The 72,089-nt window shown below is 41.1% G+C and overlaps 2 protein-coding genes and 1 pseudogene across 2 annotated transcripts; 1 reads left to right on the forward strand and 2 right to left on the reverse strand.

Annotated features, from left to right (window-relative positions):
• Nucleotides 1-1,006: 1,006 nt before the first annotated feature.
• LOC135405121 (sentrin-specific protease 5-like) lies at nucleotides 1,007-1,992 on the reverse strand (annotated as a pseudogene).
• Nucleotides 1,993-2,066: 74 nt separating this feature from the next.
• LOC135405125 (microphthalmia-associated transcription factor-like) lies at nucleotides 2,067-3,884 on the reverse strand. The gene has a single exon (XM_064639841.1). The coding sequence runs from the start codon at nucleotides 2,790-2,792 to the stop codon at nucleotides 2,091-2,093; it is 702 nt and encodes a 233-aa protein (XP_064495911.1). The 5' UTR covers nucleotides 2,793-3,884; the 3' UTR covers nucleotides 2,067-2,090.
• Nucleotides 3,885-6,247: 2,363 nt separating this feature from the next.
• On the forward strand, nucleotides 6,248-36,665 carry LOC135404737 (guanine nucleotide-binding protein G(q) subunit alpha-like). Its single transcript, XM_064639481.1, has 5 exons — nucleotides 6,248-6,384; nucleotides 12,109-12,237; nucleotides 13,209-13,338; nucleotides 28,503-28,656; nucleotides 34,650-36,665. Exons 1-5 carry the CDS (start codon nucleotides 6,248-6,250, stop codon nucleotides 34,838-34,840), a joined length of 741 nt encoding a protein of 246 aa, XP_064495551.1. The 3' UTR covers nucleotides 34,841-36,665.
• The last annotated feature ends 35,424 nt before the right edge of the window (nucleotides 36,666-72,089 follow it).

Consider the following 72,089-nt stretch of genomic DNA (forward strand, 5'->3'; position numbering starts at 1 on the left):
TGACAGATTTATGTAATACATTCCCTTAAAGTCTTAATACTCTAATATAAAAGTATTTTTAAGTTTGCACACATATATTTTGTGACACATTCCCTTAAAATCTTAACACTCTAATATAAAACATTTTTAAGTTTGGACACATATATATATCTATGCAGTCTCTCTCTCTCTCATATAATCTTTCTTCAGTCATTCATTGGTGGCCACCTCAGCATTCTTCACTCACACACAATCGGAATTGCCATTAGACTTCCACCCTTCAATTACACATTTTACATTTTAGGTAGTTATTGGCTATGTACTTTCCAGTTTGTCATTTTTTTGGCAGTCACATTTATCAACTGTACCTGGTTTGAAGAGGAAGGAATATAAGACCTAACAAACTTAAATGAGATCTATTCTGAGTTAACCTTTGTTTATGCGCATATATAGTCTCTTCCCCCCTTTTTTTGTTTTTAAAAGTGTAAAATGCTTTTCTGATAATAATTTGTTTTATGAGTGAGGTAGAAACTTCTACATATTTGGGTTAAAGGAACATAAAAAAGTAATGCCCATACACTTTTAATTTCTAATTGAAATGCACTTAAGTTGTTTTATAACTTAAATTCTATTGCTATGACTATTATCAGTTATCATTCAAAGTATTATTGCTTCAGAAAACACACCATGCATCTTTATGTTTTCAGATAAATTCACCCATATTTGTCATTTCTAGTTATATCTCAAAGGTGCACTAAATTTACAGTTTTATGGCTTTAATTGTATGCTTTGTCTACAGGCACGTTGAGAACATAAGAGAATTAAACTGACAGTAGGAATATTCTATGGCAGCTCTGCAGTGTTCTGCCAGTTAAAGAACTTATCAAAAAAACTGAGGTAACAACAGTGGTCACACCACTCAGCTGAGAATTGCTCAAAATTCTTGGAAGTTTTCAGAAATTCAAGTACACAAACACTAGCTGCAGCTTATCAGAAATACTAGATAAATTAGGTTGGCTGCATTTTATTAGTCTATTAGCTGGTGTTCACACAACTCCCTGTAAATTCTTTTTCTCACTCAGGGCATATCTTCTTGGGAGAACTGAAAAGGCTGGTCTAAGGTGAGGTACTTGCAATACTGGAGCACAAAAACTCCACAATCACTGTCATTTTTCTGTTGTGGAATACACTTTGTCACAGCAGTCTGCCAACCTTGAAGGAACTCGGGGTGATTCTTCTCCTTTGCTTCAGTCAGCAAATATTGTTGAATGTTTTCCACACAAAACTGAAAATGAATGCCTTGGGAATCATAAAAGGAAATAATTCGACTGGGGATGTTCACAACAATGAGGGACCAGTGGACTTCCAGGTGAATAGGAATTAATAAGAGAGTCTTTTTGAATAAGTCTACCTTTTTAGTCCATCATTTTACGCCATTATATCCTTTGGTTACGAACTGTCTATGAAAAAACTGTTAAAGAAATGAATCTTTTCAGGGACTGCATCCATCATGAGTTCACCATACATGTTAATTATTTGGTCATTCAGCCAGTTTTGACCTTCCAGTGTAGTTAAATCATCTGTATCCAGTATGTGTTTATTATAGGAGATTTGGAAATTGCAAGTGGAGGGTTTTGGATGTTTTTCTTGATATTTCATGATTTCTCTGGTGATAAAAGATTTTCTATGGGAGAAATCTTCATTAAAGATTTCTTCTAATCTCTTCAGGACATCTTTTTCACAGAGTGGTATTAAACTGCCATATTTCTTTATAAATTCATCTAGAAATTCATGAAGCCACGTTGCCAATTGCTCATCAGTTACCTGAGAAGTTTTTTGACTGTCTTTTTTGTCTCTTTTGTGAGTTCTTGATTTCAGTCCTGTGGTTTCTGGTGAAGGTTTTTCGAAAGGATTTTTACAGTAAGGGTGATCTAGTAATATTGAACTAAAAATGTTTAAGGAGTCTTTTATTTCCCTTTGGTTAGGGCTATTTTCATTTTGTGTCAGCTCCATGGATAAGAGTCCATTTGTATGATTGGATAAAATATATTTTTATCTCTTTTATTTTTCTATTATCAAGTCACATACAGCTTGGGATTTGAACAGTATTTCTAATATTGATCGTTCATTAGGGTATCTTCTAGTCTGGATCTCATTTGCACAGGAACACTGTAAGTGCCAGTTGGTTCAGTTATATTCCCAAGGTTGTCACTGAAGGTGACGGTGCTGTCGGTGAGGTTGAGGGTGGTGGTGGTGCAGGACAGGTTTGCGTGATGTGGCATCATGTTTTGGGTGTAGTTGTCCAGCACAGGCTCCTGTTCGATGACTGTGTTGATCATATCAGGGGAGTAAAGGTTTGTAGATGGAGTAAGGAACAGTCTGTATGCTTGAGCTTGCATCTCAAGTTTCTGTATTCTGAGCAGCAGGTGGTCGTTGGCATGTTCTAGTTTCTTCAGGTTGTTTTCTAGCTCTTTTGTGCACTGCAGGTCTCTTTGCAGTTTACGGATGTTATCAACTGAGGCTTTTAGGATCGTTGTTTTATCCCAGTGTATATTTGGGTCATTGGGTATTAAAGTGCGTAGTTCTTTTAAATGATTATTAATATTAAATCTTCTTCTTCGTTCATTAAAGTTGTGATTGTCTTTCTTTTGTCTCTTTTTAACTAACACTCTTGCTTCTGAGTCTGTGAGTTGCCTTTTTACATTAGGAAGATTAGCTGGACACGAGTTGCTGATGTTTAGTTCTGGAGGAGGCACATTTTGGTTGTCATGAAGGTTAATTAAATTGTCAAACACAGGCAACGTATTTGTCATTTTTAGTGTAAGGATTCACAGTAATTTATAGGATAGAATACTGTCTCTCTGGATGCAAAAGAATGAAACTGGAGAACAATCACGTTCCTTCAGATATAAGCAGTGTTATTTAGCATTTAGGTTGCTTTAAATCAGGAACTTATTTATAGGAGCATGTCAGGGGATTAGGGATGCTTCTTGGGAAAGCAGCAGCTTTGGTCTAAGGTTGCTACTCACTTCCATTGCTTAGCACAGAGACTAGAACAGATGCAATTCAGGACGATTTTAGACACTTTTAAAATTATGCATATTTGTAATTTATAGAATCTGAGCAAGGTAGAATTTGTCTTTTGAATTCCCAAATATAATAAACTGAAACAAATTAATGCAAGGCTATAATTAATAATTAGTTGTGTCTTATTTTTGAGCTTGTTATTGGTACTGTTATCTTTTTTAGCAAAACATTTTTGGGTGAAAGAGTATTTAGACTCTTTGTTTCTCTTTCTTAAAAAGCTTCACAGTTCTGAAAGCATCTGAATTGGTTTTTAGCAACAATTTGCATTAAAAAAAATTTGACTAAAAACCAGTTTCTACCTCTCAGTCTTTCTGACATATGCTTTATGGAGAAGAGAATAGAAAAATTAAGATTATCAAAGAAGCTTACATAGTTTCGTTTCTTGCTCATTGCTATAAAAGTTAAAAAAGGTTTTGATTTTCTCTATTCACTTACTAAGCAACAGTTTAGATTTAAAAAGCCATGTTTTTGTTAAGCAGTTCTCTGTGTTGTCTCTTTAGATCTTATCTCTCTCCTCACAAAGGTGGAAACTTCAAGCTAGAAACGTGGGGGATTTTTCTTTTTTTTTTTCTTTTTTCTCTGGCAAAAACTGTTTTTGTCAAATAAGATATTTTGGAATTAGGCATTCTACTAAATAAGTTTACCTTAAAGCTTCTTCAATAATCTCCAAAAACCTGTCTGTAAAATACAGAAGTAATGAAAGAGTGTTTACACAGTTGTCTGCGCAGGGGGAAGGCAGCACAGCTATATTTAGCATTATTTCTGTTTCACTCTGGTGGAAAGTTGTTCTTCTCACACACTGTGGAATTTCTTATCAGTAGTCAAAGAACTTTAAAAACTTTACTTTTCTATTTCATTGATGCATGTATCTTAAAACAGTCTTGGTTGTTTAACTGAACAACTTCAAAAAACAGTAAGACTATGTTATGAATTTGTAAGATAATTTCTTTCTCTAATCAGAAGGTTGCAAAGTTACAGTTTTTATAAAGCAGGAGAGTTTTATTCCTTCTCTAGCTCCCTGAGAAATTGGTATTGTAAACTTTTTCGTGGATTCGGCTGGGGGGAGATTTGGGCTCCTGTTTAGTTGCTAAGTAACAGACTGTCTCTATTGTGTAATACATTTTCTCTCTCTCCCTGGTAAAACTGAATTTTGCAAGGGAGGGCTTCCCACTTTTCTTTTTCCTTTTTCTCTCAGCAAAAACTTTGTTCATTTTTTCACACACACACACATACACAGTGACACTGGTAAACATTGTGAGATCACAAAAACACATTTGACAAACACTAGAGTTAACATGAGAATTAATTAATTTTTTTTTAGTCTGCTATCCCTTTTCTTTGGCAGGGATTGTCTTTTTCAGGCTTTCATTGCATTAAACAATCTGTTACATATCTTATGTGTTTTGCCCTACACACATTGAGAGACTGAAACAGTCAATTAGTACATGAACAAAGAACCGGTAATTCAGGCTGCAAAGAAGCAAGAAAAGAAGGTGGGTGCCGATGGCTCGTGCAAGGACGGGTTTTGCTCTTTTGTTCATCGCCTGGCCCCTGCCCTCTAGTTTTCTGTCCCTCTCCATTCGCCTATACATCTTGATTTGAATTTCTTTCCTTAGTTATTTTTTCGGTGGAGTCATCTGGTGGAAAAACTGTTTCTGCCTTCAGGAGTGAATTATTAGGTTTTTCTACAGTTTTCTGGCTTGTAGGTGTGGTTCAAGGACAGTTTACTATATTTTTAATACACTGGCAACCTGTTTATCTTCTTGGGCAGCTGCATCTCCGAATTTGGTTCTTATGTGAATTATTGCATAAATTGCTGCCCCCTGCATGCTTCCAAATTTTTCAAAGTCTCAAAAGTGTCAGGCAGACACACAAAGTCTTATTTTTCCAGCACCTTAACAGCACACATCGTAATTCAAAATCATTAACCTTGACACTTTTATGATTAAGGAGGGTTTTCCATGTAGATAAAACTACATTTTCGTCTTTAGTTCTACGTTGTCCCATTGTTAAAAATTTTTGTTCCTGGTGGCACCCCCCAGTACCTTACCTAACAAGGAGTCGATAAAGTTCTCAGATTCAGATCTTTTTTGTGGAATCCCACTGCTCTCAAGCTTCACCGGGCTGCCCTCTCCCTCATGCGTCAACCCACGAGTCCCCCTCTCTTTAGGGAAGAAATCACTTGCTCTTTCTCTCTCTAGGAGAGAAGTCACTGCAAAAATTCTTTCTCTCTCAGAGAAAAATCTTCTTTGAACTCTCTCTCGGAGATAAATCTTCGGCCTCAGCAATCACGTCAGTGGTCACCAAATGTCGCTGTTGAGACGGCCCAAGTGACTTCTTTCAAAGTAGGAACAGGATAGCAGAAGGCTGGAAGAGCCTTTATTGCAACAAGTTGCAGACATTTATACTTTTTACACAACACACATGTCAACTTACTATTGGTGTCTTCATATAAACATACATCAGGCCATACGCATGTCAATCTACTATTGGTGTCTTCATGTATAAATACATCAGGATTGGCTGCAAAATAGTAAACTCGTGCTGACACAGCTTTTGTCGAGTCATGATGATTTGCAAAAAGTCCAGGAAGTCTGTTTTTGTACTTCCTGTCTTCCATCTTACTTCCTTCTGACAGACTTGTTGTTAACCCCAACAACATCAGACTGGCGACTGGTCACTAGTGGGGTTCTGTAGGGCTACATCTTAGGCCTAGTTCTTTTCAATATCTTCATAAACTACTTGGACATAGGACTTGAAGGTATATTAAATTGGGAGGAGCTGTTGACTCCCTCGAAGACAGAGAGATCTTGACAAATTAGAGGGCTGGGCAATCACCAACTGTATGAAATTTAAGAAGGGCAAGTGCCAGATTCTGCACCTGGGACAGGACAACCCTTGATGTATAGACAGACTGGGGAACAAGATAGTGGAGACCAGCCCTGCAGAAAGAGATCTTGGGGTCCCAGTCAATGGCAAGTTGAATGTGAGTCAGAAATGTGGCCTGGCAGCCAAAAGGGCCAACCATGTCTTGGGGTGCATCAAGCACAGTGTCACTAGCATCTCAAGGGAGGTGATTGTCCCGCTCTACTCTGCGCTGGTGTGACCTCACTGTGTGTAGTTTTGGGTGCCACAATATAAGAAGGATATAAAGCTATCAGAACATGTAGGAAGGAGGACCATGAAGATGGTGAAGGGTCTGGAGAGGAAGCCATACGAGGAGCAACTGAGGTCACTTGATTTTTTCAGCCTGGAAGAGACTGAGGGGAGACCTCATCATGGTCTACAGCTTCCTCACGAAGGGAAGCGGAAGGGCAGGCACTGATCTCTTCTCTCTGGTGACCAGTGACAGGACCTGAGGGAATGTCCTGAAGTTGTGTCAGGGAAGATTTAGGTTGGATATTAGAAAAAGAGAGGGTGGTTGAGCACTGGAACAGGCTCCCCAGGGAAGTGGTCATGGCACCAAGTGTTTGGACAACACTCTCAAGGCACATGGTGTGATTCTTGGAGTTGTCCTGCGCAGGGACAGGAGTTGGACTTCAGTGATCTATGGTTCTAGGAGAACAAGGTCCAGCATAGCACCTCTCTTTGTTGGCTCCTCTATCCTTTGGAGAAGGAAGTTATCATCAACATATTCCAGGATTGCCTATGCCCTTTTGTGTTGTCCCTTCAACAAATATCAGGGTGGTTGAAATCCCCCATGAGGACCAGGACTTGTGAATGTGAGGCTGCTCCCATCTATCTATAGAGGGCTTCATCCACTTGGTCTTCCTGGTCAGGCAGCCTGTAGCAAACCCCCACTATAATGTCACCTGTCCCCATCCTCCCTTTAATTCTCACCAATAAGCTCTCAGTCAGCTCCTCATCCATCCCCAGGTGGAGCTCCATTCACTCCAGCTGGTCACTGACATAGAGGGTGACACTCCTCATCTTCCCTGCCTGTCCTTCCTAAAGAGCCTGTATCCTTCCATTCCAACAATCCAGTTATGGGAACCATCCCACCATGTCTCCCTGATGCCAATAAGATCATAGTCCTGCAGGTGTGAACATGTCTTTAACTCCTCCTGTTTATTTCCAATGCTACATGCATTTGTCTAGAGGCATTTAAGTTGGTTCCCTGATGAAGCCGAATTACTGGCTAGAATTCCTTTGTGCTACCCTTCAGGTGCTCTCCTGCTGACCTGCAATCTCTCTACAGGATCTGAGCATCTCTTGCTGGCCCTGGCATCAAAGTGGTAAGAGTGGGATGGACTGAGGTTCCCCTCCCCCAGCAACTTTTGTTTAAGGCTGCCTTCATCAGCTTGGCAAACCTATTCTCTTCCCCTTCTCTGACAGATGGACCCCATCAGCCCGCAGTAGACCAGGTTTCTCAAAGCAAGTCCCATGGTTTAAATAGCTGTACCCCCGGCTGTGGCACCAGTACTGTAACCATTTGTTGATTCTCCAGATTCATCTTGCCCTTTTAACCCCCTCCCTTTGACTGGGAGGATTGATGGAAAAACTACCTGCACTACAGAGTCCTTTACTGCTGCTCCCAGGGCTCGGGAATCCTTCTTGATACTGCTCAGACTGCTCCTGGCTGCATCACTGGTGCCCACATGAAACAACATCAACAGGTAATAGTCAGTGGACTTTATGAGACCAGGTAGTCTCTCAGTGACATCCCTGATACAAGCCCCCAGTTAGCAGCACTCCTCTCTAGAGAGCACATCAGGTCAGCAAATGGGTGCCTCCTTACCTCTCAGAAGAGAGTCTCCTACCACAATCAACCATTGCCTTTTCTTAGTTGGGTTGGTTGTTATATGGGGAACAGATCAGGCTGCCTTGCTCAGCTCATGTCTCTCCTGATGTGACAGGTCTTTCCTCTTCAGTCTGCAGAGCAGTGAAGCAGTTCTGCAAGGGCATCTCAGGCTTCAGGCCAAGTCTTTTCCTTCTGCTATGAAGAAAGTTAACTCCATCCCAGTCAGACCCAGTATAGTGGAGAGAGTTCTTTTTATTTTTAAACATTTAATTGAATATTTTCTATATGCCCATGGCAGGGATATAAAAATAATAAAAGATTGAAAAGTAAGGTTGTGTAACAAAGAACTTTTAGTCTATTTTCATGACTACAGTGATATATTTATTAAGTTTTAAATTAGTGAGAAGGAAAAGTGGTAGTGACCAAGTGTTGCTGGTTCCAGGCAAAGTTATGGAAGAGATCATCCTGAGTGTTGTTACATGGCACATGTAGGACAACCAGGGGGTCAAGCCCAACCAACATAGAATCATAGAATCATAGAATTGTCTGGGTTGGAAGGGACCTCTGAGATCATCAAGTCCAACCCTTGGTCCACTACCACCGTGGTTACTAGATCATGGCACTAAGTGCCACATCCAGTCTTATCTTAAAAACCTCCGGGGATGGAGAATCCACCACCTCCCTGGGCAGCCCATTCCAATGTCTGATTACCCTCTCTGTAAAGAATTTCTTCCTAATGTCCAACCTAAACCTCCCCTGGTACAGCTTAAGACCATGCCCTCTTGTCTTGCTGATAGTTGCCTGGGAGAAGAGACCAACCCCCACCTGGCTACAACCTCCTTTCAGGTAGTTGTAGAGAGTGATGAGGTCTCCCCTGAGCCTCCTCTTCTCCAGGCTGAACAATCCCAGCTCCCTCAGCCTCCCCTCATAGGACACTCAGGTCCCTTCACCAGCCTTGTTGCTCTTCTCTGGACCTGCTCCAGCCCCTCAATATCCTTCCTGAACTGAGGGGCCCAGAACTGGACACATGGATTTATGAAAGGCAGGTCCTGCTTGACCAACCTGATCTTCCATGACCAGGTGACCCGCTTAGTAGATGAGGGGAAGGCTGTGGATGTTGTCTATCTAGACTTCAGTAAAGCCTTTAACACCATCTCCCACAGCATCCTCCTATAAAAACTGGCTGCTTGCTGCTTGGACTCTTCAATGGGTAAATAAACTGGTTGGATGGCCAAGCCCAGAGAGTTGTGGTGACTGCAGCTAAATCCAGTTGGTGGCCAGTTGCTAGCAGTGTTCCCCAGGGCTCAGTTTTGGAGCTGGTGCTGTTTAACATCTTTATTGATGATCTGGACGTGAGGATTGAGTGCACCCTCAGTAAATTTGCAGATGGCACTAAGTTGGGTGGGAGTGTTGATCTGCTTGAGGGGTCGGAGGGCTTTACAGAGAGATCTTGACAGACTGGATCGATGGGCTGACGACAACTGCATGAGGTTCAATAAGGCGAAATGCCAGGTCCTGCACTTGGGTCGCAGCAATCTCATGCAGTGCTACAGGCTGGGGGAAGAGTGGCCTGAGAGCTGCTCAGCAGAAAGGGACTTGAGGGTGCTGGTTGACAGCCAACTGGATATGAGCCAACAGTGTGCCCATGTGGCCAAGAAGGCCAATGGCATTTTCACTGTTCGGGTGGTCAGGCATTGGAATAGGTGTCCCAGGGAGGTGATGGAGTCACCATCCCTGGAGGTGTTCAAGAGGCATCTGGATCTGGCACTGACATGGTTTAGTCTGATCTGGATATGGTTTAGTGGTTTAGGGGTTACAGTGGTAGTGCTGGGTGGATGGTTAGACCTGATGATCTTAAAAGGTCTCTTCCAATCTTGATGATTCTATGATTCTAATAAAAAAAAAAATTGAAGGATGTATGCTAAATTGCTTTTGTTGCACTAGTTTCTGGTTGTGATTTGTTAGTAACAAAGATTTATTTTTTTTAATGATTTTATGCATAATATATGAATTTTTCTATGAGGTACTCTTACTGGTTTTGACACTGCTTCCATGATTCTGGGTTTGAATGTATAATTTAAGAGACTGTAATGAACCCTACATTCTTTAAACTGTTAAGTGAATATATCTTGGGAAGAAAATAGGACTCTAAGAGGTTGTGTAAGGATTCTGTATAGCCTCTAGAAGGTGATACTGGTGAAATGAGTAAGAAGTTTTCTGTTTAGTAAATGTGTAAGAGCAGAACTTGAGAAGAACAGAATGAGGATGAGGAAAAGATGTCATTTTAAAGGATAAATTAGTGCTTCTGGAACTTAATGACATCAGTGTTGTTTGCTAGACTTTGTTCCTTAATCAGTTTCCAGTAATACAAATGAGATGTGATTGTTTAATAATGACACTTTAAATTATTGTTTTTCTAAAAAACAGTCAGATGTGCACTACTGCATATCTTAGTAGTATGCCCACTATGATCATGGTGCACATAATGGAGACTACAGCTGAGGCTTTCCAAAGGAATGCAACAAGCAATTGGATGGATGGGTCACCAACAAATTTATTCTCTTAAAGTTCTCCTGCTTTCATGAATACCACTATAGCATGCAATGATCCACAATGCTTCTTTGTACCCTTCTTTTTTTCCAAAATAAAGTCACAGAACAAAACCAATGTTTTTGGTGGGGTGGGAGGGGAAAAGAGGTCAATTAGAGTTTCAACATCTCTTTAGATTTCCTATTGTGGTGGTTATGAATTTCTTACGGATTCCCCCTCCACCAAATTGATGCTCAGCTTATCCATTTTGATTTTTGTGTAAAACAACTAAGGCCAGATGAAATGCTCAGATTTTCAAGCCATTTTTTCTATTGGTAGAAAGTAGTCAGGGTTCTGAGAAAACGTTTTCAGAGCAGTAACTTCTGAATATAAAAATTTTTCTGAGATATATGATTCAATACATCTTTCTGAATATTTACAATATTCCCACATTCAGCATTTACTATCAGCTTAATCTTTCATGAATAAAATCATAATAATTGATAATATTTTGGGTCCCTCCCAGAACTGACAAATTAATTATTCATATTTTTGCTGTAAAGTAGAACTCAAATCTGTTTCTGTCATTATTCATAACAATTTACTTTAACTATTGCATAACAAATCATTCAGAGTATCTAGAAGTAATCTAATTATTCCTTGTGTGAATTTATTTAAAAAAGAACACTTTGAGTAATAACTATGAAGAAAATAATTCAGAGTTTAGTGATATTTAATGATTTGATAAATCGCAAGGAGTGCATTGCTACCCTTCCCCTGAACAAATCAGGGCAACCTTATGTTATCTTAACAGTAGCTAACTGTGACCAACTAGGTCATTCTTGCGCTTGGAAATAATCAAATACACAAAAAATTTCCTGCAGCAGTCGTTTTCCCAGGCATCTACCATGGGGAGAGCCCAAGATGTCTGGTGCACTGAATTCATGGAATGTGCAACTCCTGGACCCAAACAGGCACGTTGGTATATTATCTCTCTTTTTTGACACATCTCTTACAAAAGTTAATTAAAACCTCCAGTGCAGTGCTACTTTATACATGAAAACCACCATTAAGCAATAGCAGAAGAGTTGTGTGTTGTAGTTGACAAGCCCTTACAAGCAATTTTATTACAGTTTCAGATTATTTGGTAATTGACTGGATTTATTTCATGTAGTGAAGGCTTATTAACTTGATCAGAAGTTTCAGTCTGGATGCAGGAATTTCAGGTGGAGAGTTTTTTGATTTGTCAGTGTGGTATTTTTTTCTTTTATCTACAAAGAGTGCCATTTATCCTCCTACTGTTTTGAAACTGATAATTAATAGTCCACTATCACTTGGGAGATTCATGTTTATATATCATTTGTAAACACTGCAGAGTAATTATCAAGAAATATGTTATAGAATCAGATAAAATTAGTCTTATATTTCGTACACATTTTATCATATTATTTGTCTTTAATCAGAATTCAATAACTGAAAATTTTGAATTGTTGGTGATTCAACATGTGAAAGTCAAGCAAATTTATATGAAAATTATAATAATCATGCTGTCCTTTTGTAGAACTTATTTAAAGCTATGCAAGTTACCAGAAAGGGAGAATGGAGCACTCCTTTATATTTCCTTCCCTCTTTTATGTCATTATTGCACTTTTTTCTGTTGCACTTCTTCCTATCCCACACTCCATTTCTTTTCCTAATACTTCCTTTCCCTTTTCCTCAATGGGATTACGGTATCATTGCCTTGCATTCCTGTTGTTTCTCCCCATTTATAGTTACCTTAACGACTTGGACCGCATAGCAGATTCGGCCTATCTACCAACTCAGCAAGATGTGCTTAGAGTTCGAGTCCCAACAACAGGGATCATTGAATATCCATTTGACTTACAAAGTGTCATTTTCAGGTAGAAAAAAATTTTAATGCCCATTTGCTTTGTTTCTTTTGTTTCCTTTTACATTACTAATACTGTGTATAGGATATTGGTTAAAAGTAAAAATTATTCAATGTTTTTAAAATTTGAGCTTGTTCATTTTATTTTCATGTTTTTGTCCATATATGATTAGCAGCTGTTGTTAAAGACATCAAGAGGATGAGAGACAGATTTGTCTTTTTCTGAAGGTAGTTATTATTGGTAGAAAACCTGGAAGTCATTTTTCAATAAAATTAGTATATCCAATTTATTATGAATAATAAATTATGAAACGTAAAAGTACCACTTCTGTACTTGATTTTTAGAGAGAAGTGACATTTTGTAAATTTAATACCATTCCTACAAATAATTTTCCCCACAACTCATTTTGAGGTCAAATACAATTGCTTAAAGAATAACTATGCAGTTACAATTACAATTTAGACACCCAAGTGTCTAGTTACATTGAGATCCATAATAAATTGTGAGTACAGTCTGCCAGCAAATTTGAGGTTTTACTTTGACTATTAACAGCTTCAGTAAATACAGATTGTATTCTATTTATACTCTTGAAATTAAGCAACCATGGCAAGTTTGGAATTTTGATTGGTAATTTCTTGGGAGAAAGGCAGGCCACCAACTTCATTCTGTGGACGTGTTTCTGCTGACTATACAAGGCATACATTCTAGAATCATGGCTCAGAATCATAAGCGTTTTGAATATCAGAAATCTGAGGACTTTGAGATTCAAATTCAGAAAGCACATCAAACTAAAAAGCAAATATGATAACCTGTTTATTTACAACACATTCCATTAGTCTTCAATATGAAGGGTAAAATTTTTTAAGAAAAACAAACCAAATTGTGTTTTCAACTAAATTCTTAGAATCAGTGTTTCATATGTGTTTGTATGTTTATCTGCAAAGGTATTTGTGGAGTTGATGTGATCATTGTTAATTTTGCAGAATGGTGGATGTAGGAGGGCAACGATCAGAAAGAAGAAAATGGATACATTGCTTTGAAAATGTTACATCTATCATGTTCCTAGTAGCTCTTAGTGAATATGATCAAGTGCTTGTGGAGTCAGACAATGAGGTAAGCAAGCATCAGCATAAATCACCAGTTTTTAACAAACAATACTTTCACTAAAATTAATTTTAAATATTATTTACAAATTGATTAAAGCACAAGTTTGTAGAGAGCTTCAGTGTGTGTGTTTTTACATGTTTATTTGAATATTAAATTTTTTGGACCAGCAAAATATAATGATAGATTGAATACTTCATGCTAAACAGCAAAACACAAAGTCATTAGTCCTTTTTTAGACATTTTCAGAGTAGGCTGTCTTGTCCAGTCCTGGTTGTTTTCAAAATGTCTACCAGCAGTTGTATTCAACTGCATGTAATGAAATGAGAATTTCTACAGGGATTAAGAGGCTAATCCTCAAATAATATGACACAAACTGATCTCTTCCATGGAGGGTCAGTGGAACCCATCTATTTTGTGTTAAAAGTGGAATAGGTGACTATAGAGAAATGTTCTTATTGTAGCTATTTGCATGGTTAGTGTTGTGTAGCAAAGCCATAAAAATACAGTGGGAATTAAAACAAAATTCATAGGTTCTTTGCTAGAACAGACCTAAAGTAGTAAACTTCATTTCATTGACTTAAAGTATAGGATTTATATTGGCTTATATTTCCTACTTGTGTTGCTATTTTAAAGAATAACAGAAGTAAAAAACTCATGGGTGGTGATGTATGAACTAATCAGGCAAAGTGCAGTAGTACCCAGTGTTTTGTATACAGTTTTACAAAGTGGGGGGAATTTATTATTTGGACTTTTTTCTTTCATAAAGACTATTCCTGTTATTCATCAAACTTACATGAGCTAGTCCCCAGCACTGTTCTATGAAAGTTTTTAGCATTCATTTACAAAAGTTAGATGAAAAAAAGAAAATATTTTAATGTTCTTCATGACTGTGTATATACATTGATTTCATCGTTTAAGAGAAGGGTTGACATAGCAAGGTAAAACAGATGTCCCTGGGCAGTCATGATTGTATTCTCAACTTTCTTCAATATTAATTTTTTTAAGAAAGACTAGGAGTTCTGAAAGCTTTTAAATTTATACTTTTCTCGTAAAAGAAAGAAATCTCATTACAGTCTTTATATCATCAGACATCTCCTTAAAAATACAGCTGTTACAAAGAAGAAAATGTCAGTTGCTTATATAGTGAATACATCTTGTAATTTATTTTTGCATTCTTTTAACTTGGCAGGTATCAGAATGTTTTTATTTTGTTTTGTAAGGCATATATCTTTGATGTTCTGGTCCAAACAGTAATGGAGTCTGACAACACGTTATAAAACAAAGCTTTATTGAGGAAGTAAGAAAAATTACCAATTCCCCCATATAGGAACTCACCCAATCACCAATAGCAAGCACAGGATCATAAGTGATGCCATGGTTCTGGTGGACTGCTAGGGACATTTGGTGTCTGGGTCATCTGGCAGAAACAGCCAATCATGCAAATGTCTTTTAAATGTGGAGAAGAGTCAGGGTAGAGTATTGACAGTCTGTCTAATATTGGTCAAGGGACAGGGTGTCAGAAGGCAAGGTGTCGTTTCCACCCCGTGATTCTCTCAAATCATCACTTGACACGGAGTTATAGATGAGGTTGTTATTTTGATGGCTTGTTAGTTGTATAATTGACTAGATGAGGTTGGTGTTCCAACACCTGCAGGGTATAAGTTGCACAGTCAGAAGTTGAAAGCTGGTGCATCATGAGATAGGTACTGTAGAATCACCTCCACCAACTATCAGTTGTGCAGGCATCTGGAAGGTCATTATTACTGCATCTTCCCAATTGCTATAAGAGAGGCTGTGAAAGAGATTGCAACCAGCATCTGTTTATATCTAGTAGCCCCAACCCCGGTCAGGGAGTGGCTTGACCATGACTGCAAAAATGCTTTACAACAGTCTACAACCCCATCCACTGATATGCAACAAAGCATAAATAATTACATAAAGTAGATAATTACAAAAAGTGCAGTCAAAATATTTTGACAGATGCCCTGAAATATGGGAACCAAGAGGTAAGGCATGACCACAATTCACCAATTCCCCAATTGATATCTTCAGTTGCCACCTGGTGCAAGGGCTTTAGTTGTTCCTAGGTTTTCTTAAGGTCAGTCTCAATGCATCAATCTTGGTTGACACAAACATAGCAGGTAGTTTATACTAATGTGCAAATGCCACCTTGTGTAGCCATCAAGTACTCTAAGGCTAGTGGTTTTAAACAGAAGTCTATGGTACTTGAGCAACTTCTTGCTGCAGTGCTTGGATGGCATCAATTGTTACATTTTCTATATTTTTCAGAGTAGCAGAGAGATTGATGATCACTTTCTCCAGCTCAGAGACCCCAGCCAAGGAAGGAGGGTCTGGATAAACTGGTGAAATATGCATCCTCATTCTATCAAAGGGTTAAAACTACATCAATGTTGCAGGGCATCAGGATAATTGTGGACATGGGTCATGGAGAGGTTTACTTCAACATGCATTGCAGGCACTATTAGTCTGGGTGTATAGACCTCCTCTCTCTCCATGGGAAGATTTTCATGGCTCAGCTGCTGCACAGCCAATATAGGCCAGGGGCACCTATTGTGATAAGGTCCCAGCAGCAAATGGTGTCTTTCAGGCAATTGTCAGTATTGACACAGTAGGTCTGCATGGTGTAGGATGGGCCCTGCCACATGGTTTGTCGTTGATCATGGGACAGATCATAGCCCATAAAGTTTTGGAGGATGTAGAATTCTGATCCATGCTTTACCAAGGCGGCAGTGGGTAGTCAGTGTTTGAGAGACTAGCCTGAATAGAGTAATATCTGACAAAAATTTTAGGTGCACAGCCCCACAGTTCCACCAATACCAGCATTCCCACCACAGGAAACCCTTGGTTCACAGATGCAGGATGCTATGTACAAATCCAACAGTCAGTTCCCTTTCTGACATTCACCAGTGCCTGAGAGAATTAACAAGTTGGGATACCAACCAGCAAGGTTCTGGTAGACCTCTTGGGGAAGAGTGGCTGGAAAGCTGCTCAGCAGAAAAGGACCTTGCGGTGTTGGTCACCAGTTGGCTGAATATGAGCCAGCAGTGTGGCCAGGTGGCCAAGAAGGCCAATAGCATTTTGGCTTGTATGAGCATTGTGGTTTAACTCCAACCAGCAACCAAGCACCATGCAGCTGCTCACTCATTCCCCCACCAGTAGGATCAGGGAGAGAATTGGAAGGGTAAAAGCTATAAAACTCAAGGGTTGAGATAAAGACAGTTTAATAGGGAAAGCAAAAGCAGCACACGCAAGCAAAGCAAGTAAATCATTCACTGCTTCCCATAGGCAGGCAGGTGTTCAGCCATCTCCAGGAGAGCAGGGCCCTATCACATGTAATGGCTACTTGGGAAGACAAACGCCCTCACTGTAAACGTTCCCCTCTTCCTCCTTCTTCCTCAACTTTATATACTGAGCATGATGCGATATAGTATGGAACACCCCTTTGGTCAGTTTGGTTCACCTGTCTCCTCCCAGCCTTCCATGCACCCCCAACTTCCTTGCCAGTGTGGCAGTACAAAAAGCAGAAAAGGCCTTGACTCTGTTTAAGCGCTGCTCAGAAATAACAAAAACATCCCTACTATCATCACTGTGTTCAGCACAAATCCAAAACGTAGCCCCATACCAGCCACTGTGAAGAAAATTAACTCTACCCCAGCCAAAACCAGCACAATCAGAAATAGTGTGGCCAGCAGGACTAGGGAAGTGATTGTCCCCCTGTACTCGGCACTGGTGAGGCTTCACCTTGAGTACTGTGTTTAGTTTTGGGCCCCTCATGAAAAAACAGGTGCTGGAGCATGTCCAGAGAAGGTCAATGAAGCTTGTGAAGGCTCTAGAGCACAAGTCTTTTGAGGAGTGGCTGAGGGGTTGTTTATCCTGGAGAAAAGGAGGCTCAAGGGGAGACCATATCACTCTCTAAAACTACCTAGAAGGAGGTTGTAGCAAGGTGGGTATCAGTCTCTCGTTCCTTGTAACAAGCACTAGAACAAGAGAAAATGGCCTGAAGTTGCACCAGGGGAGGTTTAGATTGGATATTAGGAAAAAATTATTCACCAAAGGGGTTGTCAAGCATTGGAACAGGCTACCAAGGAAAGTGGTTGAGTCACTATCCCTGGAAGTATTTAAAAGATGTGTAGATGTGGCACTTAGGGACATTGTTTAGTGGTGGACTTGGCAGTGCTGGGTTAATGGTTGGACTCAATGATCTTTGAGGTCTTTTCCAATCTAAATGATTCTATGATTGTCCTTAAGAACAGTATCCACAGTATATTCAAAAGAAGGGCTTACTCAGAATAACCAACAATAGTACAAGTAAAACAACTATGGTAAGCAGCAATATAGCAGGAGGATTTTTCCAGATTGTTATGGTTGAGATAAAGACAGTTTAATAGGTAAAGCAAAAGCTGTGCATGAAAGCAAAGCAAAATAAGGAATTCATTCACTACTTCCCAGTGATAGGCAGATGTTTAGCCATTTCCAGAAAAGCAGGGTTCCATAATGTATTAACAGTTATTTGGGAAGACAAATGTCATAAAACTGAACATCCTTGATCCCCCTCCCCTCGTCCTTCCCCATATTCTTGTCCACCTCAGCCTACTCACTGGTGGGGCAGTGTGAGAAGCAGAATAGGCCTTGGTGCTGTACAAGCACTGTTCAGAAATAACTACAACATCCCTATATTATCAACACTGTTTTGGTCACAAATCCAAAACATAGCACCATATGAGCTGCTATCAAGAAAATTAACTCTATCCCAGCCAAAACCAGTACATATATCAGTCTGATCATCCAGGGTGGTCCAGTAGTGGGGCTGAGTGAATAGCTTCTGGCTCATTATGTATATTATCACTTCCAGAAATGTAAAATCACTTTTAGGGCAGCCCAAAGGGGAAGTCTGTGGATCCAATGACTACCAACCTGTCAACCTCACCTCCATGCCCAGGAAGATCATGGAACAGAACCTCCAAGAAGCTATGCTGAGACACATGGAGAACAGGAAAGTGATTCAAGACAGCCAGCATGGCTTCCCCAAGGGCATGTCCTGCCTGATCAACCAAGTGACCTTCTATGACTACATCAGTGGACAAGGGAATAGCTACAAATGTCATTTATCTGAACTTCTGTAAGGCCTTTGGCACAGTCCCCCACAACAACCTTCTCTCTAAATTGGAGAGCTGTGTATTTGATGGCTCAACTATTCAGTGGATGCGGAATTGGCTAGATGGTTGCATCCAGAGGGTAGTGGTGAACAGCTCAATGTCCAGATAGAGACCAGTGACAAGTGGCATCCCTCAGGGGTCCACATTGGGGCCAGTGTTGTTTCATATCTGCATCAGTGACATAGACAATGGGTTTGAGTGCACCCTCAGCAAGTTTGCAAATGACACCCAGCTGAGTGGTGCAGTTGACACACCTAAAGGACAGGATGCCATCCAGAGGGACCTGAACAAGCTCAAGAGGTGGGCCCATATAAACCTCATAAAGTTCAACAAGGCCAAGTGCAAGGGCCTGCACCTGGTTTGGGGCAACCTCCAGTACAGGCTGGGGGACGAAGGGATTGAGAGCAGCCCTGAGGAGAGGGACTTGAGTACCGGCAGATGAAAAACTGTACATGAGCTGGCAATGTGCACTTGCAGCCCAGAAAGCCAACTGTATCCTGGGTCGCATACAAAGAAGTGTGGCCAGCAAGTCAAGGGAGGTGATTCTCCCTCTCTACTACACTCTCGTGAGACCCCACCTGGAGTATTGTGTCCAACTCTGGAGTCCTCAGTACAAAAAAGACATGGATCTGTAAGGGCAGGTCCACATAAACAAAGTGTATTTTTCTCAGAATGTGGGTGCGGCAGAAATAAAAAAATGTTTAAAAAGTGTTAATTCTCACCTTAAATTAAGAAACTGACAATAAATATTACTCTTATTCCTCACTGTGATGTGTCAGGTTCATTAAGGAAGGCAATAATTGAATTTGACTGCTTTGATAATCAGTCAATGGATATTTTTTTTACATGGCATAATTCAAATAAACTTTGAAATGTGAAAGAATATTAAAATTTCAACACCAAATTGAGAGTGTGTATAGATGCCCTACTTTTTTCTCACAGATAGCATCAGTGTGATACTATGATAGAATCTAATCCTTCTTTGATACTTGTGCCTGTCAGCTGTGTTAGAGATCTGACTTGAAAACTTGCAGTGTTCTACTGCTCCTCTTGCATTGCTTTCATGGTCAAATTAAACAGTATGAATTTTGAAAGATGTCCTACTTTCTTTTTCTAATTAGTCCACTGCATGATATTATCTGAAGGTTTTTTCCTTGTATGCTATGACAAAGAAAACTATACTTTTTGACTTATTTGTGCAATTCTTTTCAGTTAATACATTGTTTCATTAATCTTATTTTCATGTATAAATATAAATCTATAAGGATTATTATTTGCCATTCAGTTCATCTGTGTTTGTTTATATGACCCTTCATCATTCTGAAACTGTTTTAGAGTTCTTAAGGCTCAGGTTTGTATTTTCAAAATGTAGTGCATGATAGACTTTCTACTGTTAATCTGTTTCTTTCCTTGTTTAGGTTATTCAAGAGAAATACATTTGGATTATAAATCAGATGAGGCTATAGTAAGTTGAGAGGTTTCACTAGTGTATCTCAAGGGCTTTTACTTACTGGGTATGTGTGAGATTGAGTTAGACACCATTTCTGAATTCATATCCTTAGAGGAGTTGTCTTCAACTACTCTGTAAGGGGACATCATGCATAGAAATAACACAAGTGTTCAGACTGCTTGTCTTTCAGAACCCTGTATAGGATGATGCTTAAATGATATATCCATGAAATTGCAATCCAGATCTGCAAATAACAATTTGGAGGTTTCAAATGGGAAAAGCATGGATAGCTACCCAAGTTGTATAATAATTATGACTCCTCTAACAACCAATTCTCAGAAACAATGTCATCACATGGCCTTGAACACTTCCAGGGATGCATCCACAACTTCTCCGGGCAACCTGTTCCAGTGCCTCACCACCCTCACAGTAAAGAATTTCTTCCTAATATCTGAAGCTATCCTCTTACAGTTTAAAATCATTACCCCTTGTTCTATAACTACATACCCTTGTAAAATGAAGGGATCGACTCTCTGATAAATTCGTGATGTCCTATAGGTCAAACTTTCCCTGAGTTATATCAGTGGATCTAGAGAAACTTGCAGTTTTATAAAAAAGCAGAGTTTAAAACTTATTTTTAAAAAAGTTCAATTTTAAATAAGTTAAATTTAATTTTAAATTAATTTATTTAAAGCAACTTCTTTCCTTAAATAAAGGGCTTTTCCTACATAAAGTATATTATTATTCTATATGCCAGGAAAAGAATTTCAGGCAAGGAAGGCAAGAGACCAGCATGGCTGAGTCGAGACCTGCTGGTAAAACTAAAGGGCAAGAAGGAAATACATGGGCAGTGGAAGCAGGGAGAGGTATCCTGGGAAGAGCATAGGGACACTGTCTGGTTGTGTAGGGATGGGCTCAGGAAGACCAAGTTGCAGCTAGAGCTGAACTTGGCAAGGGATACAAAGAAACCATGTGGTGCAGTCAACATGCTGAAGGGAAGGGATGCCATCCAGAGGGACCTGGACAGACTTGAGAGGTGGGAATGTGTGAACCCCATGAAGTTCAACAAGGCCAAGTGCAAGGTCCTGCACATGGGTCAGGGCAATCCCAAGTGTAAATGCAGGCTGGGTAGAGAACAGATTGAGTGCAGTTCTGGGGAGAAGGACTTGGGGATGTTTGTAGACAAGGAGCTCAACATGTCTCATCAATGTGCACTTGCAGCCCAGAAAACCAGCCGTATCCTGGGCTGCATCAAAAGAAGTGTGGCCAGCAGGTCAAGGGAGGTGATTCTGTCCCTCCATTCTACTCTTGTGAGACCACACCTGGAGTACTGCATCCAGCTCTGGGGCCCCTGGCACAAGAAAGACATAGACCTATTGGAACGAGTCCAGAGGAGCGCCACGAAGATGATCAGAGGGCTGGAACACCTCTCCTATGAAGACAGGATGAGACAGTTGGGGTTGTTCAACCTGGAGAAGACAAGGCCTTGGGGAGACCTTATAGCAGCCTTCCAATACCTTAATGGGGCTTACAGGAAGGCTGGAGAGTGGCTTTTTGCAATGGCAAGCAGTGACAGGAGAAGGAGGAATGGCTTTAAGCTGAAAGACAATAGGTTTAGATTAGATACTAGGAAGAAATTCTTTACTGTGAGGATGGTGAGGCACTGGAACAGGTTGCCCAGAGAAGTTGTGGATGCCCCATCCCTGGAAGTGGATGGGGCTTTGAGCAACCTGGTCTAGTGTCCCTGCCTATGGCAGGGGTGTTGGAACTAGATGATCTTTAAGGTCCCTTCCAACCCAAAGCATTTTATGATTCTATGAATAAGAAAAAGGGCTTCTACAGGTATGTTAACCAGAAAAGGAAGGTCAAAGAAAGCGTACCCTCCTGATAAACACGGACAGCAAACTGGTAACAATGGATGAAGAGAAGGCAGAGGAACTCAACAACTTTTTTGCCTCAGTCTTCATTGGCAATCTCTCTTGCCACATCTCTTGAGTGGATGGACTGCAAGATGGGGACTGAGGGAGCAAAGTCTCTCCCACTGTAAGTGAAGATTCAGGTTTTTGACCACTTGAGGAACGTGAACACACATAACTGTGGGACCTGATGAGGTGCATCCCAGAGTCCTGAGGGAATTGGCTGATGTAGTTGCCAAGCCACTCTTCATGATATTTGAAAAGTCATGGCAGTCAGGTGAAGTCCCAGGTGACTGGAAAAAGGGAAACATTGCACTCATTTTTAAAAAGGGTAGAAAGGAGGACCCTGGAAACTACCGACCTGTCAGCCTCACCTCTGTGAGGTAGACCACAACAAACTGTTGCTGCTGTCTAAGGGGGTTGCTGTGAAGGTTGGCATGACTTCTGTGAAAGTCTGTCAGTCACTGAGAAGCCTTGACTCAGCTCCAGATGCACATTTCTATACATTAATTATTCACAAGTTTTTGTCTGCAGTGTCGTTGTTTGAGAGCCCCTGCCCCGGAGCTGAAAGATGGGTAGCTCCAGGGATGGATTTCCGGTGCTGAGCCAATGGGAAGCTTGGTACGCCTCTGCGGAATTACATATTTGCTGAAACCAGAAAAGAAGCACTTTTTGTGCAGTTGGAATTAGAGACCACGAGGAGAGAGAGAGTGGGGTCGCATGGCCCACGGGGGCCAGGGACTTTTCCCCTGGCCCTGGCCAGGGGGGGACCCGGCGCGGCTTTGTAGCTGGGCTGGGTGCTGGGCTAAGACCGCACCGCCCCCCCACTGCCAGTGAGAGGCGGCGGCGTGGGGCTCGAGTGGCCAACCAGGGCTGGAGCCAGACCCCTGGTAGGCAGGCATGGCACTGGAGCCAGGTCGACACGGGCCGAGGGGTGGCCCAGTGCGGCGTTGGAGCAGCCAGGGATGAGCTGGGCCCCTAGCCAGAATATGCAGCAGTCAGAAAGCGAGAGAGAGACTACTTCAGGAGTTTCCCGGCCAGCCTCATCACCTTCCCCCCCCCTTGCCCCATGGGGGAGGCGCAGTAAGCAAACTGGTTGGGCCTTGCAAAGAAGCGGCGGCAGCCACAGCAGCTCAGAATGAACAGAGAGACCCTGCTGAGGAGCGAAGCAGGCCTGAAGCAGCAGCAATGCACAGCATGGAGCATGTAGGGAGCGGAGTGGTCCTGGAGTGGTCCAGACGATACCAGCAGCCAGCTGGAGCTGGGCGGAGAGACACGGGGATGCCCTGTGGAGAGAACTTGCAACGGAGCAGAGAGAGAGATAAGTCTGTTGGAATGTTCTTGGGTAGGGACTGAGTCAAAAAAACCCAGAACCCTTTGACCCGGGAAAGGAGGGGTGGCCCCCAGACTTAGGGGGCCCTTGGAACTCCCGTGGAAGGAAACCTCCATGGAGCAGAGAATAAAGACTTTAAGCTTTAACTCCCTGTATTCTGTGGTGACAACATGGTGATTACAAGTGTTTCCCTCGAAGCCCATGGTGAGCCCTCAGTGGGAACTGAGTGGCTAGAGGCGGGGTACTAAGATCCGGCACCCGAGAGAGAGAGAGAGAGAGAGAGAGAGAGAGAGAGAGAGAGAAAGAAGATTTCCCAGCTACGGCGAATCGGGGCTGTAATCCTGAGAGTGAAGGAGAGATGACTTCTCCTCCTGGACTTTATGGGGGAGAAGGGGTGATTTTTGTCAATACATAGTTTGTTATGATAGGAGAGACTATTTAGAATTGGTGTATATATTATTTTATAGTTTTTATTCTGTTAGCAATAAATTTTGATACAATTTCCCAATGCTGAGTCTGTTGCCTGTCTGAAAACTTCTCTCACATTTGAGCAAATTTGTGGGGGTTTGAAGAATTGGTCTTTGGGTCAAACCATGTCAGCAGCCTTTTCCATTGCAGCTGAAATAGGCTTTTCCTGGAAGCAATTTGATGAGGTAGAGCTGACTCATAAAATCAGAGCTTGAATGAGATATTAAATGCTGCCTTGCTCCCCACCGCTCCGGCCCTCTCTTCAAAGAGCCATACTGTCTTGCTCGGTTTGGCAAGGCTTCCTTCACACTGCATCTGATAAGGTCAGATCCCCAATGCAGGCCTTGCCCTATATTCCTTGTTATCCCATCTCTATTTCCAGAACTAGTTCATATTTCTTAAGCTGTACAAACAGCTAGTTTAGTTAATGTGTTTGTAGGAAATAGCTTTCCCTTGGAGGTTAGTTTAGCACTGGAAAAGGGAACCCAGAAAGGTGGTGAAATCTCCATTCTTGGAGAACTTTCCTAGACAAAGCGATGACTGACTTGGTCTTGTGTTGCCAATAACTATACTTCAGTGAAAGGCTGGACTAGATGGGATTCAGAGGTTAATTTCAGCTAACACTTCTGGTATAATATTCTGCTGTCTGCAGTGGTGTTTCAGTGGGAGATATGTGAGTACTTACAGATGTTTACATTTAAATGGATTAAATACGTGACCATTGGTTGTTCTATGGTGCCTAATGGTCTCAGCAATGCATCAGTATCCCTGCTACACAGTCACATTCTCTATGTTCTCTTAGGTTTTAATGTAACTACTCTCATCTAACTGCAGTGTTTTACCATTGACAGACCTAATCCTTACTCTGAAGCCACCCATGTAGTCAAACTCTGCATTTGGTAGGAGCAGTAGTATTGTATGATAAGTCTGATTCTGGAAATAAACTGTAAATTCCTGTTCCTAATTCTATAATGAGTAATTTCTGGTGAAATAAAGGGAAAATTCTCCAAATGTAAGTGTCCCAGTATCTTAGTGCAATCTTGAGATGATCTAGTCCAACCTCTCTGTTCAAGCAAGGTCAGCTAGTGCAGGTTGCCCAGGAATAATAATAAGACATTTATAACAGTAAGAAATTAATTCTCCTAATATTTATTCTGTAGGCTTAATTTGAATATTTATCATCCACCCCAAAATAAATTTACTCCACTTGCTCCTCATTGTAAATGAGTGACAACTTTAACAAAAACAATCTTTAAACTCATAAATTCAAATTGTAATATTTTCCTTAAAAGTCCATTACTTTTTATTAGCATTCTATCAGCATTTAAGCTATAACATTTCATCTCTTTACTTCTTTTGTTATCCCTCTACTTTCTTTTAAACTTTCAGATTCTATCAAACAAACTACAAAAAGCAAAAGGTTTTATTCGTGTGAGCCTTTCAATAGAAACAAGAGGCTAATAGTTTTTCCTAATGATACATTTTAAATTCAGATTTACAGTGGTGGCTTTTGGGACAGTTTTTTAAAGCTGCTGAGAGTTTAATATGTGTTTAACGAAATCCTGTCTACCTTCCTTATAACAACAGGGAAAGGGAAAAAGCCTGATAAACATTTTTATTTACTTCCTAAGGAGGGGCTCAGTTTTGGAAAGACCACCCACCTGAAGGTAGCAATTACAGGGATGGAATGGAAGAGTTAAATCCTACAGGATTTATCATTGCTAAGACATCAGAAGAAGATACAGGTATGCTCTTGTTTTTAGAGCATGTTAGGTATTTTATTTTCTCAAACCTTAATAGTTAGAGATACTATTGTCCACAGTGTGAGTGTAGTTTGTGACAGTAAAAAACCCAAACAAAACCACAGAAAACAAAACTGATAAAAAAAACCCCTCTATGAATTTAGGACATGTACTTCATTTTTTCCCCTCCTCTGACTTCCCTCAAGTTTTAACTATGATATTGTTATTAGGTCTGTATATTAGAAAGTTATAAAAGGAATGGTCATGATTGTGCTTTAACAATTAACCTAAGAGCTTATGTTTTATGCTCAATTTTGTTGATATTTCAGTTTTTCTCCTTTTTGAATGAAATTCTTGCACCATTGAAATCAATGCAACTGATTGCAAAATATCAAAGATTTTACTTCTCTGCCTTAGTTTCTTCATCTATAAATTTGTCTATTTACTTTCACTCACTGCTCCAACATGGTGTAAAGTTTAATAAATTGCTTGAAGATTCTGTGGTGATACAAGATAACTAAACTATCAACTTCTACAGAATTGAATTTTTTAGATGGTGAGTTTTTTACAGTCCCTATATTCCATTCTTATGCAGGTCACTTTAAAATGTAAATTAATACAAGTGAAAATAAACTTATAGTAAAACTGTCAGAGTTTTCTTACAGAATGATACATACATTAGCAACAAAAGGAGGGTTAAGAAGAATCTCTATCCTTTATTGGATGTGGGCAGAAACATAGTGACAAAGGACGAGGTACTTAATGCCTTCTTTGCCTCAGTCTTTATTAATAACAGTTGTACACAGAGTACCCAGACTGCTGAGCTGGAAGACAGAGACAGGGAGCAGAATGAAGACCCCATAATCTAAGGGGAAAGGGTTAGAGACCTGCTACACCATTTAGACACACAAATCTGTGGGGTGGATAGGATCCACCCAAGTGTACTGGTGGCAGGTTCTGCTTGACTAACTTGATCTCCTTCTATGACAAGGTGACCCAGTGGGGATGTTGTTCACCTGGACTTTAGAAAAGCCTTTGATACCATTTCCCACAGCATTGTCCAGGAGAAACTGTCTGGACAGCTATATTCTTCGCTGGGTAAAAATCTGGCTAGATGGCCAGACCCAAAGACTTGTGGCGAATAGCGATAAATCCAGTTGGTGGCCAGTCACTAGTGGAGTTCCCCAGGGCTCAGTACTGGCAACAGTTCTGTTTAATGTCTTTATCAATGGTCTGGATGATGGAATTGGGTGCACCTTCAGTAAGTTAGCAGACAACACCAAGTTGGGGAGGAGTGTTGATCTGCTTGAGGGTAAGAAGGTTCTACAGAGGGATCTGAACAGGCTGGATAGATGGGCCAAGGCCAATTGTATGAGGTTCAACAAGGCCAAGTGCCAGGTCCTGCACTTGGGTCATAACTCCATGCAATGCTATAGGCCTGGGGAAGAGTGGCTGGAAAGCTGCCCAAAGGAAAAGGATGTGGGGGTATTGGTTGACAGCCAGATGAATGTGAGCCAGCAGTGTGCCCAGGTGGGCAAGAAGGCCAATGGCATCTTGGCTTGTATCAGAAATACTGTGGTCAGCAGGACTAGGGAAGTGATCATCCCTTTGTACTCTGCACTGGTAAGGCTGCACCTTGAATACTGTGTTCAGTTTTGGGCCTCTCACTGCAAGAAAAACATTGAGGTGCTGGAGCACATCCAAAGAAGAGTAACAAAGCTGATGAAGGATCTGGAACATAAGTCCTATGAGGAGTAGCATAGGGTAATGAGTATTTTTAGTCTGGAGAATAGAAGGCTCAGGGAAGACCTTATTGCTCTCTACAAGTATTTGAAAGGAGATGTCAGTCTCTTGTCCTATATAACAATCAACAGAATAAGAGGAAACAGCCTCAAATTGAGCCAGGGAAGGTTCATGTTGGTTATTAGGAAAAAATTCTTCACTGAAAGAGTTATCAAGCATTGGAACAGGCTGCCCAGGGAAGTGTTAGTCACCATCCCTGGGGGTATTTAAAAGATGTGCAGATGTGACACTTAGGGACATGCTTTAGTGGTGGACTTAGTAGAGTTAGGTTAACAGTTGGACTTGATAATCTTCGAGGCCTTTTCCAACTTAAACAATTCTATGATTCTATGGCTCAGCAACATCAGAATCCGCAAGATTCACTAATATTTTGTTCTCTAGAAGCCTGTTTGGTGGTGAAACTCTTGTTTTCAGGAGGCAGCTCCTTAAAAAAACTTCCATAGGTATCTAATCAGGACTGCCTTAGAGTTTTCAAATAATAAAGAAGTAGAGTTAATTCCTGGTTCTGAATTCAATTTGTTCTGACTCTGTATTAACCGCATCGTCAGATTAGCAGTTCTTCAGAATTGTATCAAACCACACAGAATTTTACAGTATCAGGAAGCCCTTGCAAACAGAACCGTATGCTTCACTTATTTACATTTCCTCTATCATGCAAAATGCTTTGCAGGAGCAATTAAACAAGGCTTAAGTAAAGGCTAACTCGATGTTAGAAACAACTTTACCATTTGTAAGATTTTATGTCATAAGCTTTTGATTTGGGCAAATATTCTCAGGTTATCAATGAGTAAATTCTAAATTTACCTGGAACTATTTTAACTCTGATCTCTTTCAAAAAATTAAGGTTTACTCACATTTAAAGTTCAGGAAACTCATATAAAATAAATAAGGTTGTTAAAACTTGGTTATTATGTCTTGTTGTACACTTATCTATGCCTTGAACCACATGCATTTCAGTACCCATGAATTTATTGGCTGATCAGAACTGTGCGTAGTCAGTATTTACAACACTACCTGTTACAAGTATGGTGTCCATGACCTGTGTTCTCAAGAATCATGCTTGTGTCATTGAGTTTGCAAAAGGAAATTGCCTGCATATTTAATATACCTCTTACCTATGAATTGTAAAGGAATCAGTTAAATCTCACATTTTGGTAAGAAGGTGGAAAATGTGAAATGGATCTGTTTATCAAATAAAATGGAATTGCATGTATTGATTTAAAAAAAAAATAAAATATTTCACAACTGCATACATTTATCTCTCTTTTTTTTTAATTCCAGAATCGAATGGAAGAAAGCAAAGCACTCTTTAGGACAATTATCACATATCCATGGTTCCAGAATTCTTCGGTTATTCTGTTCTTAAATAAAAAAGATCTCTTAGAGGAGAAAATTATGTACTCCCATTTAGTTGATTATTTTCCAGAGTATGATGGTAAGTATATTGCCACCAGAGTTCATGCCTCATTTAAACTGCAGTAATGACAAAATGTAATAGTCTTGCCCTTATTTTGTTTAGAGGCTCTTAGGACAAAGATAATCACCCATTCTTCATTACACTAATTTTCTTCTTTACAAATTGTACTTAGTACACCAAATGGTTAGTTTGTAGTTGAATGACTTACTGTTCATGTTTTTTTAAAAATTATATAAAAAGTAAAAAATTAATAAAATAGCAATTGTTAATTCTCCAAATTTTTAAAGTCACTGAAGTCTTGTGAAACTTTTTAGATTTTTCAGGATTTCATCTTGTACCTCCATTAATAGTGGATAAGATGGCAGTACCTTTCATGTGAAATTATTGATTCTAAATGAGTAACATAATATTAGCAATGGACCTTATTCTGTCCTTGTTCATAAGTTGGGGTGAGGATTTGAACTGAAGTATAAAACTAAAATTATATAAAAATACATTTCTCATTCTACACATTATTTTTGTTTTCTACACATTAATTTTTGTTTTGTTTTGTGCCTGTTTGTGCTTTGTTGCATTTTTGTTTAAGGTTGGATATCTGAAGAGAAGTGTCATAAATTCTCTGTGACTGTCAAAGAAACCAGTATCATTCCGCCCACCCTTTCATTGTACCATTTTATTGTTTCCATTATTTTAATTTTATGTTACTTATGTGAAGTTTAATGGGCTTGTCCCAGAAAACGTTACATGGAACAAACAGTTGTTTCTAAGGAAGTTGTACTTACAGAAAGTTCTTCTGAGGTGAAAAGTTAAGTATTCTAAGGTAATTGAGTGGAGGCTTTGGTAACAGAGAAAAAAATCAAATTCATATAATAATATCTCTTTTGTCTCACCAGCGAGTGAAAAGCAGATTCAGAAGCTACAAAAAAAAGATTAAACTTCTCATTTTCAAAACTAGATAGTGATAAAAGAAAAAAGTTTCAGGTTTTTCCTGTTTGAGAGGAAAGGATGTGTTCACAGTGAACAGCCTGCAGGATCAGACCATACTTATTTATGAGTCAGTGTAAGTTTAGTTTGATAGTACTAAACAGAAGAGAAGTGACAGTTTGAATAGAATATATTCTTGTCTTTTCAAGTTACAAGTGTGACAGGTGCCTTAGATGACATCCTGCAGGTGAGAAGGCTGTATGGGTCCTTCTATTATGAGCACTCAAGTGGAGATACACCTGTGTTAAATGCTTGTCCAGAAAAAAACAGACAAAATTCATACAAAATTGAGGTTGTAAGGGACCCCTGAAGATCATCTAGTCCAACCCCCCTGCTCAAACAAGGTCACCTAGTGCTGTTTCCCAGGAATATGTCCAGATAGCTTTTGAATATCTACAGCCTCCCTGGGCAACCTGTCTCAGTGCTCAATCACCCTCACAGTAAAAAAGGGGTTTCTGATGTTCAGATGGAACCTCCTGTGTTTCATCTTGTTCCCATTGCTTCTTGTCCTGTAACTGGGCACCATCAATAAGAGCTTGGCTCCATCTTCTTTGCACCCTCCCTTCAGGTATTTGTACACATTGATGAGATCTCCATCTGAGCCTTCTCTAGGTTAAACAGTCCCAGGTTTCTCAGCATTTCCTCCAGTCCCTTAATCATCTTAGTGGCCCTTGGTTGGACTTTCTCCAGTATGTCCGCATCTTCTTGTACTGAGGAGCCCAGAACTGGACATAGAACTCCAGGTGTGGCCTCACCAGTGCTGATTAGAGGGAAAGGATCATCTCCCTTGACCTGCTGGCAACAGTCCTCCTAATGCAGCCCAGGATACCATTAGCCTTCTTTGTGTCAAGGGCACATTGCTGGCTCCTGTTCAACCTAGTATCCACTAGGACCCTCAGGTCCTTTTCTGCCAAACTGCTTTCTAGTTGGGTGGTCCCAGAATATATTGGTGCCTAGGCTTGTTACTCTTGAGGTGCAGGACTTGGCACTTCCCCTTGTTGAACTTCATGAGATTCCTGTCAGCCCATTTGTCCAACCTGTTGAGGTCCCTCAGGATGTAACCACTCCACTCTGTTTTGTGTCACCAACAAACACACTGAAGGTACACTCCTCCCTTATCCAGATCATTAAAGAAGAAGTTAAACAGGACTGGATCCAGTATTGACCACTGGGGTACCCCACTAGTTACTGTCCTCCAACTAGACTTTGTGCCACGGATCACCAGACATTCAGTCAGTTTTCAGTCCCACTCACTGTCTGCCATCCAGTGCATACTTCATCAGTTTCCCTATGAAGATCTTATGTGAGACAATGTCAAAAACCTTACTGAAGTCCAAGTAGACAATATCCACTGCTCTCCCCTCATCAACCAGGCCAGTTATTTCATCATAGAAAGTTGTCAGGTTTTCAATCAGTCAGCTCAGAGAAACCCTCTTTCTCTTCTCCTTTGCCATGGGTAAAGGAAACAAAAAAAGGTTATGGACAAGTAGGGCCATAACCAGTAAGCCAGACCTAAAAGTCTTTCAGTGTCTTACTCTAATTCTGCAGATCTTGCTGGACTTAACCCCTTAGACAAGGTTATGGTTCGATTTGATTTCTTTTGGTGGAAAGATGGGGTGGGTGACTGCTGTGGTTTACCCCCAGCTGGCAACTAAGTATCATGTAGCTGCTTGCTCACTCCTCCCTGCCTGGGGAGAAGAATCAGAAAAAAGCTAAACCCCATGATTTGAGATAAAAACAGTTTAATAATTAAAATAAAGTAAAATATAGTAATAATACTAACAATAATAATAGTAGTAATGAAAAGGACAGAGAATAAAAACAATTGATGCACAATAAAAGAAATTAATGCACAATATAATTGCTCACCACCAATGACCAATGCCCAGCCCATCCCCAAGCAATGATTGGCCCCTTCTGGCTAACTTCCCTCAGTTTATATACTGGACATGGTATTCTATGATATGGACTATTCCTTTGTCCAGTTCGGGTCAGCTGTATTGATTGTGCTCCCTCCCAACTTCTTGTGCAACTCCTCACTGGCAGAACATGAGACACTGAAAAGCCCTTGACTCACTGCTCAGCAACGACCAAAACATCAGTGTGTTATCAGCATTATTCTCATACTAAATTCAAAACGCAGCACTGTATCGGCTACTGTAAGAAAATGAACTCTATCCCAGCCAAAACCAAGACAGTTATACAGTCTTTGGGTTGCACAGGTCACTGTGTGGTCCTGTCTGCTGTTCCAACACCCTGTTTGGAGATGTTGAAGATGGACACATTTGGAGAACTGATCAGAATTAGGTATTTTTTAGATGGATCACTTTTCCCGTGTGGGCAGTACAATGGAGAAAGTTGCATAGGGATGAGAAATGGTAACCAGGATGGCAAACTGGACTGATTAAACTAAGCAGTTGTACTGCACAATGTCATAACATTGGATGAGAGATTGAAATGTGCTCAAGGGTCAGAGTACCACATGAAGGTATGCTTTCACAGATCATACTAAAAGACCGTCTCAAAGACTGGAATAAAGTGCTGGGAGGGGGAAAAAGACAAAAAGGGACCATGTTTGTGAAGGAAAGAAGAAAATATCTATCCACAGGAATACACTCCCCTCCAGAGTCTTCAAAGAAAATAAATGATTACGCTTACCAAGCTAATGTAGGCAAGCTAAATTGTAGTACTTTTTATATAGGACTTGACTATCATATAGAGAGACCCTTTTAAGACTCCTAAATAGGAAGCAATGGACAAGAAACCTACTAATTTGTATTAATTCTTTTCCAAGATTATTTAGATCATAGCCACAGCATTCTAAATCTAGCATTAGTTCATTCCCTTTTTCTAGATACCTGAGGTGGAAAATTTTCTTTTTAATCTTAGTTTTCCATACTTGAATTCCTGTCAGAAAAAAATTAAATTACATTGTAATAAGCAGACATGTTATTAGGCAAGTAAAATTTGGATACAGGCTTTGAATAGTGCAGTAGATTTTGAGAGGGACAATCCTGCCTGTGCCTACCCACTGTAAAACTGTTTAACAAAATTCTAGGAAGTTGATTAAAACAATAAATGGCTTATTTTGAAGAAATCATTGTCTTCGAAAGTCTAGGAGTCTCCTTTACAAATATTTAAACTTATTAAGAGTAAAAAAAAATAGTAGGGAAATTTAGCTTTACTGCTGTTTCTATAGAATATGTGATGAAGCTAAAGGCTAGAATCTGTTGTGTTTAGAAATTTAAAACATTTTGAAGTCCTCTTTGTCCTAGTTCAGAGGATTTATTATCTGTTTACATGTTCTTTACATCTCAGTGTGTGAACCAAATATATACAGGCAACCAAGACAACCACAATCTACAGCTGAAGTGTGAAGAGTAGATTTATTCCATCACCTTGCTGGCAAATGGGGACACATATGCTGCTAAGCTTAGTCCATTTTAGCAGGGGCAAAAAGCATGCGGGGCTGTTCCTGGCCTCAACATAACAAAGGGCCTGGTGCATGCGCAATGCTTCACAAGACTGTGATCTCCTCCGTGCTTTTTATGATCTCTCTCTCTCCCAACAGGAGGCTCAAGCCTGTCTGTGAAAGATGCCTCAAGTTTCTGATAGCTTTTATGTTTTCTCTACAGAAGTTCTGCTTCTCAAAACAGGCAGAGGGTAATCAGCAGTAAATATGTGAAGTTTCCCACACTGCTACAAGGTCATCTTGATCGAAAACAGTTCTATTTTTCTCTCCTTGACAAATCTTACACTTTTCAACCCTTCCCTCCCCACACTCAGAAAATGTGTAGTCTGTGTATATGTCTATATATACACATACATATTCATGTACATACACCAAGATATTGTAGAATCATGTTCTCCTTCCACAAGGCTTTGCAACTAGTAAATATCAGAAAGCATTTTATCTTCTGTGCTTCCTTTGCTGCCTAATTTGTGCATTTATGCAAATTAGAAATGCTTAAAATTGTATTTAAATATTAAAAATAAGTTTTATTTTGCAGTCATTGAAAGTTATGTGGGCACATACTAACCCCTTAAGTACAGATTTCATAACCAATGAAGGACAGAACTATATAACAACTGAGCGCTGGTAATTATATTGTCATGTAACAAGACCAGGACCAATGAGGAGATAGGAGGAGGTGGCACAGCAAATATACATGTTCTGTAGAAACCCACATTGCAGAAACAGGAGGACAAGGGAATAATGGCATATGAAATTTGCACTGGAACAGTATATGTATATACAGTATAGGAAAAAAATAGCTTGTGACTAATGTTCCTGCTTCTGTGCTGCCCTTTTTGCTGTGAACATGAACAAATCCTCACTCATAGATTGGAAGTCGTTATTTTGCCTTCTACCTTGTGCAAAGCAGAACATGCAGTTTGGTTACATAGACTTTGTGTTCTTCTGAGAATTACAGAGTTTTTTGAAATTTAATTAGATTGTTATGTATAATTTAGATAATTGATTTGTTAGAACAATAACTTTTTGCAATTGAACAGCTTTAACTAGCAAGCATGTATATTTTACTGTTGGGGACAGTGTCAGACTAGGTTAAGATGTAACTTGATTATGCTACATTTTAAAAGAATGTACTTAAGTATAGTTTAAATATGGTAGACATAGACTGAAAATGGGCCAAATCTATTAATTTTTAATATATTTATGAGTATAAAGCAACTAATTCTTCTGTTGTTCATTTTGTGGGATTATAGATCATCGATTTCATCTCTCCATTTTAAACATCTTATGGAAGAAAGATGATAGTCAGAAGGAAAAGAACAGCTCTTGTATGATCGACTTCTGCAGTTTCCTTCCATTTTTATTTTTTAATGGTTCCTATTGGGAAAAAATAGTATATGGTAGTATTTATTAGTAAAATTTTTCTCTTCCTCTCTTATACAAGGATCGCAGACTGAGTTTTCTGTTTTCTGCTCCTGAGGTTCCCCTCCAAAATAGGCTCAAATATTGAATTGACTTTAGGAGAAACTGACTTTTTCTTCTTCATTATCAGGACCACAACGGGATGCACAAGCGGCACGAGAGTTCATCTTGAAGATGTTTGTAGACCTGAATCCAGACAGTGACAAAATTATCTATTCCCACTTCACTTGTGCTACAGACACAGAGAATATACGCTTCGTCTTTGCTGCTGTCAAGGACACAATTCTACAGTTAAACCTGAAGGAGTACAACCTGGTCTAACTGTGCCTAAGAGGCCCTCCAAGACCACCTTTGCGTGATTGAAGATATACAAGAGGGACTGCATTATCTGTGAAAACAAATTGCATAATACTAATTTATTGCTGGTCGGCACTCTGTGAATGTTCACAGAGTTTTTAGTTAATATTATGATTTTATTTAAACTATATGGCGGAAAACCAAAAGATGCTGAAGTACATTCACAGTACATTTTCTTAGTTTTTAGGCAAAATCTTGTGACTCAGTGGTTTTTAAATTCTCAGTCATACACTCACAAAGGATAACAGGTTTTTGCTATTGAAGCAAAATCAAGCTGGTTTCCTCTTTCGTCCCCCCCTTATGTTTTTAAAGATACAATGGCTGTTTTACTAGTTGCATTCCTTGATAAAATATTTTCTGTTGAGTGATTTGGTCAGGAAAATTGCTATCATCAGAACTGTAGTTATCAGTCATTCAAATTCTACAGAATGTGCTTTCTCTGAAGGATCAAAAGTACTGATAGTGTGATTTTTTAAATTCTTAAAAAGAATGTTCTCATTGTCTTCACTTCTGAGACTAGAATATTGGGAACTGAAAAATAGAAATAGTTGTGTATGAATTTAGAATTTAAATATACTTTCACAGTTCAGAAAGATGCATAGAAGACAGTAATGAAAGACACAAAGCTGGGATGTTCATGGAATATCATAGAATCTCTTTTTAATTGCTATGTGCCATTATTATCTCTTTTCTTTATTCACAAATGCCAAACAGAAATGTCATGGACACTACATTTTCCCCAGTGTCTACAGCCTGAAACAGGGGTGGGGTTTTATTTTTCAGTTGTGTGCACTTTTTTTTAAGTTAGAGCTTCTTTAAAGTGTGTTTTTCCACAGTAGAAAAAATATTTTTTGTTGTATAAAATCTTACCAAATCTGGCTTTTTATAAAATAAATACTTTCGAAACATAGGATACCAATGGAAATGCCAAACTAATGAATTGGGAACTGACCTAACTGAGTCAACTGCCAAATGATAAATAAGCATAGTTTCAGCTCATATATTCCCATTTTTAGAAAGTGTTCCATTTTCTAATGCCAAAAACAACAGTGTGAGTGAATATGCTACTTGGTATACATGTATAGAAGACAGTTTAATTCTCTTTTTATGTCAAAGATGGCATGAGATTTCATACAATGTTTTCTCTAATAATATCAAAGCACCTTTGTACAGCATGAAATTATTGATGAATGATCACATTAAGAAACCTTTCTTCATAAGGTGGTCTCAACTGATTCACAGACATTTGATAGGTTTCATGCAAAATAGCCTTTCTTGATGTTCTTAAGAAAGATTTCTTAATGTAAATCACTCTTGAAATTTAAACATGCAAATTTTTACTAACAAAAATGTAGCACACATCAATGAGCAGCTTAGGTTGAAAGGTATTTTTTTAACCAGGTGCATGATTGCTAGCAAGCTACAGAGAACTCTGAAGTCAGACATAATGGATTACTTACAACACCAAGTAGCAATAGGGTGCACTTAGCACAGAAATTGCTGCCTCTCAGCAGCAAAGGAGAGGTGGAAAAAGAATGGCTTGTTACTTGAGTAACAAAGTTAACGATAAATACTAATGAGGTGTTTTTCATCCTTAACCCTCCCAACTCCAACAACAATAAGAATAGTTGCTATTTTTGTTCCCTCATAAAACACCTTATAATTGAAAACCGATTGTAGGTATAATGCAATTATGAATGCTATAGTCATTGTACATACATATATATATATATATATATGTCAGCATCCATATTGGCTTTGTAATCATTAATTTTTTGCAAATTGAATGTGCTGTGTTAATATGTATCTATGTAATTGTATCGTATGTCTTATAGCTAATTCACATTTGAAATAATGTTATTTCATTTACTTTTTTAAAAGAAGAATGTAAATGTTTTTCAGTTTATTCCTGACTAGGTATTTGTTGTTTTTATTTAAAAAGCAAAAAAAAAAGTACAGAGTTGTACTAGCATCATGCTATATAAAATCATTTGTACATTCCTTAGTAAAAGTAAATTGGAGACACATAGAGGACATTCACAATCAAAACAATGCTTAAATCTTGTCAGGGATTTATATGGATATAGAAGTTGTTTTTGTTGGAGGAATTTATACCATTATATCTAGGATTAGAATATAAACTCTTAAATATGAATTTGGCAGATTCAACTTCAGTTAATTTTACCTTTCTAATAGCCTTTCTTAGAAAAGTGAATTTAGAGACATTTCAAACCATTGAACTTAAGTACTAATGGGTATATGCTGTTTCCCTAAAAATATAAAGAAAAAATGCAAAACATCAGATCAGTTAAACACTATTTCAGAAGTTACAGAAACAATGTCACTAGTGTTAAAAATTTTAAGGAGTTAAAGAATTTTCTTTAATACACCTAAAGTAGGTAGTGGAAGGCTATAAAAAGTGACACTGACATTCTAAATGCATCATCAGAACAGCTATTCTTGTTATATATGTAATTATAACATTGGTCCTGATCTTGCTTATAAACATAACAAATCTTCTGTTTCCACCGTTGACTCTGGAGGGTGTGATAATATCCCTTCTTTCAACCTGTGAATACATTGGCCACCTCGGATTTAGTGATATAAATAGAACTGTAGGAGGGGGAAAAAAAGCCAGTGTTGCCTAATTAAGGTTTGGGTTTGTTTTGTTATTGGATATGGGGGATGGGGGTGGGGTGTATGGGGTTTTAAGTTTCAATATAAAAAAGTTTCGTATAAAAACAAACCAAAAGTTTACTCATTCTTTATAGATATACTGTGATTGCAAAATTCAAGAGTGTGTGCCACTGGGCTACTTCTGGTATATTTTGAGTTGAACCTGTGGCAATGTTTAGATAGTTTGTGCATATTCTGAAAAAAATATCTAGTCAGCATACTAATGCAAACCTTACATGATTCACCTAACACAGTATTGCAGTGTGACAGTGTTTACAAAAACATTTCCTTTTAAAATGACAGGTATTCTCATTTGTAATATATTCCGTTGCTGTTGCTGTTTTAATTGGGGATTTCCACTACACGCTATAGTGCTTGAGTCCAGAAGTATGTGCTCTAACATGAAGCTGAAGGCAAAATAAGACAGAAACCTTTTTAACTTTGCAAAATTACATTATTTCATTGAATGTCATAAAGGGGAGAGGAGAGGAGGAAACCATCTTGGGAAACTGTGTATTCTAGGTGTTCATTAGTACAAGAAAGCTGTAATATGTGTTTTACAGAAACCTTAACTTGCTTTTTTCACTGAGTAGCTGGCACCTTCTTGACATAGGATGCTGAAGCTATAAGGGCACTCTTATAATTCAGACTCTTGAGTTTCAAAGTGTATGAACTGTAATTTTAAATCATACTGTCACATGATTGTGAAACACTTTTTAAAATTTGGAAGTGGAGAAGAGGCTTTTATGCTGGCTATCAGTCAAAACTGACTGCATGATTTGCAAAAACTTTAAAAGGGGGTAAAAGGGCTGCATATGAAGATATTGCTAGACTCCAATTTTTGGTTATAAGATGCAAAAGACTCAGATTCCTCAACCTAATGGCTCTTCTGTTGTTATGCATTCTTCACAAAATAATGAAATAATAGGAGAAAACAAAGACATGTTAACCCATATGGAAAAAACATAATGCCCAAATAATTTATTATATGTGCTGCTGTTAACGAAGGTCTGCGCATGGTTATCCTGAATTACATTAGTAAACTAATGAAGTGTGCACAGTATATTAACAAGGCCTACAAATTACCCACCTTTAGTTAAGAAATCAGTTAATTAAATATGTTTTGGAGAGTCACAAGTGAGGAAATTAAAATGACCTGTTGTAGATATTTAATGGCTATTTTAGACATTCACACTTTAGCAGATACAGTCCCTCTATGGACATAAACAAGTAAGGTCATAAGTCCAATTTGTTAGTTTAGTAGATATCATGAAAAACAATGCATTTGAAAAGAACCACTGATAACTACTCTTTTTTCTGTTTTGCTTGGCTTTTATTTACCATTTTATTTATCAGTCAAAACAAACATTTCCATGTAATCAGTAATCCATCGAGGGTCATTATTTATCTAGTTACAGGGATTTTACTGTAACTTTCACTCAACCTTTTTTACAGTAATGTTGCAGGAAAGAAAATAATAGAAGAGTTATTTGGGCAAAGTTGATGTTGAAAGTAGTGTCAAAAATGCAAGAGAATTCAACCAGATCAATTTTATTCTTGGGATTGCTGTTTTTGTGGTGTTGGGTTTTTTTTCTATCAAAAGATGGTCTAAACTGGTCTATTGGTGGATTTCTTATTTATCATACTGCAGGAAATCTTTATTTTGACAATATAATGGAGGGAGTGTCATACATTTTTTTAATTTGCAGTGTTTAATAAAATAAAGATCATATTTGTAATTCTAAAGTGTCATTTAAATGCATGTATTGTCTATTGTTTTGGGGACAAAAATAGGGTGTGTTTTTTTGGTTTTCTGTTGAAAAAATTAATGCATAAATGCTGGTCCTCAAAAATTGTGCTGGTTAAAAATACAGTACTTTTCACCATAACTTTGTACTATAGTATCTTCATTCCTTGACATTTAGCTTTTCTGGAATGTATTTGGGCTTCTTGTTCTCCCAAAATATTTCTTATGATAAATATCAAATAGATGTATTATTGCAATAATTAGTTTTTAAATTATACATGCTCTGTTCTTATTGTCCATATATTAACATTTCCTGAATATTTTTATTACAGCCAGAAAGTTCAAAACATTTAAGGTTCAGTACAGTGAATACAGTTAGTTGACATTATTACTAAAAGTTTTTTTGGCTTGTGTACAGCAGAAACTCAGAAACATAGGGGAAAATAAATAATAATCTATGTCTTTATTAATAGAAAACTTTCAGAATTTGTAGGCTGTTAAGTGAATTTCTTAAGTATTTTGTATGATTACAGTAGTACTGCGAAAGCAGAATGTTTCTTTGATATTTTTGTTTGCCTTAGTGATGATAGAAATAACAGAAAGAGGCCTACATATTGCTTTTCAGGATTCTGACATACTTGAACAGCAATCATTGCATCTCACATCCTTACTACTGAAGAAATGGAATTTCAGGACACTTGCAAAAATGACTTTTTTCTCTATTATGTGATCACAAGTTTAAATAAGATTCTTGGAATGCAAATAATTATCCTAAGTAAGGACTTCAGTGAATTACTTTTGCAGAATGTAAAGGAGAGGGATCAGTTAGGAAGGATTCCTTTTACCTTTATGTCTCAGTGAGAATAACATCAACAAAAATACAAGTGCAAGTTGTGATATTTAGATATGTAAAACAGATGCTGAAACTGCATTTATGTGATAAATTGTGCATAGATGTGACATAAACTTACATCACATACTATATTCACATGACCTGACTGTAAAACCATTTTGGACTATACTGTCCCAAACACCTAGGAATTTCAGAGTATTTGCAAACAGAGAAAGATTCATCTGCCACAAAATATGCAGTTGCCTGTTTCTGGTATCAGTGACAGTTCACAACTGACCCGATTTCATAGCTCATTGCTGCCAAAATGAACCACTCTCCTCCTCAGTTCCTGGATCTCAGCTACATTGTACTTTCCCTCTCCCTTCTGTCGGCCCTTGGTACTTGGCAAACCAGTAAACTGGGTGAAAACAACATTACTGCTATTCTTACTTGACTAGTTTAGTATTCTAATTTTCCCTTTTTTGAGCCAATTTGGCTAATCAGTGGTTCAAACAAGTGCCAAGCTGACTAAAGGGAAGAGGTATAAGTGTGTGGCCAAAAGAAAGGCTCACAAATTAGAAAACAAGTAAGACTACCGACTACCCTCCTCTTAAAATCTAACCCTCAAATTTCCATGAACAGTGAGCAGTATCTAAGCCCCTCATTTTAAGCACGTCATGGGCTACTAGGTATTCTGGCTTGGGAGAATTGCCCTTTTCACTTTGAAAGGTCTTGATTTTATTCAGAAAAAAAAAGCCTTTAATGAAAATGGTAAGACAAGAAAAACTTTTTTTGCTCTCTCACTAACAAGTTTGTGTAAATATGGACTAAAACCAATGGTATTCAGACTGAAGCCAACGAGTCATGCTTGGTTTTAGGAAAGGAAAAGTATAACAATTGGGCTTTCATTTGTCTCACAGAAAAAAGAAATCAAGTTCCTGTTTATTTCCAGTAAGATTTTAAAAATAAAAAATAAAAATAAATGTCTTCCTTCTGAAGATATTAAAAATGCCATGTCACTGCACATGACATTCAAGGTTACCGTCTCCTTGGCCAAAACACTCCTTTCTTCTCCCTTCACACTCATCTATCATCACACTCATCTATCATCACACTGATTAATTGCTTCCTGCCATGCAAGGAAAATATTTTTACAGTACTGGTCTATGTATGCACTTTCTGGAATAGTTTCTGATCCTTCTGAATTTAGTGTAAATTACTCTTCTAAAACTGAACAATAGATGAAGAATAGTGCAGTTGAAAAATAACATTCTTGCTTAGTCTTCTGTCATCTTCCTTCTACCATTTTCCTCTGATTATTTTTCTGTATCTTTCCTTTATACTGTTTGTCATAAAGAGAAGGTTGCTTAACGTATCAGATTCAGTTCTGGTAATAATTACAGAACTGTTTATACTAGCTAAATTAAAGATAAATTGTGACTAAGAATAGGATTAGAAAGTTCTGGTAATTGGGGACAGTTGCTATGGTGGACACCCATTTTAGAAAACAAAACTAGTATAACAAAATAGTTATTACACAACCCACTGAAGCATACAATGGGCTAATATGGGCCAAAATAACTCATTGAAATTAGTCATTTCACACTGTCAACAGAGAATTGTATTTGCTAAAATGTTACTGAGAATTTGCTTTTTTTTCCACAGTCCTGTATGATGTGTTTATTTCAATGATCAAAGACTGGTACTCAACTGAAGAAATGCATTAATTCAATACATTCAATTGTATTCTTGCAGAGATATGTTATTACATAAAATTAATTTATATGATGCCAGCAAAATAAGATGACTTGCATGCAGTAAACATTAAACATTTAAGATATGCATTTATTATAAAGAAAAAACACTCTCTCCCTATAAATAAAATTCCATTTATCTCCAAATGAAGTATTTGGAGTCTCTTGACAATGGTCAGTTAAATGTGCTCAAAAGTTTGATTATTGTATGCTAGAGGTTAATTGATTATCACATGCTGTAGAATATTTGTTTTATTCTAAATGCTGGTTTTAGAAAGTTGGAAGAACATTGTTCATCAATATCTTGTTTGCTGCTTTTCTCAGCATGTCTTAGGAGAATACGGAAGGCACACCTTCACAATTACTGATAAGACCTGATTTACTTTAGGTTAAGACGATAACTGAAGTGTAAAATATATGATTAAGGTTTTTATTTTTATTCAAATACTTCAGAATTTCAGTGTTTTATCTGAACTCACTTAAGAAACCTGAGTATTATTGTGGTGTAAAAGGCCAGATGTATACTTAATCCAATTTGATACTTCCCTTGCTGTACTGGGTTTGCGTGTCCAAGTTTTGGTAGCAGGGGGGCTACAGGGGTGGCTTCTGTGAGAAGCTGCTAGAAGCTTCCCCCATGTCCAACAGAGCCAATGCCAGCTGGCTCCAGGATGGACCTGCTGCTGGCCAAGGCCGAGCCAATCAGGAATGATAGTAACACCTCTGTGATAACATATTTAAGAAGGAAAAAAAGTTGTTGGGCAGATGAAATTGCAGCCAGAGAAGAGTGAGAACACGTAAACAACTCTGCAGACACCAAGGTGAAGGAGGTGAAGGAGGGGGAGGAGGTACTCCAGGTGCCAGAGCTGAGGTTCCCCTGCAGCCCGTGGTGGAGACTATCATGAAGCAGGCTGTGTCCCTGCAGTCCATGGAGGAAAATGGGAGTGCAGAGATATACCTGCAGCCTGTGGAGGAGACCCAAGCTGGAGCAGGTGGATGCCTGAAGGAGGCTGTGACCTCGTGGGAGGCCCATGCTGAAGCAGGGTCCTGGCAGGGACCTGCTGACCCATGGAGAGAGGAACCCATGCTGGAGCAGGTTTTCCTGGTAGGACCTGTGGCCCTGTGAGGGACCCATGCTGGAGCAGCCTGTGCCTGAAGGACTGCACCCTGTGGAAAAGTGACCCATGTTGCAGCAGTTTGTTAAGATCTGTTGCCCATGGGAAGGACTCACGTTGGAGAAGTTCTTGAAGGACTGTCTCCTGTGGGAAGGACCTCAAGGGAAACAGGGCGTAGTAGTTGTGCTTTCAGAAGAATTTGTAACGGGAAAGCTAGAAACTCTGTTTTCGCTTCGGAAGCCTGCAAAGTGCCTTCTCAAGAGGGTTAGATGTTTTTATTCCCCTTCTGCAGTCCAGAGGGGGTTGCAGAGAGTGCTGTGTTATCTCTCTCTCTCCTATGCCGGAGAGACATAACCTTAACAGACCCTTGGGAATGTGGGGGGAGAAACAGAGAGGATAAAGAGGCCCTGGAGAGGGCGGGAACTTGCCTTTTCTCCCAAGGCCTGGTGCTTCAACAAGCACTGTGAGGTATTTGTAAGTTTCCCATGTTCTGGCCTTCCAAATAAACTTTTAAATTCTTTCCACTGCCTTGGCATTTCTGGGGATACCTGCGTATCTTACTTTACACAGGGGAAGGACTACTCTTCCTGAGCAGTGGCAGAAACAACCTGTAATCAACTGACCGTAATCCCCATTCCCCGTCTCCCTGTGCTGCTGAGAAGGAGGGAGGGCTGGGGGGAAGGTGTTTTTAAGATTTATTTTACTTGTCATTATCCTACTCTGATTCTGTTAGTAATAAATTTAATTAATAACCCCATTTCGAGTCTGTTTTGGGAGTGACAGTAATCAGTGAGTGATCTCTCCCAGTCCTTATCTCAACTCATGGATCCTTCATTATATTTTCTCTCCTCTGTCCAGTTGCAGAGGGGAGTGGTAGAGCAGATTTGGCGGGTACCTGGTGTCTAGCCAGGGTCAACCCACTACACTTGCCTAATTATCTTTTGGTTTAACACAGAATAATATGTTTATAATCTAGCTGATGGAGCGACTCTTCTTGAATTGCAACAGACTACTGTGGCAATAAGACAAAAAGTCACTTTTCCTCATTTTAGGTACATAATCATATAATTCAAATTCTTACCCAGCTGTCAAAAGTGTTCAAATAATGTTATGATTAATATTTGCAAAAAAAACCAACTTAATTGTTTTTCAGTAATATTTAATATAGTCTGGAAAATGGTTGAATTATACCTGTTGTAGGAAGATGTAGAAATGATAACACAAGTGGAAGTTTTATGTGGATATGGATAAAGTGTATCTCTTTTGATATGTATTCATATTCATACGTTGATTTCATTTCTGCTAATATGAAACAAAAGCAACTCTACTGAAGACAGAAATATGTAATTCCATTTAAAACCAGAATAAAAAAATATTACAAAGCTCCAGAAGATGAATATAGAAGTCATCCTAGATGATGGAGTTTAGTACAAATGAGAACAGCAAACTTCAAAGGAGAGAAAAACCTAACTACAGCAAGAAACTATTTTTTAATGGTTTAGATGTTTACCTATTCAAGGTTAATGGAAAAAAAAAAGCTAAAATTGGGCACAAGATACTTTGTTAGCATATCTCTTGGAGCATATGTCATAGGCATGTCCTCTGAGGTGTGGGTGAGGACTGTCTAGTTTGGAGAAAGGGAGGCTGAGGGGCTGCCTCATTGCTCTCCACAGCTTCCTGAAGAGGGGAAGTGGAGAGGGAGGTGCTGATCTCATCTCCCAGGTATCCACGGACAGGACAAGTGGGAATGGTTCAAAGTTGCCCCAGGGGAATTTTGGACTTGACATTATGTTCCAGTTTAACAAGATTACAACTCAGAAATTAAGAAACTTCAGGTGGAAGTGTGGAATAAGGAAAAGAACAGCTCTTTATTAACAAAATCCAAATAAACAACAAATGGTGCAATCAAAACTTTCAGAAGAAACAAAACAAAGTCCCAATTCTCCAGGTGGGGAGGAGAAAACCCACGGCAACCGGGGGGGATGGGGGGAAGGGGGGGAGAAGGCTGAAGGCAAAACTGTCCCAGTAGCTCAACAGCTGCTCGCAGGCATGTGTGCTCGCAGCAGCCAGCAGCCAATGGCTTCGCAGCCAGCAATGAAAGAGTCCTTTTTGCCACAGTGTGGTGGGTTGACCTTGGCTGGATGCCAGGTGCCCACCCAGCTGCTCTATCACTCCCCTTCCCAGTGGGACATGGGAGAGAGTAAGGTGGAAAAAACAATGATGGTCAGCCACTCCCAAGAAGCAGGGCTTCTGTATGCATGACGGTTTCTCAGCAGGCAGCCATTGGAGACTGAATGCCCACCCTCCTGCTCCTTGCCTCAGCTTTTTATATCTGAGCTGATGTCATATGGTATTGATGCCTAATGGTGCTAAGGAAAAAAAAACTCCTAAGCAGTTAATTGAGGATGAGATAAGAAAAGGGTTTAATTTGTGCCTAGGCATAGATGTTACAAGACGCCCGCAGGCCGTGTTTAGGTGTTACAATTTATAATACTGCCCGACCAATACAAGTTTTGTCCATCCTGTAGCTTTTGCCCTGGTCCACCCCCTGGCCCACCCCCTGGGAATTGGGTCTGGGGGCTTTTCGGGACCACCTCTTCATCACCTTCACCATCTTCAGAGCACAAAGGTCACCCAGTTCTTGACTGTGTGTTCTGTCATTTAGGCCAAGATATGAGTGTTCTCTAAACAGCATAGGCCTGCCTTGACAAAAGACTAAACATTTTCTACTGAATTCAGGGGTAGAATTGATATGGGGAGCATGGAATGGGGTGAGAGGGTTGAGGAATGTGTAAACTAAAGGGTGCTAAAGGGTGAGGAATAAGGGCTGCTGCTTCTAAAATCTACTTTTACTACTTAACTACTTATAAAACTTATAAAACTAGGAAAATAAGAAAAAAACAGGTCGAACTTACGGCATCAGTATGGAATATCCCTTTGGTCAGTTTGGGTCAGCTGGTCTACTTGGGTCCCCTCCCAGGATCTTGCCCTCAACTAAGGAAGGAATGTTACAGTGTTGGTGCTGTGCTCGGCAGTAGCCAAAACAACGGTGTGTTATCAACACCCTTCTAGCTGCCAATGCAAAGCACAGCACTGTGAGGGCTACTGTGGGGAAATGAATTCCAGCTCAGCCAGACCCAATACAATCTGGTACAGTCTCAAAAGCAGAATACCTCACTCGATGAGTTGGTCTCTCTCTCTCAGTTGTCCTCCATGAGGTGTCCCATGGGGAAAAAATTTCCCCTCAGGAAAAAAAAAAAGGAGACGGCCGAAACCGGGCCCCTGCTTTGTCCTGTCAGTGGACAAAACCAAAATTATCCGGACAAAAGACTGCCGAGGTGTGCCCCTGGCCCTGTGCTTCCAGGGAACATCCCCCTTCCCCCTCTCCTGCGCTGCCCAGCGCCTGCAACTTTGCTCCATCCCCCCCCCCCCGACTGCCCCCATCCAGGAAGAAATAGATGGGGGGGAGGGGGGAGCGAGACACTAGGGAAAAAATTCCAACATCTCTTTTCAAACCTATGGCATCATCCACCCCTGAATTTTTCCATACTAACATGCTATATTGGATTCAACCTTTCCAACCATATACATGCATACATTACCCCAACTGTATAAATATTACAAATATTTACATGCACAATGTTATGGGAAATTCACCCAAAAATGAGGTCCCTTTGAGGTATACACTGTGTTTCTCCATCTTCCTGCATTACCCACCACGTGCTACCTGATCCTTGAGCAAAAACAATGCCACAAATGTGTTTGCCTTTGCTTGAGGCAAGATTAATCCAAACTGTTTTACCTAACATACCTCTCAAGTGAATTACTGGGACTTTGTCCTCATCTACCATGTGAAGGGACTCTTATTGGGCAGGGTCAGCTGGATTGATGGAGCCCCTAGTGTTGACTAGCCATGTAGCCTTTGCTAGGTGCTGCTCCCAGTGCTTGAAAGTCCCTCCACCCAACGCCTTCAGGGTGGTTTTCAACAGTCCATTACACCGTTCAACCTTCCTGGCGGCTGCTACATGGCATGGGATGTGATACACCCACTCGATGCCATGCTCCTTCGCCCAGGTGGTAACTAAGCTGTTCCTGAAATGAGTCCCATTATCTGACTTGGTGCACTCGAGGGTGCCATATTGCCACAGGACTTGCTTTTCAAGGCCCAGGATGGTATTTCAAGCAGTGGTGTGGGGCACCGGATGTGTCTCCAGCCATCCAGTGGTGGTTTCCACCATGGTGAGCACACAGCGCTTACCTTGGCGGGTTCGTGGCAGTGTAATGTAATCAACCTGCCAGGTCTCCCCATACCTGTACTTACTCCAGCGTCCACCATACCACAGGGGCTTCAGTGTCTCAACCTGTTTAATGGCAGCGCAGGTCTCACAATCATGGATAATCTGGGAAATAGTGTCCATGGTTAAGTCCACCCCTCAGTCTCATGCCCATCTATAGGTGGCATCTCTGCCCTGATGGCCTGAGGCACCATGGGCCCATCAAGCTAGTAACAATTCTCCCTTATGCTGCCAGTCCAGATCCACCTGTGACACCTTGAGTTGTGCAGCTCGGTCTGCCTGTTCATTGTTGCAATGTTCCTCATTGGCTCGATTTTTGGGCACATGGGCATCTACATGGCAGACTCTCACAATTAGCTTCTCTACTCAGACGGCAATGTCTTGCCACATATCAGATGGGTTTCCCTCTATGTTTCCAATTGACCTTCTTCCATCTATCCAACCACCCCCACAGAGCATTGGCCACCATCCACGAGTCAGTGTAGAGGTAAAGCCTTGACCACTTCTCTCGTTCAGCAGTGTCCAATGCCAACTGGACAGCTTTGAGCTCTGTGAATTGGCTCGATTCACCTCCTCCTTCAGTAGCTTCTGCAACTTGTTATGTGGAGCTCCATACAGCTACTTTCCATTTACGTTTCATCCCTACAATGCGACAGGAATCGTCAGTAAAGAGGGCATAGCGTGTTTCTTCTTCTGGTAGTTGATTGTATGGTGGGGCTGCCCTCCTTCTTTTTCATTTGCTAGACCAAAATTCTCACCTTCCGGCCAGTTTGTGATGATTTCTAGGATCCCAGGGCAATTCGGATTTCGAATATGGGTGCGCTGCGTGATGAGAATGATCTACTTACTCCATGTAGCATCGGTGGCATGAGGGCGCCTTTCCCTTGAACGTCCAACTCAGCACCTGTAGTCGAGGTGCCAGGAGGAGCTGTTCTTCTGTGCCAATCACCTCTGAGGCAGCTTGTACTCCTTCGTAAGCTGCTAGGATCTCCTCCTCTGTTGGGGTGTAGTTGGCTTCAGATTCTCTATAGCTTCAGCTCCAGAATCCAAGTGGGCGGCCTCAGGTGTTGCCAGGCACCTTTTGCCAGAGGCTCCAGGAAGGACCATTATCCCCAGCTGCAGAATAGAGTACATTCTTCACATCTGGTCCTGTCCTGACTGGCCCAAGGGCTACAGCTTGGGCAATCTCCTGCTCGATCTGTTCAAATGCTTGCTACTGTTCAGGGTCCCACTGGAAATCATTCTTCTTGCGGGTTACCAGATAGAGAGGGCTTATGATTTGGCTGTACTCAGGGATGTGCATCCTCCAGAAACCTATGGTACCCAGAAAAGCTTGCATTTCCTTCTTGCTGGTCGCTGGAGCCATTGCTGTGATCTTATTGATGACTTCTGTTGGGATCTGACAATGTCCATCTTGCCACTTCACTCCCAGGAACTGGATGTCTCGGGCAGGTCCCTTGACCTTACTCTTTTTGATAGCAAAACCAGCTCCCAGGAGAATCTGGATGGTTTCCTTTCCTTTCTCAGAAACCTTCTCTGATGTGTCGCCCCATAGGATGATGTCATCAATGTACTGCAGGTGTTCTGGAGCTTCACCCTTCTCTAGTGTAGCCTGGATCAGTCCATGGCAGATGGTGGGACTGTGTTTCCACCCCTGGGGCAGTCGGTTCCAGGTGTACTGCACAGCCCTCTGCATGAAAGGGAACTGCGGCCTACACTACCGCTATGGGGATGGAGAAGAACACATTTGCAATGTCAATGGTGGCATACCACCTCACTGCCTTGGACTCCAGCTCATACCGGAGCTCAAACATGTCTGGCACGGCAGCACTCAGTGGCAGGGTAACTTCATTCAGTCCACGATAGCCCACAGTCAATCTCCATTCTCCATCAGACTTATGCACAGTCCAGATGGGGCTGTTGAAGGGTGAGTGGGTCTTGCTGACCACCCCTTGGCTCTCCAGCTCACAGATCATCTTATAGATGGGGATTAGAGTCTCTGTTTGTTTGGTACTGCCGACGATGCACAGTTGTAGTGGCCATTGGCACTCGCTGTTCCTCAACCTTCAACAGTCCCACAGCAGAAAGGTTCTCTGAAAGGCCAGGTAACAAATTCAACTGCTTAGCCACCTCTGTCTCCACAGCAGCTATTCCAAAAACCCATCTATGTTCCTTTGGGTCTTTGAAATACCCATTCCTGAGATAGTCAATGCCCAGGATATATAGGGCATCTGGACCAGTCACAGTGGGGTGTTTCTGCCAGTCCTTCCCGGTCAAGCTCACCTCAGCTTCCAGCACAGTCAACTCTTGAGACCCTCCTGTCACCCCAGAAATGGAAATAGTCTCTGGTCCCACATGTCCTGATGGCATTAACGTGCATTGAGCACCAGTGTCAACTAAAGCCTTGTATTCTTGTGGGTCTGACGTGCCAGGCCATCAGATCCACACAGTCCAATAGACACGCTTCTCACATGCCTCTATCTGGCTAGAGGCAGGGCCCCTCTAACACTGGTCTTGGTTAGGGCCATCACAGCCCTTTCCCTGTGAATACATTCAGGAGGAACCTTCTAGAGGGTCAGATCCTCGCCCATGAGATAGCAGTACTGCACTTACTCTCCTTCAACTCTTGTACTCAAGCTGCTAGAGCACAGATAGGTTTCCTGTCCCATCATCTCATGTCTTCTCCATGATCAACAAGGAAATACCACAACTCAGTTCATGGGGTCTGTCCGCTCTCTCTAACTGGGGAATGTCTGGCTCTGACTTCAGAGGTTCTGGTTTGCACTGGTGACACGTGGAAGCTGTTTCCCTTCATCTCCTCTCTAAGTTTCTTCTGTTCATCTTGTACTTCTCTAGTCAGTGCCTTGAGGCCCTCAACCAATGTCTCTAGAGTGGAGATATGGGCCCATAACGGTGTGTGGACCATGCTGTCATACATCCTGAGTTTATTCGTTACAGAGTTCACTGTCTCTCTGTTTCCTCCAAAGTGCAATGATGCCAAAAAATTGGTGTATACGGATGGCCCTTGCTGTGAAAGGCTCCACCACATCTGTGATGTACACCTGACATTGTTGGGGTTGTGGCTGGGTTGCCCATCCTTGCCAAAAAGTATCTCTAACAGTGCCATTTCTCTCAGGCATTGGATACCTTCCTCCATGGTCTTCCAGGCCATATAATGGTGCTTCTGCAGGAAGTCTCTGTAAAGAAACTTCTCTCTCACACCCGTTAGAAGTCGCTCCCAGAGAGAAAGGGGTTTTGACTCCCTCACGAATGCTTACTCGATACCCACATCCTGGGCCAGGGATCCCAAATACCTTGCTTTGTTGCCATCAAGTGGCAAACCTTCACCCATAAGGTTCCACACTCAAATCAGCCAGGTCAAAATGGGCTCATTTTGGCGTCGAGTAATGTTGTTCCGCATATTGCAGAGCTGGTCACAAGACAGGGATTTGGTAATGATCTCAGGCTCTGGGTCCTCCACTGGTTGTGGAGGGCCTGATTCCCCATCTTTGTTAACTGGGCGTATTGACTGGGCTTTATACTTCTTCATCTGCACTGGGGCCACTTCCACTGGCTGTGACTTCCCTTCTGGCTTAACTGGGGACTGAGCACTTGTGATGTCTATTGGTTTCTCTGTTCCACTATCTTTCCCTTCTGACTGTAGGTGGTGTTGTACAGTCCATACCATGGTGCAGTAAGCATGGGCTAAGGTCCAGCACATTGCTATAAGCTGTCCATCTCTGAAATTTATGGACCAATGTTCTTTCAGGCACTCAGCAATCTTACAGGAGATCTGTGTTTTGTCAGGGGAAAGCTTCCAAACAATTGGGGGAGAGTATTCCTTCAGCACCTGGCCTTTCTCCTCCCATGCTCCCATCCAATCAGAGTGATTTATGTCTATGGCAGGCTGTTGGGCCGTGACAGGTGGTTGGACTGTGGCAGGTGGTTGGACTGTGGCGGGTTGTAGCACATGGTCAGGCTGTTGCACAGTGGCAGGCTGTTGGACAGGTTCCTGGGTAGGGTCCCTAGTGTCTGGAGTAGGTCTTGGGGCAGTTACCAAAGACAACCTCACCCTGTCTCTAAATGCTGGGTAGGCCACACTGAACAAACACAGCAAAAACATCATCAAAAATAGAATATCTTTAATGTCCAGAGGAAAATTCAACCCTTCAGAAGCTACTGTGATAGGACCATATGAGAAGTGCGTGAAGGGTTGAGAAAAAACATTTGCCTGCATTCCTCCCCCAAAATAGGTACCATTATCAATAGAACCCCAAAAATAGGAACCTGGATTGTGGTAGTAATGCATCCATGTATATATATTCCAAAAGAGAACTACGGGGCCAGAATTTTTCAGCCACTGGTACCAATTTACAAACTTAATAGCAGCCACAACTATTGCAGCCATGGTGTCCATCTTTAAGAAGTGATCCATAAATGGAAAGACCATATACACTGCCAAATGTCAAAAGAAGTTGGACCACACAATGCCAAATGGTGTCTTTATATGCAATACACAGGTAATTAGACAAGAGGGTTTATTCCTTTTCCACCTTTCCTCTAGTCAAGCCCCACGATTTGGGCACCAATAAATTGTCCCAGTTTAACAAGATTACAACTTAGAAAATAAGAAACTTCAGGTGGAAGTGTGGAATAAGGAAAAGAACAGTTCTTTATTAACAAAATCTGAATAAGCAACAAATCGTGCAATCAAAACTTTCAGAAGAAACAAAACAAAGTCCCAATTCTCCAGGTGGGGAGGAGAAAACCCACAGCAACCGGAGAGGATGGGGGGAAGGGGGGGAGAAGGCTGAAGGTAAAACTGTCCCGGCAGCTGAACAGCTGCTCACAGCCACATGTGCTCACAGCGGTCGGCGACCGATGGCTTCGCAGCCAGCAATGAAACAGGTACAGTCTCGAAAGCAAAATACCTCGCTCTGAGATGGGTCGGTCTCTCTCTCTTAGTCATCCTCCACAAGGTGTCCCATGGGGAAAAACTTCCCCTCAGGAAAAAAAAAAGGGGCGGCCAAAACCGGGCACCCGCTCTGTCCTGTCAGCTGACAAAACAAAAAATGCCCGGACAAAAGACTCCCAAGGTATGCCCCAGGCCCCATGCTTCCAGGGAACCTCCCCCTTCCCCCTCTCCTGCGCTGCCCAGTGCCTGCAACTTTGCTCCATCCCCCCCCCGACTGCCCCCATCCCAGAAGAAACAGATGGGGGGAGCAGGGAAGGGGGAGGGAACGGGACACTAGGGAAAAAATTCCAACATCTCTTTTCAAACCTATGACACATTAGGAAGCATTTCTTTACCAAGATGGTGGTCAAACATTGGAACAGGTTTCCTAGAGAGGCATCATAGAATCATCCAATATGCTGAATGGGAAGGGACCCATTATGATCATTGAGTCCAACTCCTGTTCCTGTGCAGGACACCCCAAGAATCCCACCATGGGCCCATGAGCATTGTCCAAATGCTTCTTGAACTCAGACAGGCTTGAGGATGTGACCACTTCTCCGGGGAGCCTATTTCAGTGCTCAACCATCCTCTGGGTGAAAAATGTTTTCCTGATATCTAACCTAAACCTCCCCTGACTCAGCTTCATGCCATTTCCTTGAGTCCTGTCTCTGATCATGAGAGTAAAGAGATCAGTGCCTGCCCCTCCACTTCCTCTTGTGAGGATGTTGAAGGCTGCAATGAGGTCTCCCCTCAGTCTCCTGTTCTCCAGGATGAACGGAACAAATGACCTCAGCCACTCCTCATAAGGCTTCCCTTCCAGACCCTTCACCATCTTCGTTGTCCTCCTTTGGACGCTCTCTAATAGCTTAATGTCTTTCTTATACTGCGATGACCAAAACTGCACACAGTACTCAAGGTGAGGCCGCACCAGTGCAGAGTAGAGCAGGACAATCACCTCCTTTGACTGGCTGGTGATGATGCCCTAAGCCTGTCAGTGTTTAAGAGGCATTTGAACAATCCCCTTAATCACGCTTTAACTTTTGGTCAGCCCTGAGAGGGTCAGACAGTTGGACTAGATGATCATTGTAGGTCCCTTCCAACTGAACTATTCTATTCCATTCCACCCCATTCCATTCTATTCTATAGACTCCTTTAAACATTTCTTGTCTAGTTTTTCACAAAAGATATAAAAGTAATGCAAGGTTAAGATCTCTTTCTCCCTTACTATCATATTCTGAGTTCTGAGTTCAATAATATATACTGCTGCAGAGTGTTCAGAATGACAGCTCCAAAGTGCAACAAGGGGAACAGTGCAAGGCAGCAAGACATAGAAGAGTAATTGTGCATCCTGAATCAAGTAAATGAAACTAATTCTAATAAATGACCTAAAAAATATGCATAATTTGATTATTTGGTAACATTATTCTTAATTATTTCTTATTAGAAAATGTAATTCTTATTAGAAAATGCAATTGTGACTTCAGTAGCTTAGCTGGTTATCTTTTTAAGTCTTAATTATTTTAATTTTTCCTTCAATTATTTAAATTAAAATATAAAGGATCAGAATTACCTTATGCTAGACTATAAAAACTGGAAGATGAATTCCTTTACCCAACCCTCCAGGACATTATATGCATTGATATGTTTTCTTATAGAGACAAATATATGTCCTTTATTCATTCTTTTATTGTAGAGAAAGTAAAAAGTCAGGTCTTTCTCATCAGAAATTTAATTAAATAGTATACATATCAACTGTTCCAAACTTTATTTTCTGCCATCTATTAATATTCTTTAGTTTTTGCTTTCAACATTTTAATAGAATCATAGAATCCTAGAATGGTTTGATTTGGAAGGGGACCTTAAAGATCATCTAGTTCCAACCTGCCTGCTGTGGGCAGGTCCATTAGACCAGGTTACTCAGACCCCCATCCAACCTGGCCTTGAACATCTCCAGGGATGGGGCATCCACAACCTCTCTGAGCAACCTGTTCCAGTGCCTCACCACCCTCACAGCAAAGAATTTCTTCCTAATACCCAATCTAAACCTGCCATCTTTCAGTTTAAAACCATTGCCCCTTGTCCTATTGTCACTGCTGGGAGTAGAAGGCTTAGACAAAGTTATTAAAAAGCAAAGCCTTGCCAGTGAGTCTCCAGGTACAGAAAGGATTCCCTTGTTTTCTAAACCCCTTCTTCAGAGAAGAGTCTAGGTGTGGCTAAACCCAGTCTTAGCCTTGTTAATGGTTTAAATTTAAGGAATTATAGAGGTATGATTGAACCACTTTTGTCCCATAGGTTTTAATGATTGGCAAAATGAGAATATTTATATAAAATGAATAATTTATTTTATACAAATGATCAGACAAAAGATCTTAATCGGAATTATTTACTACACAATATAAACACTAAAAATCTACTAGTAGAGTATAATATACCATAAAGTAGTATAGTGCACTGTAACAAAGCAATTATTGAAGCAGTTATATTAAAGCTAGGAAAAAAGAAATAATTAAGTAGAGTGCTAGTCACACCTTTACAGGCCAACTATCAGCTTATCTATCAAATCAGACTTCAGAAAGCAGAGTGTGTATTCAAAGTTTGATGAACCAGGATGGTTTTAGCATAATTAACATCAAGGCAAATTGGATTCTGGGCTGCATCCACAGGGGCGTTTCTAGCAGAGATGGAGGCATGATCAATCCACTCTTCTCAGTGTTTGTCAGGCCGCACCTGGAATACTGTGTCCATTTCTGGTTCCCACAATTCAAGATGCAGAGAAACTGGAAAGAGTCCAAAGGAGGGCCATGAAGATGATCAAAGGTCTGGAGAACCTGCTCTATGAGGAAAGACTGGAGGAGTTGGGTCTTTTCTCCCTGGAGAAGAGAAGGCTCAGGGAGAACCTCATCACAGTGTTCCAGTACTTAAAGGGCAATTACAAAGAGGACCAAGACTTTCTCTTCACTAGGAGCCACATGGAGAAGAAAAGGGGCAATGGTTGCAAGTTCCACCGGGACCAGTTTCATCTTCATACAAGAAAGACATTTTTTACAGAAAGAACAATCCATCACTGGAACAGCCTCCCCAGGAATGTGGTAGAGTCCCCATTGTTGGAGGTTTTCAAGATGTGATTGACAGGGCACTAATCTCATCCAGGCTCCCTTCCCCATGAAAAGCTTGACCTGATGATCTTTCAAGGTCCCTTACAACTTTAACTGTTCTATGATTTTATGAAATTAAGATTGTTGTTGTACAGAGTTGGTGAAAGGCTTACTGGAATAAAAAACTTGTAGAAATGGAAAGTCGACAATTCCAAATAGAAAACGTGACAGTCTTGATTACTTTCTTTTTAATTCTTCTCTTTATTTTAAAGTATAATTAGTTGAATAGTATGAATAGTTGTCCTTGTAGAATTGGTAGGTCAGTACAAGAGAAGAAAACAATAATAATCATTCTGAAGAGGCATGGTTCAAATATTTTACATACAATAATATATGAGAGAGAAATCCTCCATGCTACAAGGAAGTTTTTTATTTCTTGCATTAAAAGTACTCTTTCCCTTTAAATCTCTTTTTGTCAAACCCAAGATATGACCAGACTAATATTAATCATATTCATGGGAGCAGACCTGCAGACCTGCAAACCTGCAAATTGGCAGTAGATTGAATCTCTTAGGTGGAGATGCAGTCAAAATGGGCAGCGCATTTTTATGGCTATACTTCAAACTGTCTTTAATAAGTAGGCAGTTGATGTTTTTTAAAATTAACTTTTATGTAATACTGAAAATAACTTTAACTCATGCTGAGTGGCATAAAGACATCAGATATCACCAATAATGGTGCCAATAACTGATTTCAAAACACGATGACACAAATACCACAAGAAATATTGTACCCGTAGCATGTTCTCCTAATTTTATTTTTATTACAAATTTAATTTAAACATATTATGCTTTGTTTATAAGCTAGCTTTGTATTATTCTGTTCACAGGAAGAGTTATCTCCCTCTATATATATATATATATATATATATCTCACTATCAGAAATATCTATTTTATCCTGAGGGCCTCAAAGGAGTACTCTGGAAACTGCTATATCTTCCTTGATCCTCCTTCCACACTAGCTAGCAATTTATACGTTGAGCTTTTGTGTTATCAAGGGCTAAGAGCATTGCACATATTATTCTGTTATTTTATGAAACTTATTCTGGTCACAAATGCATCTAGTTATACTGTGAGTTACATTTCAGGGAAAACAATTTAAATGTGATTTACAGTTATTTATTTCACTACTGACTCTATTAACCACAATATTTAGCTATTTCAAAATGTAATGGGCAGAACTTAGAATCACTTGACATTGCTGTTTCTTTCCCAGTCATCATTCAGTCTAATAGTAGGTATGTTTCTCCAGCTTTGTCTGTCATTTTTTATAATTTAGTTCCTTAACAGATTAATACATTTTTAATAGTTGAATGAGTCCCCCCCTGGAACCGCGCGGGGCCGCCGGGGCTCCCCCCCCGGAACTGCGTGTGGCCGCCGGGGTTCCCCCCCTCGGAACCACGCACCCTGGGGCCACTCCCAGGCCCGCGCGAGGCCGCCCCCGGCAGGGGAAAGAAGAGGGGGAGCTTCACCAGCATGGCTTTGCGCCCTCGTGGGACAGGAGAGGGGAAGCCTTGGAGCACACAGAGGTTTGTCGGTCAAGTTTGCGGGAGGGGAAGGGTGCCGAGTGGGTCGTGGGGGTCCTCCAACTGGCGGGAGGGCGGGCGGGGCAGCCCTGCATGAAGTGTCGCAGGTAAGCGGTGAGTGGGAATATATGAGGTAACACGGTGGGGGGAGGATAAGGTCAGGGTGGATAATAATTTCTTCTGGGGGGTTGGGGGTCTCGTCCGGGCTAGGGCCTTGAGAGGTACTTGAGCCCCAGGTGGGTACGGGGGCTGGAACGATTTGTTTGTTTGTTTGTTTGTGGCTCACCTGCGGCTACTGCCCAGGTTCGGTATGTTCTGGATATATTTGTTACATCCTGAAAGGGTGGTCAGGACAAAGGGTTGTTCCTGGGTATTTCCTTGGGATTGAATATAGATAGGTGGCAGAAAAGTAGGAAGTGAAAGACTTGCCCTAATCATTTTAATAGGAATGAAGCCTGTGTACCCCTATGTGGTTGCGAGCTATGCTGGCGATGGTACATGCCTTCGGTAGGGTCGCCCATGCCAGACAGGTCAAAAACATAGGGCCAGATACAATACACCCTTGGGCAGGATGAGCTCGTTAGCCTTCTGGCAGTCATCCTAGGAGAAGGACAACTCTAATCCCAAACTCGGGCAGATGGAGCTCTCTTAGCCCTGTAAGGTCATCCATCTAAGAGAAGGTCACTCTAATTAAACCTACATCTTGAGGACCTCGTTGCCACCATCCAAGCTCACTCTGCCCTGGCAGATGAAAGGTGGGATTAAAGGGTGGGTTCAGTTCCGCGCATACTGCGTCTCACCTAAAAAATCCATTGCACAGGCCTGAAGGCCTTACCCACATTTGCAAAGGGTCGAAATGGCAGGTGAAAGGTGCACTGGAAGCCGCAGACCCAACCCTGCATGCAGGCAGTTCAGGATATTGGTTGTTAGAGACTGACCGGAGATGAGAGTCTCTTCCGGCAGCATCCTGAATGTCCAAGCAGCCTTTTCAAGGACAGCACTGCTTGCTCCACTCAGAGAGGGGCCTAGAAAAGGTGGCCTAAAAAAAGCTCATCTCCCCCTTCACCTGGTTGGTTAACCGCGGCCGACGGGCATCTTCTACTAATGCAGTCACACAAAGATCAAAAGACAAAGGCATGCACCTGCCTCCAAAGGTGTACCCAAATTAACTCTAGCATGCTAGAACATCAGAACCATGCTTGATTCTGAGGATAGTGGACGTCCTAAGCGTTGTTCTGCCCTAATTGCCCACGAACTCTCACGTCTCAACATCGACATTGCTGCTCTCAGTGAAGTTCGCCTTCACAAGGAAGGTAGCCTTAGAGAACATGGTGCCGGTTACATGTCAGAGGACAGAAATTGTGTGAACAACTTCTATTGCATTTCTGCGACCTTTGCCTTTGCATGGCTGGGTGCAGACAGTAAAAAATACTGCGCCACTAATATGGCTGCAGGCCTTGTGCCAAGGTGAAGGAGGAGTTTTTTTGGCAGGAAAACAAGTTTTATGGACACCTGTTGTTATCCAATTAGTACTGTACGCCACAGTATGCTTCCCTTATGTATCCAATGTAACCTGGGGAAGAATCACATGTCTCTGTGTCACAAGCAGCATATAAACTGCATTTCCTCTAATAAAGCGGACATTTTGCCTGATCACATTGACCTAAGAGCATTCTGTCTGTCCCCCTCCGCTGTTAGTTACACACTCTTTTGGTCAGGTAAACCCAGAACCGAAAGGCATCTCTCAGGAGTTGGTTTCATGATAGAAAACTCTATTGTTCCTAAACTTGAAAATCTGCTGACAGGTCATTCTGACCGCATTATCTCCCTATGCCTTCCACTACACAACAAGCAACACGTTGTCCTCTTTAGTATATATGCCCCAACTCTCCAAGCTGACCCTGCTGAAAAAGATAAATTTTACACAAACCTGCGCTACCTTACCCTAAAGGTTCCTGCAGATGATAAGATCATTATCCTTGGTGATTTCAACGCCAGAGTAGGAAAGAATTTTGAAGCCTGGAAAGGAATATTAAGCAAGCATGGTGTTGGAAACTGCAACGATAATGGTTGACTTCTGCTAGAATTCTGTGCGGAGCAACAGCGCACCATCACCAATACTATCTTTCAGCAGAAAAATAGTCTGAAGACAACCTGGATGCATCCTAGATCTAAGCATTGGCACCTCATAGATTATGTCTTGGTGCTACGGAGACATGTCCACGATGTCCACCATACCCCCATGATGCCTAGTACAGAATGCCAAACAGACCATCGACTTGTGTGCTGTAAACTTAACTTCAATCTTAAGTTCAAGCCTAAAAGGGGCAGTATCCCAAGAAGGAGACTCCAAGTTAACAATCTCCAATCAGCCACAGTGAGAGACAGATTCCAGGCAAATCTTCAGACTGCTCCTGCAGTCCTCTGAAGAGTCCTTAGGGTTCTCCCTCAAGAAGAACAAGGACTGGTTTGATGAAAACAATCAAGAGATCCAGGAATTGTTCAGGAAGAAGAGAACTGCTCACCAAGCACACCTTGGTCAGCCATCCTGTCATGTAAGAAAAGCAGCCTTTTGTCTTGCATGCAGCAAGCTCCAACAGAAACTCCGTGACATCCAGAACAAATGGTGGATCAATCTAGCAGGAAAAACTCAATTATGCGCAGACACGGGTGATCACAGAGGATTCTATGAGGCCTTGAAAACAGCATACGGGACTACATAACAAGTCCAAAGCTCTCTACTCAGCGCTGATGGTCAAACGCCTCTGACAGATGAAACCTCCATTCTGAATCGATGGTCTGAACACTTTCAGACTCTTTTCAGTACTAGCCATGTAGTCCAAGACTCAGCTATTCAGTCCATCACACAACAACCCGTGAAGTATGAATTGGATATTGCTCCCACTTTAGGAGAAACCCTCAAGGCCATACAGCAGGTGAAAATTGGCAAGGCAGCTGGGGTTGATGGAATTCCACCTGAAGTCTGGAAACATGGAGGCCATGCACTCCATGCTAAATTTCATGAGTTTGTGGTGTGCTGTTGGGAACTAGGCGAACTACCATCAGACCTCTGTGACGCAGTCATCATCACCTTGTATAAGAAGAAAGGAATTAAATCAGACTGTTCAAATTACCGTGGTATTACTCTGCTCTCCATTGCTGGCAAAATCCTGGCAAGAATACTTTTGAACAGACTAATACCCACTATAGCAGAAGGAATTCTACCCAAAAACCAGTGTGGTTTCAGAGCCAACAGGAGTACCACAGACATGGTATTTGTTCTCAGACAACTGCAAGAGAAGTGTAGGGAACAGAAGAAAGGTCTCTATGTAACCTTTGTTGACCTCACCAAGGCTTTCGATACTGTGAGCAGAAAAGGTATATGGTAGATTTTGGAACGTTTAGGAATGTTTAAGTTCCTTAAAATGATCATCTCACTCCATGGGGATCAACACAGCCAAGTCAGTTATGGCAATGCACTTTCTGAACCCTTTCTAATAACCAGTGGTGTGAAACAAGGCTGCGTTCTCGCACCCACCCTATTCACAGTCTTTTTCAGCATGATGCTCCAAAGGGCCACGGCAGACTTTGATGATCAGGATGGTATCTACATTCGATACTGTACTGATGGAAGCCAATTAAACCTGAGGCGACTGAAGGCCCATACTAAGACCTTAAACCATCTTGTCCGGGAGCTGCTCCATGCTGATGATGCTGCCCTTGTTGCCCACACAGAAGCAACTTTGCAGCATTTAACATCCTGCTTTGCAGACACTTCTGAGCTCTTTGGACTGGAAGTCAGAAGTTCTCTATCAACCGGCACCTCAGGAAGTCTTCCATCATCCCCATATCACCATTGGCAAGTCAGATCTCAAATCAGTCCAGCAGTTTAATTACTTAGGTAGCCTCATATCAGATGGTAAGATTGACGGAGAGATAGACAACAGGTTATCAAAGCCATATAGTGCCTTCGGAAAACTTCATAAAAGAGTTTGGCGAAATAAACACTTGAAGAAAAGTACAAAGATCAGTGTTTACAGAGCCATAGTGCTGACTACTAACGGATCTGTGTGCAAACTCTCTGCTGGTTTTCCCAGAGTGGAGCTCAGTCACGCTGTCCCCTTTAACAGGGGAAAGAAAGACCAAGCGTCCCGGTGTGTCCCGTGGCAGAAAGAGCTTTAATCTTAAACCCGCGTGGTTTATATGGGTTCGGGGGGAGGGCAGAAAGGAGGGCTGTGATTGGGTCGAGGTACGGGGGGAGGGGAGTGGCTTGAGAGCCCACTGACCAATGGGAGATACAGGATGATCGCGTTCCAGTAACCGACAAGGATTTGGGGAGAGGTGGGCACAGCAAAATCCACGATCGGGGGAGGGGGAGACCGCATGGTTGTGAGGGGGGGGGGCCGCATGGACCGGGGAAAGTACATAATTCAGGGAGAAACCGTTACAATAAAAACGCAAGGAGTTGTTTTTTTCTGCTTTGCTTGATTCCAGAGAGCCGCCGCTGTAATGAGCCTGTTTCTAAAGCTGTTCTTTCCAGCTTTCGTAATCCTGTCGTTCACCCACAGACTCCTCTCTTATATGGATCTGAATCATGGGTCATCTACCGCCACCACCTGCAACTCCTAGATCGTTTCCATCAACGCTGCCTTCGTTGTTCCTAAACATCCACTGGTCAAATTATGTGACTAATACATCTGTTCTAGAACAAGCAGCAATCACAAGTATTGAGGCCATGTTGCTGAGAACACAGCTGCGTTGGGCAGGACACGTCTCCAGGATGAAGGACCACCGCCTCCCTAAGATCTTGCTTTATGGTGAACTTGCCACTGGCTGCTGCATGAGAGGAGCCCCAAAGAGAAGATACAAGGACTCCCTGAAAGAACATCTCAGCCTTGGCCATATTGATCAACATAACTGGTCTACTCTGGCCTCCAATTGGGAGGTCTGGAGCCACACTATCTATAACGCTGCTGATGCCTTTGAGAAAGCACGCAGGATCACCCTTGAGGAGAAAAGACAAAGCAGAAAGAATCGTGCCTTGCAGAATATACCACCTAAGGAGTCTTTCTGCTGTGCCTTTTGCAACTGGATGTGCCTATCTCATATTGGACTTTTTAGCCACCAACACGCTTGCAACAAACGTGGGTAGAGCCCTTCCCAAATCTTCGTTTGCGAAGCCTAGCCATGAGTGAGTGAATATTTGAGTTAAATTAACTTTGTTTTTTTTCTCCTAGAAATAAATGGTATTGTCAGAAGTTACCATTATTGAAGGATTTGGGATATAAGTCCCATGAAGAGTGGCTGACAGTATGAGGCTTGTTCAGTCTGGAGAAAAGAAGGCTTAGGGGAGACCTTATCACTCTCTACAACCACCTGAAAGGAGGTTGTGGCAAGGTGGGGGGTTGTCCTCTTTTCCCAGACAACTAGGAATAGGACAAGGGAAAATGGCCTCAAGTTGTGCCAAGGGAGGTTCAGGCTGGATATTAGGAAAATTTTCTTCACTGAAAGAGTGGTTAAGCATTGGAACAGGCTCCTCAGTGTTGCCTAAAGAGACCGCAGAGAATAAGACTCCAGGCCAATTTAGTGTATAAGATAAAAAGAGCAGGTCCTTTCATCAGGCTGCAGGCCTAGGGAATACACATGACGTGCGCACACCCAGACAGTGGTTCCATGATTTTATAATAAGATCCATCCAATCCCAGGTCTATCCAACCCCGGTTCTGCCCAGTTCTGCCCCCTGACATGCCCCTTCGGGAATTAGGTCTGGGAGCGTTTGGGACCCCTTCTTCCTCATCTTCATCTTCTTCACAGAACATACAGTCTTTGGAGTTCCTCCAAAGTTCTGGGCTTGAAGGTTGCTTTGTCTGTGTGTCATGGTTTGAGATCCTCAAAATCTAAATTCCCTAGTCTAAGCCCCCTTCCACATCTCAACCTAACATGGGATGATTTTTTCCAGACAAAGCACACCAGACTCCAAATGGGGAAAAGGGAATATATTACAATGACTGTACAAATAAATATTATAATACATTATACACACGATCACAACTGTCTCTACCATGACATAAGTATTTACAATGGATCAGATCTCTTCTCCCCTCCAAATAAAAGTCCAGGAGGGAAGAAGGACAGATCCCTTCCAGTCTCTAAGCAGAAGTATCTTCTACAGCAGCAGTCATCTGTCCTCTCCACATGCAGCAGCTGATAGCTGGATTTCTACCAGCACTCACGAGGGAGGCCACCAAGCCTCTCTCGGCCCCTTGCCGCAGGCAAAGGGGTCTTCCGTGGGCTACGTCACCCCAGACTAAGGTCATTCCACCACGGTCATACCACGAAACACAGGGGGTCTTCGTGGCGGTCTGGTATCTTCAGGGGACTCAAACCCCTTCCAGAGCTTCTGTGCCCTGCCTCAGGCTGGCTGTGAGCTTCTTTGAAGCTTGCAGCAAGGGAGGGCCCCCAAGGTCACCCTCTCCGCATTCCTCTCGGAGCTCTCTAGCTCCTTTCTGCAAGTGCTGTAGCACTCCAAGGTTCTTCCAAGTAAGAGTCTATCATCTTCCTCCTTTCCAGGAGGTCTCAAAGGAGTTTGGGGGGTCTGGTTCAGTTCTTACCCCCAAAACTCTGTAGCTCTGCTGCTGACTCTCTTTTTCTCGGCTCTCCTTCCAAGAGTCCTCTCTCCGGTGCTGCATGCCTCTGTTGCTTCATCTTATCTCTTCTGGCCCTGTGCCACCATTTCTTCAGTCAGTGTTGGTCTGTCGCTACTCCTGCCGCTGCCCATGGTGGAGAAAACATCTCCCAGCATAACTACAGACACTTAGCTCAGTCTAACACTGTTCCAAGTCTCTGCAGTCTCCCCAGCCAGGGCTGGGAGGGGGTCAGAGCCCCAAGGGGCTCAGAGCCCCTTCCTCGTGGCCTTAGAACATGGTTACCACTTCTACAACCCAACTACAACTTGTCTCTTCCGTTTGCTTGTGGTATGTTTACATTTTGCAGGAGCGCCCATTGGACAAAACTTCAAAACTTCCAGGGGTTACCACCCCCTGGGGTTTTACCATTTTCTTAGCCTCTGGGGAAAACAAGGTTCAAACCACTACACTGTGTGATATGTCCTGGTCCAGGCCTAGGGTGAGATGTTCTTTAACAGAGGTGCTTTTCTACAATTCTACCTTAAAAAGAAGACTAAACATGCTAACGGAATTTAGAGGGATTGATAAAGGGTAAGGGATATAATGCAGCTACATTAATATCTACATTTACTACTGTCTCAGTTTAACGAGACAGGTGCTTGCGAGTTATGAGGAAGACCGAGCTTCCCCCTCTAAGCAATTGTAAATCCAAAATTAAGAGGATCCAGTCAAGGGAATGTGGAGAAAGAAAAAATAGCAGCCCTTTACTAAAGGATATATGTGTATAGGTAGCACACCAAAAGAACAAAAGCAAACAACAATCCTGCACCCAAATTCCCACTCAAAACGAGTTCTTTTTGCCTTTCGGCGCAATTCTAACCATGACCAGCAGGGGGCGCTGTTGGATCTCTGGAGGAGTGGAGGTTGCAGTTGCTCACCGATGTCCAGTTGGACCACGACATAAACTGCCGAGGGCTTGGCTGCAGCATGCTGAGTGCGGGGAGGGGATGGCCACGCAGGTCGGTCTGCTGTCCGTGGGAGAAAAGAATGGAGTCGTGTGTACAAAAGGCTTCTGGGCACCTTTCGGCTCCTAAGGCCCCACTGCAAACTCAGGAGGCACCACCCCCAGAGACTGCAGCATGGACTAAGCAAGGTGTGCAGAGGAAAACTGAGGAGGGCTCTAGGGAAGCATCCGTCTGAGATGGTACTTACTTCTCCGATGAAATCCCAGGGAAGTCCGGGCTGTGGGCAGAACAGGGCGCAAGAGAACGGAGGTGAACCAGGGCCAAAAAATCCAAAAAGCTCTGAGGCATCACCCAGAAAGTGGTAGAGTCACCATCCCTGAAAGTGTTCAAAAAACAAGTGGACGTGGCACTTCGTGATATTATGAGAAATAAATAACCTGGTTTTATTACAAGCAAATGAACTGAGTAGAAAGGTGTAAGGCGGGGGGCTTTTATTAACCAAAGAAGGTTTTTTTTCTTTTTTAATTAAAATAGACATGGCATGGAGTTGTAAGGTGAATGGTTCTGTCTGAATTTGACACCAGGGAACTTTTTGCGGTCAGGAATAGGGAAAAATACAAAAAATAAAGATATATCTTCTCTGCCATGTGGCAACCTATTGTGTACAGGGGGACAATCAATGTATGTACATGTCACACTCAATCAAAAAAAAGGGTAACACCCCCCCCGGTTGGAGAAATTACCTTTTAAGGTAAAAAATGGCTTTCAATGAATATGTAACAGTTTATGTAACCGAGACAACTACAAAAGGGGCGGATTTCAAACGAGCGGTGTGCTTCCAGACCCTAAGTGGCTTTGAAATAAAACCTTCCATTACGCTTTCTTTGTCCTCTTCCAAATTTGAAGGAGGAATTTTTCCCACAAATTTGGGGGCTCGTCTGGGATCCGATGTCCACCAACCCTGAATGAAGGGGCTAGCAATTAGAGCAGAATGACGCTTAGGACATCCACTATCCACAGAATCAAGCATGGTTCTGATGTTCCAGCATGCTAGAGTTAATTTGGGTACACCTTTGGAGGCAGGTGTATGCCTTTGTCTTTTGATCTTTGTGTGACCGCATTAGTAGAAGATGCCCGTCGGTCGCGGTTAACCAACCAGGTGAAGGTCCAGAGGCTTGGAACCCTCCTTCGGGTTGGCTGCGATGAAGGACTCAGGACAGATGGCTGTGAAACAAAGAAAAAAGAGAAGGACTGACCGGTATAGGGCACAGTTAAATTCTGTGCATAGAACCCAGTAAGACACAAAAGGGGCTATTTTAATTCTTATTGGGCAGATTGGGTAAAAGGAGTGTGCGTGTGCACGAGTGAGACATCAAAAGGTGCGAAGCAAAAGCGTAGTTCTTTTAACCACGTTTCCATTCTTCTACGAGGAAGGTGGCTGGTGACTGTTGAAAAGTGAGAACAGAATACTCCTCTGGGTGGAAAAGGGGGGGTAGGGATCAAAAAAGGCTTCTCCATGAAATAAAGAAATTGTCCACACAGTTTGGTGGTAGGGAGGGAGTCGCAGTGTAAAAAGTTATCCACGCGCTGCAGCGATGGCAGAGGCAAAAGTGGCAGCAGTGGCATGACTTGGGTTTTGGCTTTGAGAAGGGCGGTGGGGCTGTCCCAGGGAGAAAAGAGAGCGGGTGTCCACGCACCGCAGCAGTGGCGGGGGCAGAAGCAGCAGGTGCCTGGGTTTAGGTCACAGGGAGCGGGGTCTTGCCACGTGATGTGGTGGATGTCGGACCAGGCACAGTCCCAGTTCTGAGTTTAGGTCGCGGGGGTGGGGGATTCCGGGGAACAAAGGGTCTCACCAGGAGGCACGGCGGCACCGGGACAGGCACAGCTTTGAATTTCGGATTTGAGCTGCAGGGGGTGCAGGGTCCCGGGAGAACAGAGTGAAGTCGCCCATCTGGAGTTTGCCTAACAAGTACACTGTGAGTCCACACCGCCATCGCGTAGCAGTTTTCTGAATAACGACAGTATATTAGTAACACCAAATATTTCTAGTATTTTATTTTTTGCAAAAAGTGTGATTCAGATTTGGGTTTTTTTTTAAGTGCATGTGTTAATAAAGAATTGAGTTCCATTGTGTTTGTGTGAAAGAGTGTGGTCTTAGAAGATTGTGTGAGCAGGCATTGTTGTAAGGGGGGTGAAGCAAGTAAGAAAGCTGTAGGAAAGAAAGGAGAGAAAAAGTCAGGAAAGACCCCCACTGTTCCTCATGATAGCCCCTTTGGTAAAATGTTAGATGACTGGGGCGAAACAAGGTGGACTCGGAGGAAGAATAAGGCAACCATAATTCAATTTTGCATGTATGAATGGACAAAGGGACCAATAAGGTCAGATTATCTTTATTGGCCCCAATTTGGTTCATTTGAGGGTTGGATTTGTCAAGTGCTGAATATCTATGTGAATGGGAAAGAGCCACTTAACCCAGAAGAAAGTGCATATGCTGCCTGCTGGGTGGGATCTATAGGACTATTTCCAGTCTCTATAACCAACAAAGCAAATAGTAGCCAGAAAAAGAGTCCTAAATGGGATCCCATAGAGACCCTCTTAGACAATCCCCCTCCCTATAATCCTGAAGAAAATAGGGATAATGAGGCACGAAGCCCAGGCAGGACTCCTCCTCCAAGTCTCCTTCGGACGCGAGGGAGGGCCAGGAGAGAACAAGAGCCAGCGATGCCTGAAAGGCTCTATCCCCTTAGGGAAGTTCCAATGCACAGGACACAGAGGGGGATGGGATATGTGAATGGCCCTTTGACCAGCACGGAAGTACAATAATTCAGAAAAAATGAAAAAATTATTAGAAGACCCATTGGATTTTTGCCGTCTTTCTAAATTCAAAGGAGGAATTTTTCCCACAGTATGGTTTAGTGGGCATGGTGGTATTAGGTCAAAGGTTGGACTTGATGATCTTGGAGGTCTTTTCCAACCTTAATAATTCTATGATTCTATGATTATCAGCAACTCTAGTGTTTTCCATTTTACAAAATTAGCAATCTGTATTTTAATAATTTTTAATATAATTTTTGAAGTCAAACTTTCTTTTATGTATCATGTCTAATTCTTTTTGAACATTTACCTTGAACATTTTCAGAAACTCTGACTGATTTAAAAGATGATTTCTTTTCTTAATTAATTTCAACTGAATGGATGCAAAAGCCTGTCTTCACTAATGTTTCTCAGTCTTCTGGTAATTAAATTGGGTAGGCAATCATTTGTTCTATTTCCACTGCCTTGTTTGTAGAACATATTGAACCATAAAATGTTTTATCTTAAAGAAACCAACAGTGCTGTCTTTTAGAGACGAGCCTGTATATTCATAAAATGCAGCATTCATATTACTTTCTATATAACTTATGGATATAAATAATAGGATTTTAATTATTTTCAATATTTTATGAGTTTGATTCAGTGGACTTTATTTCCAGACATGAACATGATTTTGTTTTGTTCCTAATCTGTTTCATCCAAGTCTGTGAAGATTATTTTGGGAGAGAATTTAACTCCTGCTGTGGTATAAAAATTCAGTGTTTCCTGCAACCTCTGATTACAGCTTAGATTTTGTCCAAAATTCAGTTACCCAACAGTTCAGACTATTATTTCAACTATCCCTTTGTGATCCCTTTAATTAAATGCTGTCTGTTAAACCCAATTTAAAATTTTAACAGTAGATTGCAAAGCTCTTTATTTAATATGGTTTGCAGCTTATATATGTTGATTTTTGTAACTTATACCTCAAGGAATGTATTCATCTGATCACAACCTATGTGCTAAGAAGAGTGCATAAAACAGGCCACTTGGCATTCTCCGTTAAACACCATTTCTAAGTCTTTAGTTTCTGGTAACTCAAAGCTTTAAGGATATTAAATGTACAGAAACACATGCATTAACTAAAAGAAAAAGCTAGCAGAGTTAGGAAGAGAGGGGCAAACGATGTTATAAACCATTGACCTAAAAAAGAACACAAGTAATTACTTCCAAGGCTCCTGTCTGTAATGTGTTCGAAAATTTCGTTTGGAGTGGACATTAACCTCTTCAATAATAAAATCTAATTTCTTTTCCTAAAAATTATATGCAGAAACTTTTAAAGCACAAATACTTTGCTGACAATCTGAAGTGACCTTTTTAAAAAATGAATTATGATGAAAAAAATTAGTCATCTGACCAGAAACTGGTTTTATAAATAGGCTTCCTGTTCTCACTCTGCCATAGTTGTTGTATGATCTAGTGGAAATTGATTAATTTCTTTCTTCCATTTCCAATTGGGATGGTAGAGCAGAGAAAGAAAAAAACCAGTCTATTCGAATGGGTTTTTCTGAGACGTGATGTATTAATGTTAGTGAAGTTTAGACTGTGCAATAAAAGATGATATAAAAATGCAAACCCCTCCAAGAATACTCCTCCAAGGATACTCCTTGAGGTTGAGAGAAAGAGATCTCCCCACAAGTGTTGGTATGGGTGACTTACATTAGATCTCTACTTAATAATTATTTCTTTTATCTAGCTTTAATATATTTGCTTCAATAATTGCTCCAATATAGTGCACTATCCTATCTTATACTATATTACTAGCAGTTTTAACTTTTATATTGTGAAGTAAATAATTCTGATCAAGATCTTTTGTCTGATCATTTGTATAAAATATTCATTTTATATAAATATTCTCATTCTGCCAATCATTAAAACCTGTGGGACAAAAGTGGTTCAATCATACCTCTAAAATTCCTTAAATTTAAACCGTTGACATAATCCAAGGCTAAGATTGGACCCAGCTGCACCCAGACTCCTCTTTGAGAAGGGGTTTGAAAGCAAGGGAGTCCTTTCTGCACCTCATGACTCAACAGCAGGGCTTTTTAATAAATTTAGTCTAAGCCTTCTACTCCCACCAGCGACAGTGACCTAATTGCCACCTTCCAGTACCTGAAGGGAACTTACAAGAAAGATGGGGCAAGACTATTTACAAGGCCATGTAGTGACAGGACAAGAGGAATGGATTCAAATTGAGAGTAGGTTTATATTAGATATTAGGAAAAATTCTTTACTGTGAGGGTGGTGAGGCACTGGAACAGGTTGCTCAGAGAAGCTGTGGTGCCCCATCCCTGGAGGTGTTCAAGGCCAGACTGGATGGAGGTCTGAGCAGCCTAGTCTAGTTGAAGGTGTCCCATGGCAGGGGGTTGGAACTAGATGATCTTTGAAGTCCCTTCCAACCCAAACCATTCTATGATTCTATGAAGAAACACTGATCTAGAATCCTTACCCTGCTACACATAAGCCAGGAATCTGTGTAGCTTCTCTTTTTCTCTCCCTTCCTTTGCCTGTTACATTACAGTGCATTTTCAAAGAATCACTGATAAAGTAATTGGGGTCCTCATGTTTTTAAAAAGAAACTTTACTGCTGCTTCTTAAGAACTGAACAGGTGTATTTCAATGGAACCAAGTAGAAAACTTCATATAGCACAATCCTGAAAAATCTTCTGTAGATGCTTATTTTTGCCTTTGAGTAACACCAATAAAGGTAAGGGAGGTACATTAAGGCAAAATTTGGATTACAGAGACTTTGAATATTTCCTTACAGAGCCAGTACTAATATGGAAACAGATATGATGTGAATTTCCAAAGTTGTTAGGGCAGTGGGAATTGTACTACTGTGTACACCTTTCTGTAGTTCATAAAGAAACCTAATTCTGTCATCTATCTCAAACGGTTTGTACTAGTCAACAAATATTGTTTGACAAGGCAAATGCTAACCCGCACTGGCAATGAATAACATTATTCACAAATCCACCACATTTCTATGAAACTCCAGAATCCTGACTTCTTTAAATCCTTCTCACATTCTTTCTCATATTAGGGAGATATTACAAAAAGATACTTTGAAGAAAGATTACATACAGGTACCCCCAGGACCAGGCAATGGAAGAATTTAGGAGAATTTATTTCCAAAAGCCGAGAATGCTAACATGATGACACTACCTGCATAGGGCATGAAAAAAAGCACCTGCAGGTTTTTTTCTGGGATTATTTATTATTCACCTGACCCCCCCTGATGTGGGGGCCTTCAGGCATGTCTGCAAGGACTTATCTTCTCTCATACCAGGGAGTCAGATTCTCTGGAATGCAGGAGAAGAAAACACATAAGACTTATCGCTGAGATGTCTTTTTCCAAGGCAGCAAAGTCTTCTTGAGTGACATAAACCCTCGTCTCCTTGAAATGAATCTTCTGGAAGATTCTTCTACACTTACAGATGCTATTACTAAAAGTACAAAAATATTTAGCTTTCAAATTATGAAGTAACTTCTTTATAATTGCTTATTCTCACATATTTAATTAGTGAAGGTGAATATATTTTTGTGGACCTTGAAATACATAGCTTTATCTTTTAAAAATATTTTGAGTTTAAAACATAAATACATACAACTACCTTTGGTCAAGAAATCAACAAATCAACCAGTTATTCTTATTTAAATAAATATTTACTTATTGTTCTAACAGATTCACCTATCACTGTTGCATAAACTTTGAGGCTTGTTACTGAATGCATTTAAAACATTGCAAGTGCAAAAGATCAAGTACCATTACTTGTTTTGTGTTTTCTTCAGAACAAACCAGAAAGAAAATTACAAGGGCCAAAGCCCAGCTAGAACCTAATTTGGTTACTACTGTAAAAGACAATAAAACATGCTTCTACAAACACATTAGCAACAAAAGGAGGGCTAAGGACAATCTCCATGCTTTATTGGATGCAGGGGGAAACACAGTGATCAAGGATGAGAAAAAGGCTGAGGTACTTAATGCCGCCTTTGCCTCAGTCTTTAATAGCAAGATGAGTTCTTCATGGGGTACCCACCCTGCTGAGCTGGATGAGAGGGATGGTGAGCAGAATGAAACCTGCATAATCCAAGGGGAAATTCAGGCAACAAGTGACAGGACAAGAGGATGTAGCCTCAAGTTGCACCATGGGAGGTTCAGGTTGGACATCAGGAGGAATTTATTCATGGAAAGGATTGTTAAAGATAATTGGAACAGACTGCCCAGGGAGGTAGTGGAGTCACCATCCCTGGAGGTGTTCAAGAAATGACTGGATGTGACACTTCGTGCTATGGTCTAGTTGACAAGGTGGTGATCAGTCAAAAGTTGAGCTTGATGATCTTGGAGGTCTTTTCCAACCTAAATAATTCTGTGATCCCATGAAAGGGTTAGGGATCTGATACACCACTTAGACACACACAAGTCAATGGGGCTAGATGGGATCCACCCAAGAGTACTGAGGGAGCTGGCAAAAGTGCTCACCAACTTTCAGTCTTTTACCAGCAATCCTGACTAACTGGGGAGGTCCCAGTTGACCAGAAGTTAGCGAATGTGACACCCATCGACAAAATGACCAGAAGAAGGATCCAGGAAACTACAGGCCTGTCAGTCTGACCTCAGTGCTGGGGAAAGTTATGGAGCAGATCATCTTGAGTGCCATCACATGGCATGTTGTAATAGGGAGAGTTCGAAAGGATGCCGAGATTGAAACCAT

This window comes from Pseudopipra pipra, chromosome W (assembly GCF_036250125.1).
Source record: "Pseudopipra pipra isolate bDixPip1 chromosome W, bDixPip1.hap1, whole genome shotgun sequence".
In the NCBI taxonomy this organism is placed as follows: domain Eukaryota; kingdom Metazoa; phylum Chordata; class Aves; order Passeriformes; family Pipridae; genus Pseudopipra; species Pseudopipra pipra.

Coding starts and splice junctions, on each gene's coding strand:
- LOC135405125 (XM_064639841.1), bottom strand. CDS start 2,792: ATGACAAATACGTTGCCTGTGTTTGACAATTTAATTAACCTTCATGAC.
- LOC135404737 (XM_064639481.1), top strand. CDS start 6,248: ATGAAGATGGTGAAGGGTCTGGAGAGGAAGCCATACGAGGAGCAACTG. Junction 13,339..28,502: donor TTGTGGAGTCAGACAATGAG/GTAAGCAAGCAT, acceptor TTTTAATTCCAG/AATCGAATGGAAGAAAGCAA. Junction 28,657..34,649: donor TTATTTTCCAGAGTATGATG/GTAAGTATATTG, acceptor CTTCATTATCAG/GACCACAACGGGATGCACAA.